Source organism: Melanerpes formicivorus, unplaced genomic scaffold, assembly GCF_026170545.1.
Source record: "Melanerpes formicivorus ecotype bairdi unplaced genomic scaffold, bMelFor1.0.p_v2 SCAF_41, whole genome shotgun sequence".
NCBI lineage: Eukaryota > Metazoa > Chordata > Aves > Piciformes > Picidae > Melanerpes > Melanerpes formicivorus.
This window is the reverse complement of record NW_027142393.1, coordinates 2,430,882-2,502,748: the sequence shown is the minus strand read 5'-3', so window position 1 is coordinate 2,502,748 and position 71,867 is coordinate 2,430,882. Positions and strand designations below refer to the sequence as shown.

The 71,867-nt window shown below is 43.7% G+C and overlaps 3 long non-coding RNA genes across 3 annotated transcripts; all 3 read left to right on the top strand.

The window, feature by feature from the left end:
* Window positions 1-23,909: 23,909 nt before the first annotated feature.
* Window positions 23,910-31,469, top strand: LOC137451299 (uncharacterized). The gene is made up of 3 exons (XR_010989766.1): window positions 23,910-23,998; window positions 25,961-26,297; window positions 31,171-31,469. It is a non-coding gene; the product is annotated as an uncharacterized lncRNA (long non-coding RNA).
* Window positions 31,470-31,661: 192 nt separating this feature from the next.
* On the top strand, window positions 31,662-44,736 carry LOC137451300 (uncharacterized). The gene is made up of 3 exons (XR_010989767.1): window positions 31,662-32,004; window positions 40,762-40,903; window positions 44,689-44,736. It is a non-coding gene; the product is annotated as an uncharacterized lncRNA (long non-coding RNA).
* Window positions 44,737-44,929: 193 nt separating this feature from the next.
* On the top strand, window positions 44,930-63,521 carry LOC137451298 (uncharacterized). Its single transcript, XR_010989765.1, has 3 exons — window positions 44,930-45,142; window positions 59,967-60,086; window positions 62,785-63,521. It is a non-coding gene; the product is annotated as an uncharacterized lncRNA (long non-coding RNA).
* Window positions 63,522-71,867: the final 8,346 nt, after the last annotated feature.

Genomic DNA, 71,867 nt, shown 5'->3' with positions numbered 1-71,867 from the left:
GGCAAGGGGCAGCAGGTACAAACTGGAACACAGGATGTTATGTCTGAACATGAGGAAAAACTTGTGGACCATGATCATAGCACTCCTTCTCCAGAGGGACTCAAAACCTGCCCAGACATTGTGCAACCTGCTCTGGATGACCCTGCTTTAGCAGGGGAGTTGGACTAGATGATCTCCAAAGGTCCTTTCCAACCTGTCACCATGCTGGGATTTCCCATCCACGGCACAGTCAAGTGAGGAGAAAAGTAATTGATTTGGATAGGAGGCAGAAGAAGACATGAAATACAAGCACATCTTTCATAGAATTTGTAAGCAATAAAAAGTATTTTAATAACATCTGGTGCAGGGGCGTGCTGGAGCTTAATTAATTAATCCTTGCAGAAGGACTTGGAAATTCAGGGATCAAAGGTGTTGCAGAAGTGCAAAATGCCATTATGATACCTATAAACGTGTGCTTGTTAACTTAAATGCTGTTTATTTATTGCTGCTATATACTTGCATAGCAGTATATATCAACTATATTACAAACATTTTAAAAGTACACTTTTTCATCACATAAAACTGTCCCTGTCCCAGTCCCCCTGTGCACCCAGCTGGGTTTAACTGAGGGGATGCTGGTAATGAATCCCAGAAACATCAAATGTGACTCTGGGATAACACCTCTGGGTTTCTGGCTGGTGAAGGGCGTGGGGAAACCTGGTGTGGGAGTTTTTAGGGTGTCAGGGAGTGACAGGACAAGGGGGAATGAAAAAAATAATGGAACTGGGTAGATTCAGATTGGATGTTAGGAAAAAGCTCTTCACAATGAGGGTGGCAAGACACTGGCACAGGTTGCCCAGGGAGGTGGTGGAAGCCTCACCCCTGGATGTTTATAATGACAGGCTGGATGTGGCTGTGAGCAACCTGATGTAATGTGAGGTGTCTGTGCCGTGGCAGGGGGGGTTGGAACTGGATGATCCTCGAGGTCCCTTCCAACTCTAACAATTTAATTGTATGATTTTGTAGTTTCTGTGCTGTTTTCCACCTTGTCACATTTCCACGGATGCTGCTACACCAGCAGCAGAGATTATGCACGGCAGCCCACAGCCATGGCCGAAGCCTGAAAAATCAACTTCAGGATTCCTCTCAGCTTGGTAGGTGGCTGCACTTTTGTTTCCTCTCTCTTCCTTTCTGCCTTCCACAGTTAAAAAAAAAAGAAAAAAGAAAAAAAGAGAGGGAAAAGAAAGAAAACATCAAGTTTGAAGCCTATTCTATGCTTATTTTTGACTAGGTTCATTGAATTGAGGTCTCCTGTGTGCCTGGAGGTTTATTTTTGTGTTTGCTTGTTTGTTCCTTGCTTTGTAGCCATTTATAAATAACAGAAATGGCAAGCAGGGCTCTGTTCCCACTAATTCAAAATTTAGCATCTGAGGTTGTTTACAAATCAGAGGAGCAAAACAGATGCATCTTCAGCAGCCACTTAGAATATGCAGGGTCTGGGTTTTTTTTATTCCTTTTCATTTTTTTCCCCTCTCTTTTCTTGGAGTAGAAAGTAAAATAATTCTTTCCTTAAGATGCATTTCAGGTTTTGTTAAACGTTTGACTTCACAGCTTCCCATAGTTGTGTGGAGTCTTCTGACTTACACCAGGGAACACACAGACCAAAAAAAACAATAATGAGAAGTAGTTTAGAAGTGCACTTTCTGTGATTCATAGCAGCATTGTTTAGGCTAAGTTTGTGAGTTCTGTGCCGATGACAATAGCATCTCTGTAGGTCTTCTGAAATATGGATGAAATATGAGTTTTCTTTCAAGGTACAAAATGTCATTAAGGGCTCAGGTGGTTAAAATCAACATGAAAAATACATGCTGCATTTTCCCTCCTTAAATGCAATAATGTAATCAGATTTCAAGTCATCTTACCTACCTCACTTACAGCTTTATGGAGATTAATTAGTTTTTAGCCCCCAGTCACATGATCTTTCCTGACTGCCATTTAGCTACATTTGCTATCTGACTTGAACCTGTAAGCTGTCTCCAGCCCCAGAGGACAGATTAAATTTTAGTATTGGTTGCCTTCTTCCTTTGATTTAAAGGTAGATAGCTATAGCCATAGTTCAATTATTCTTTGTTGTTAATTAGCCAGGCGTTGTCATCATTTCTTTGGAACAGGCACGTGGCTGGGGGAGGAGAAGGAAAAAAATGGTTCAAAAGTAGGAGACAACTTCTGTCGTGTGGCTGAGCTAAAAAAAAGAGAGGTTGGTCTTTTTCTTTCTTTTTATTTTTTTTTTTTTCCTGGTCAGGTAGGGAGCCATAAAACTGCTTTTAATTCACATTTATATCACTGCTTGCTGGCTGCTTTGTGTGTGCCTGGCTTTTATGCACTGCTAATCGATAAGGTTACCTTCTCACTTCAGTGAAAGAAGCCGATCAGAAAGGAAGACAGGAAATACTTTGGCTGCTCTTCCCCGAGCAGGAGAGCTGTGAGTTTGGCTGTGCTGGTGACTTGCCTTTTGTTTTCTGAATTTTCTCTTTAAATTAACTTGAACACTTACCCTATAAAGTGATTTTTACGTACCGGGAATGCTTTATTCCTTGTTGAGAATGATTTCCAAGGCCGTTTAATATCTGAATAAATTCCCTTCCCCTCTCCTAAAGTGCGTTAGATACAATGAATGTACAGTGGATAAAACAGTGTGTAGACCAAATCCTGCCCTTAATTCTGGGTATCCTGTTTACTTCAGGGAAATCCTCCTTTCCCAAGCAAGAAGAGTATGTTTTGGCCCATACTGTGAAAAGACAAGAAACAGATAAGCTCCAGGGGAAAAAACAGAGGGATTTTGTTTTTTGCTGTTTGTGATTAAAAACAAAGAAGTAAATAATAAAGGGATTTGACTAGCATTGTTGCTTGGGATGGTGTTTAAGTGGGCTCCTCAGCAGCACGTAACAAAAGATCAAAGGAATCCCTGCTGCACAGAAGTAAACTAGTTCTCGGAGTTAAACCATGAGCTGCGTGGCTTTTCCTTAGGTGAGAGCTGGGAGTGAATTAAGATAATGAAAGTATTATCTGTTATGTGTTTGAGAAAGTCTTGGAGCCAAAAGCACTGAAGCCTTTCTCAGGACACCACATGTGGCTGCCTATTTGCCATTTCTTTCCCAATTTTTCCTGTGATTTTGCCGTGCAGCTCACGTTCACCTTGGTTAAACAGGACCCTGCTCAGCCATACTCGGCAGAAGCGCGGCGTCTCCTGGCTCTGGCCACAAAGGCTCCACAGGATTTTCACTGCTCAGGTGTTGCAAAGCCTAATCCTTATTCAGGAACCAAAACGATCCACTTTCCTTGCCTGCGGTGCTTGGATCCCTGCCTTTGGCAGTAGCCCCAGACTCCTGCAGAAGATGAAGACATCCCTCCATGCCTATAGATGGAAAGGCGCCAACATGGATGCCATCAGAAGGACGCAGCTGAGCATATGCTGAGAAAATTGTGGCATCCATACTGTACATGGGGAAGGGCTGACTGAACACACCAGTTTGTTGAAGCTTATGGCCCTGAAAAGGAAACATAGGTTTCCTGTAAATGTCATTCAGGGATATGCTAACTGTTATTTCCTGGCGCTGGATCATGATGCTTTCAACACATTCTGTTCATCTACCTCTGCTGCCTGCCTGCCTGGCTGTGCACAGCGATAGCTCTCCTGTCTTCTCACCTTTCCCTCCTCCCTGCGCGAGGCTAAGGTAAGAGAGACTCAGGCAAAGTGGAAAAAAAGGGGCTTGGGGATGGAGCACCAAAGGAAAAGGAAAAAAGAATTTTAAAAGCAGTGGTTTGGTGTTCCATGCCTTCCCATTGCAGGACAAGTGTGTAACTGGTGTGTTTGGGCTCCATTACTTTGACTCCATTATGAGTGAACTGGTCCCCTGGTGCCTTTCTGCCATGGCATTTCATTTGTACAGATTGCTTTCAGCCTTAGTGCCTACACTATGGCTGCTCTGCTGTAGAGCCTTAAAAGGTTTCCCTAAGTACCATCTGCAATATCAGTTGCCTCTTTGGCCATCTGCATTCCTCATCTCCTTCCCTCCCTCCATCATTCAGGTGTTGTGTTTTGTAGTGGAAGTGTCGGCAAGTGGGGAGGTAGATTGGGAAGAATTAGAACCAGGCTGCACTGTGGTATCTCTGCAGGAGTGACGGTAGTCCAGTATCGTGCTGTCCGTCTTCACCTGCTACCTGGGCCTCACCACACCAGCCCTCCAGTGCAAAGCAATCAAAGGAAAAAAGGTAAATGTTTAAAAATGCATCAATGTAGGCTGCTGAGGGCATTATTCCAAGCCAGGAGCATAGACCCTGAGCTTTTGTTCTGGTGATAAAGGGGATATGTTATCTCTATTCCAGCTCTGAGCTGTATAATGCGCCAATGAAAAGCAAGTTTCCCTGCCTAGTGAATGAGGATCATTGTTTTGGGGATAATGAGGCTCCACTCCCTTTTGGCTCTCTCTGAAAGACCCCAGCACTGGCGAAGAAACGGTGCCGCGGGTCCGCCAAGTGTCTGCTGAATGCAGCGGTGACAGGCGTGATTTTCACAGTGATCATTAAATGGCATGGGAGTAGTTTTGTGCTCCATGTTCTACTGTATCAACCCACCCTACACAAGTAACTGGCTCCAGGTCTGCAACCTCCTACCATCCACCCTTTGCCATAATGCTATTGTGTTGGGTTGATTCGATTTTGGTTTGGTTTCCCACCCCCCCCCCCCACCCCCCCCCCTTTCCCTGCACAAGTCAAGGAAAGAAAGAGAATCAAAATGGTTTATTCTACATACAAATCCAAACAGAGCCAAGAAAAAAAATAAGAGAAGTAGATTACAGCTGGGTACCAGTATGGCAATTTATGTTGTACAATTGGGACAAGTAAAGCTTTTATGAACACGATAAAGAAGTTATGGTGGCCCAAGACTAAGTGGGTGCTCAAATCACATCAGGGCAGTCTGGAAAACTCTAGTCAAAGCTCCTGTTGAAATCTGGTGAAGCTGTAGTGTCTTTGAAAACTTGGCCTCTCTTTTTATCTACCTATGTATAGATCTGAGTACTTTTATTTAGGGCTATCTGTGTTTGAGAAGCTCAGTCCTAATTGTTGACATGACACATGCAACCAGTAAAGGCTCTTTTATCATTACTTTCAAGAAGTATGTTCATGGGGGAAAAAAAATAATTAATAAATTCATTGGTTTTATGAGAGAGAACCTCCCAGATTTGAAGCTGAAAGCATGACCTGAAAGGCTGCAGCAAGCCCCCTGTGGTGCCAGGCAGGGCTGTGTGGAGCAAAGTGAATAGCTCATTTCAGATGGTGGTTCTTTATTAGAATAAAACCTTAATTAGAATAAACCAAACCAGGTTGGAAGAGACCTTCAAGATCATCGTGTCCAACCCATCAATCAATCCAACCCACCCAAACAGCTAACCCATGGCACCAAGCACCCCATCAAGTCTCCTTCTGAACACCTTCAATGACGGCAACTCCACCACCTCCCCGGGCAGCCCATTCCATAGCGCAATCACTCTTTCTGTAAGAGTTCTCTAGACCATCCGAACTGAGACAATATTGGAAAGACATGAAAAAGATGCAGTCAGAGGAAAAAATAAGATTAGTAATTTTGCTTGTTGTGGGAAGCAAAAGCCCAGGAAATACCTGGAGTTTGCTAGGGTCTGGTGGCCTGTGTACATTACTGGAAGCCATGCCCAGATGTGCATGACCTGCAGGGACAAAGCCACACCATGTGTGTTCCCTGGCTTTGCTGGAGTGTGTCCAAGGGGCAGTGAAGCTGATGAAGTGTCTAGAGCCCAAGTCTTATGAAGAGCAGCTGAGGGAACTGGGGCTGTTCAGCTTGGAGAGAAAGAGGCTCAGAGTAGACCTTCTCATTCTCTGCAACTTCCTGAAAGGAGGTTGGAGTGAGATGGTGGCTTGACCTCTTCTCTCAGATGGCAAGAGATAGGACAGGGGGAAATGACCTCAAACTGTGGCATGGAAGGTTTAGGTTGGATAACAGGAAAAATTTCTCCTTCAAGATGTTTGCCAAGACCTGAAACAGACTGCCCAGGGCAGTAGTGGAGTCCAGCTTCCTGGAGGGGTTTAAAAGTTGTGTAGATGTGTTACTGAGGGACATGATTTAGTAGTGACCTGACAGTGCTGGGTTAATGTTTGGACTTGATATTAAAAGGTCTCTTCCAACCAAAACAAATCTTTGATTCTATGGTGCTATAATCCAAAGTGGAGTTTGGAGTGACCAGTTTTGGATTCCCTTAGCCATCCTTCTATGTTAGATGCTCAGTACTTTTTGCAAACCGAGCCCTTTTGAAGTATCCTCTTTCCCCCATTGTCAGGAATTCAAACAAATAGCTACAAATAGGTGAAAAAAAAAAGCCCTCAAAGAAAACAAGATTGAAACCAACTGGAACTACTTTACAACAGGCTCTGAGTGTGACCAGCTTTCCTTGGAGTGGAAACATCTCCGAGGCAAATGGGAACGCTTAATGCAAAGAGGCAAAAGTGTAAAGATGCCACTTACAGCCATTTTTAGATACAGAAACAAAAAGGAAAAGGAAGGGGAATTTTCCCTGCTAGGAATGAGTGTTCACATAGGGATGCATTGTTTGATACCTGTTATTTACTAAGTCAGTAGAACTAAAGACCTTAGGTACTACTGGACCCAGTTCACGAATATTTACTGCACCAAATCCAGTCTATAATATAGTGTCAGCTTTGTACCAAAGCAGGAGACAGTAGTATTTATGATTATTAGTACAATATTGAATCATCCTGAACCAATTACTGGTCCAATTACTGTGTCATTATTATCTTGTGAATAGGGCTTGATTTGTCTGTGATAAATATGATGCAATTAAACTACCTTTTTACATAATAAAACACTGCAGGTGTTTATTCTTAAGGGTTTACGGATACCAACAACCAATAGATTTAATTAAAAAAGAAAAATCCTCGAAATAAATGTGAATTTCATTAAATTCTTCTAGCCCTGGTGAATATTTTAAGACTATCTGCAGAAAGATGCTCCCCCTGTAATCTGTCTTGAAATCTATGCTAAGTGCACAAAAAAGAACCCCAAACAAAGCAATGACTTCAGCTATTTAATCTTTCAATAATTAATAACTTTTCTTTAAAGAGTGTGTAATTGGTCTGTAATAGTGTAAGTTATGAACCAAAACATAAAGGAAAGAAAGTTCTGTGGGTCAAATTGCTGATACCACTGTGGTGGTGTGAAGGATACATTTATGCTGCATTAATGTGGAATAGAATGGAGTGGAGTGGAGTGGAATGGAATGGAATGGAATGGAATGGAATGGAATGGAATGGAATGGAATGGAATGGAATGGAATTAATCAGGTTGGAAGAGACCTTCGAGATCATCAAGCTTGGTGCCATGGTTTAGTTGTTTAGATGGGTTGGATTGGTTGATGGGTTGGACACAATGATCTTGAAGGTCTCTTCCAACCTGATTTATTCTATTTATTCTATGTAGTCTAAGTCCAACCTATCACCCAACACCATCTAATCAACTAAACCATGGCACCAAGTGCCTCATCCAGTCTCTGTTTAAACACCTCCATCAATGGTGACTCCACCACCTCCCTGGGCAGCACATTCCAATGGCCAATCTCTCTTTCTGGGAAGAATTTCTTCCTAACATCCAGCCTAAACCTCCCCTGGTGCAGCCTGAGACTGTGTTCTCTTGTTCTGGCACAGGTTGCCTGGGAGAAGAGACCAACCCCCAGCTGGCTACAACTTCCATTCAGCTAGTTGTAGAGAGCAATAAGGTCTCCCCTGAGCCTCCTCTTCTCCAGGCTAAGCAACCCCAGCTCCCTCAGCCTCTCCTCACAGGGCTGAGCTCCAAACCCCTCCACAGCTTTGTTGCCCTTCTCGGGACGCCTTCCAGCACCTCAACATCTTTCCTGAACTGGGGAGCCCAGAAATGGACACAGGACTCAAGGTGTGGCCTAACCAGTGCTGAGCACAGGGCATCCTGCTCCTGCTGGCCACACTGTTTGTGATACAGGACAAGATGCCATTGGCCTTCTTGGCCACCTGGGCACACTGTTGGCTCATGTTCAGCTTCTGTCAACCAGTACCCTCAGGTCCCTTTCTGCCTATCTGCTTTCCAGCCACTCTGACCCCAGCCTGTAGCACTGCATGGGTTTGTTGTGGCCAATGTGTAGAACCCAGCACTTAGATGTGTTAAATGCTATTAAACTCAAATTTTCTGCTCAATAATTTTAAACTTAATCTTACCATTTTTTATTTTTTTTTTTAAGCACTGCAGCCATAAACATAATATTGACTGAACTCCAGCTTGGTACTGGCAATAGAGACAGAACTACCTTGTGCTGGCTTGAGATGATAAAAAGAAAAGATCATTAGTGTGAAACACTACCTGGGATTATTTTGTCTCTCAATACTGTGGATGAATAGCTACAGCTTTAGCTATAAAGTAGCCTGAGTCAATAGAGCACAAATGTGTATGAAACCCATTGCTGGGCTCTTTTATGAAAGGCAAATTTCCTTCCTCAGCTTTACTCTTGGACTGTCCTGGTCTATTCTCCCAGGCAACCTGTGACAGAACAAGAGGACACAGACTCAAGCTGCACCAGGGGAGGTTTAGACTGGATATTAGGAAGAAGTTCTTCCCAGAAAGAGAGATTGGCCATTGGAGTGTGCTGCCCAAGGAGGTGGTGGAGTCACCATCCCTGGTAGTGTTTAAACAGAGCCTGGATGAGGCCCTTGGTGCCATGGTTTAGTTGATTAGATGGTGTTGGGTGATAGGTTGGACTTGATGATCTCAAAGATCTTTTCCAACCTGGTTAATTCTGTATTCTGTATTCTGTTGTGCAGGGTTCACAGAAGGAGTGATGCCAGGATGACCTTTCCCCCACGCTGTATACAGTGCTTGCTCTATGATGTTGGGTGTATGTTGCATATAGAATTATATAATGAGGGTTTGTGTTGGAAGGGATCTTCGACGGTCATTTAGTCCAACCCTCCTGCAGTCAGCAGGAACATCTTGCACTAGAGCAAATTGCTAAGAGCCCCATCCAACCTTACCTGGAAAGTTTCTAGGGATGGGTCCTCTGCCACCTCTCTGGGCAATTTGGGTCAGTGTTTCACAGAATGATAGAATTGTTAGAGTTGGAAGAGACCTCAAGGATCATCCAGTTCCAGCCCCAGTGCCATGGGCAGGGACACCTCACATTACAGCAGGTTGCTCAGAGCCACATTCAGCCTGGCCTTCAAAACCTCCAGGGATGAGGCTTCTACCACCTCCCTGGGCAACCTGTGCCAGTCTCTCACCACCCTTGTGGGGAAGAATTTCTTCCTGACATCCAATCTGAGTCCATTCATTTCTATGTTTTTTCCACTCCCCCTAGTCCTAGCATTACCTGACACCATAAAAAGTCCCTCCCCATGCCTCCACGCTCCTTCCCATCCATCTTCCCTACAGCACTGGGAGGGGGGATGCTGAATGATAAAATAAAGCTCTTATAAAAGGGTTGTTAAGCAAGATGTAAGGGCAAGCTTTTAGTTGCAAGGCTGGAAACAAAAGGTTACAAGCAAAACAAATATAAACACAATCCCAGCCTAAGCTTAAACAACTGGATTCCTTCTCAGTTGCTTAGCCTGGTTTCTCAGATCCTGAAGACATGCTGCAGCTGTTCAGATTTGAAGCATCCTAACTTCTTCCTTAAATCCTGATCCTACAATCAGGCACAAGACCTGGCAGCTTGGCTTCTCCCCTCCTCCTCTTTCTCTTTCCATAACTCCTGGAGCACATTCACACTCTTCTGAGTGTGAACCTATTTTTTTGTGCAATGACCCCACTGTAGACACAGCACATAGGCAGTGCCTTTTTTCTCGCCCCCTCCCCTCTTCTATTTGATCTGCTTTCTTGCTTTTCCCCACTGCCAGAGAAGTCCTGAGTGCTCCCATCTCAGCTCTGAGATCCTCATAAAGGTGTTGGGAGATGTTGATGCCTTCAGTCCCACTTTTGTTCTTCCTTCTCATCTCGAAGGTTGGCCAGTGACCATCCTCACTCATCCATGTATGGAATAACATCTACAGCATCACTCTTGCTCTGTAGGACCCACCCAGACATGTTAGCATCATGCATGAAGCTCTACACCGCCATCCCCTTTATGGATTTTGGCACCAAGACCAGGAGAAGGGCTGAAGATCAATGCCATTTTTGACTTGTTTGCAAACCAAAATCAAGACTGATTAGGCCAGGAACTTCTGATGATAGGAGCGATTAAAGAGCCAAGGCCAGCTTTGTGCCTGGAGTATATGGAGGATGCTGCACTCTCTTTGATGGTGGTGCTCTGATTTATATTAGTCATGGCCCTACACTGAAGCATGGATCAATAAACACTGAAACAGAAACACATTGAGAAGGAGAGTTAAATTGTGATGGGTAAAAAAGATAAATAAACTCCTCACAAAATGACAACCTAATGGCAGCATCCTGGGTAGCTAATTCTGATCAGGATTTCAAAGCAGCCAAACACATTCTGGTTTCTCTACAAGTCTATGCCTTCAGGGGCAGGGATCTATATCAGCACCACTTTCTGCGAGCTTCATCCCTGAGATGGGTTGTGTCTGCCATACAGCATGGGGTAGCAACCCAGGTCTCAAAGAAAGAAAGTATTAATGGATGGATGATTGACCACCTTGCAAGAATTTACTAGGAACCTGATACTTTTAGCATTAGTCACAGACAGCTCCTTGGTGCTGTAATGTAAGGAAGCATCATCAGTGCTATAAAAACAAGTGATGGTGCAAATTACACTTCTCTTTTGCTGAATGGTGCTAAATAGCAGGGAGATCCTTTATTTATTTATTTATTAACAGATTTTTCAACAATTGTAGCTGTGCCTTTGCAGGGATCAGCTGACAGTTTGAAACACGTGCCATCCGTATTTTGTTCCCCCTGTAATTTTAAATGGAAGTGAGAAGCCAAATTTCACAGTGGTGGGATTAAGAGGGGAGACTGGTGGCTCTTTAATTTAGAGAAGAGGAGGCTGAGTGGTGGTACTTTGAGACTGCAACAAGGAAAGCATTTTCTTTTCCCTGGGAGCTGTCACAAGAAGAAAATAAATTTAATCTCAAAATGATATCATGATAGAGGGGAAGAAAAACAAAATGGAAAAGGATGGTGTGCCATCTCTTGGAGATGATACTGTCTGGCCTCCTTTTCAGCACTGGTTAGGCCATACCTTGAGTCCTGTGTCCACTTCTGGGCCCCCCAGTTGGATTCCAGTTGGGATAATGTCCCAGCTGGACATTGTCTCATGTGGGGGAAGTTTGTGGCCTGGTTTTGGCATTGGCAGAGCTAAACAGAAGAGCAGCAAGGCTGGTGAGAGGTCTGGAGAACAGCCCTATGAGGAGAGGCTGAGGGAGCTGGGGTTGCTTAGCCTGGAGAAGAGGAGGGTCAGGGGAGACTTTATTGCTCTCTACAACTACCTGAATGGAGGTTGGTCTCCATTCGGGTTTGATCTCTTCTCCCAGGCAACCAGCACCAGAACAAAAGAACACAGTCTCAGGCTGTGCCAGGGGAGGTTTAGGCTGGATGTTAGCAAGAAATTCTTCCCAGGAAGATTGGCCATTGGAATGTGCTGCCCAGGGAGGTGGTGGAGTCATCATCACAGGAAGTGTTTGATAAGAGCCTGGATAGGGCACTTGGTGCCATGGTGTAGTTGATTAGGTGGTGTTGGGTAATAGGTTGGACTTGGTGATCTCAAATGTCTTTTCTAATCTGCTTAGTTCTTGTCTATTTTATTCTCCTTGGGGTCATCTGTGCTGGTGCAGGTGATGGAAACTCACAGAAGGGTTTATAGTGTTTATAAAGATGTTAAGGGTGAGTCCCAAGAGGATGGAGCTGAGCTCTGCTGGGTGGTGCCCAATGACAGGCCATGGGGCAAGGGGTAGAGGTTGAGACATAGGAAGTTACACAGAAATAGGAGGAAAATTGTTTTCCCTGTGAGGGTGACAGAGCACTGGATCAGGCTGCCCAGGGAGGTTGTGGAGTCTTCCTCTCTGGAGGTATTCAAAACTCCCCTGGATGTGTTCCTGTGTAATCTGGTGTAGGTGATCCTGCTCTAGCAGGGGGGGGTGGACTGGGTGAGCTTTCAAGGTCCCTTCCAGCTCCTGAAATTCTGTGATTCTGTGAAAAAAAAAAATCTCATTTTGTGTTTTCTTGTCGACTGCTAAGGAAGGGAAGCTCATTTCTTGCAGCATAAAGGGATATTAATGAATGCAAAGAGCATTTTTTTTTCCATATTGCAGAGCAAAATCTACTGTTCCAAGCAGAGATATTTCATATAAATTAAGAGTTTGTTTAAAAAAAAAATCGAAAGTGGGAACTCAATTCCAGAGGAGGCTTAATTTAAACTAAGTGTTAAAATAAAAGCAATAACGCCAAGAATAAATTAATGAACCACAATTAACTATATTTACAATAAGTGGTTTGGTTGGGAACACCTATTCCCTGCCCTGATAAAATAAAACCTGCATTCTGCAAAAGCAGAAATAAGTTAAATGAAGATGCTTTTAACAAGGTTATTACTTAAGCAGTGACAGGTTTACAGATTTTAGCACCATTGGGTTTTCACAGGAGCTACAGCAAGTGCTAAAATAACACACACCTTCAGGTTCATTAAATTCACCACTGTGATGAAATAACTGATATTTTTTTCCATATTACTATAGTGCCTCAAAGAACTGCCTATAAATAAGAGGCACTAATAACAACTGTTTGCAGTGCTGAAACAATAAAATAATTCTTCCAGGCTTATATGCAAAGGAAGAAATAAGCATAAGGCAAACTGTTAGCATACTTTCATCTGCTGGCTTTTATTCCGCTGGTGCCATGCCTTCAGCCATTTACTTATCATAGAAATGCCCTATAAAATGTTTTATCGTTCACTCTGGCAGGAAGTTAGTTGTTTAAAGGCTACAAGAAGAGCAGACTCCCCAGCCCCAAATACTTATGTTCTAATCCGGGGTTTATTGAAGCGTTTCTGAAGACAAAGCTTATGCAAAGAGCTGATTTTGGAAAAAGGAGCATTTCAGATGATAGCAAAGCCCACACTATGCTCTGTTTTGGAAAGAAGCAGGGCTGAAAAATAGCAGATTTCTAATAAATCAATAGAGTGTGGCCTTTGGAGACCTGGGAGACATATGGACAGTAACAGAGTATCCCAGGTTGTTTGGTGAACGATTCCATCTGGATGAGGGCTCGGTGTTATTCTCATCCTCCTTCTCCCCTAAAACACCTTCAGCCTTACCCACAGCCCCTGTCTCAAATGTCAGACCACCTGGGATCCACAGCTGTTGGGCTGAAAGTGGAGCTGCTGGGGCAGCCCCACGCCGCAAGCCACCAGCAGCCACAGCCCCACTGCTGCAGGGGGGAAAGCCAGGATGGGTTTAGGCTGCAGAGCTGGCACTGGGTGTGGCACTGAGCACTTCATTCTATTTTATCTATATAGACAGATTTTTTATTTGCTTTTAAACTATTTGTATGCATATGTGTCTGTATGTGAACACCCATACGTGTGGCAATATATACAATCATGGAATCTTTAGAATCTTAGAGTCATAGGCCCTTAGAATCATACAATGATTTGTGCTCTTAGGGACTTTTAGAGGTTGTGCAGACCAACCCCCCTCCAGTCAGCAGGGACATCTGCAACTAAAGCAGGTTGCTCAGAACCCCATCCAATTTGACCTGTTGTGGTTCCAAAGGTGAGGCATCTGCTATCTCTCAGGACAATCTGGACTGGTCTTTCACCACCCCCAGTATAAAAAAAATTCTTCCTTATATTTAATCTAAATCTCTTTTAGTTTAAAACTACCACTCCTTGCTCTATTACAACAGATTAAACAAAAAAAAGTCTACATCTTTCTTAGAGTCCCCTTTAAGCACTGAAAGGATGCAATCAGGTGTCCCTGAGGCCTTCTCTTCAGACTTTACAGCTCTAGCTCTCTCAGCCTTTCTTCACAGCAGATGTGTTCCAGCCCCCTGATCATTTGTGTCCTCTTGACTCTCTCCAGCAGGTCCATGACTTTCTTGTGCTGAGGACTCCAGAACTGGACCCAACTCTGCAGGTGAGGTCACATGAGAATGGAGCAGTGTGACATACCTAAAGAGCTGGAGTAACAGTTTCCAGTACCTGGTTTTGGTCTCCCCTCCCTGATGCAGAGGTAAAGCAGGGGACACTCCATTGTACTCAGTGAGTGCAAATCTCATGTAAGTGGCCATAGTTAAACCTGGGATGTTACAGGCTTGCTTAAATTTTGCAGCGCTATGTGGCTCCTCTGGATGATTTTGAATTTTGTTCTCTGGTAGAAGTAGATTCTATTTCAGCAGTATGTGCTCCACCAAAGGGTGTCCACACTGATTGAGAGGTTTCCTTTCCAGGGCTATATGTGAGGGGTAGGTCAGAGTAATTGTGCTACAAGGAGTGAAACTGTCACAGATTTTCACAGAATTATAGAATCACAGAATCAGTGAGGTTGGAGAAGACCTCTAAGACCATCGAGTCCAGCCCTCAACTCACCATGCCACTATACCATGTCCCAAGTGTAATGTCTACAAGTATTTTTAACACCTTGAGTCACAGTAACTCCTCTACCTCCCTGAGCAGCCTGTTCCAATACCTGATCTATCCCCCTGTAAACCTGATGTGTTGTGTGTGGAGGCTGGGAACACAGGACAGGGTGTCTGATGGGGATTTTGGAGGATGAGTCCCATCCATCTTTGTTTCCCAGTGTTCTAATGGTGTATGCAAAGGAGGTATATCAAGCCTCTCTCAGCTGTTACCTGAGCTCCCTACACACTCAGCACCTAAACCAAGGAGACACACTCTCATGTAAGTTGAGTTTGAGGATTTTCTAACAGTGGCTCCACCCTTTCTTGCCTGTCAAAACTGGTTGTGTTTGAAGTGTCTGCTATCATCAAGAAAACCCCAACACAGCTATAAGGTACTGGTTTTGCTCACACCATAGGGAGGAGTGTGGAGACCACCATGCTCCAGAGGGCCCTCTGAGAAAGGGAACTGCTGGATGCACGTCTCAGTTAAGTGGGACACGAACAGTGCATTGGACCTGGTCAAAAACCTTTTAATTTCTCTGTGTTTCATAATGCCCTACTAACATCTCTGTGAGAAGAGCAATGTGACCATTTTATTGGTGAATAAATGGAGTTGCAGGGATATTAAGTGACTTTTTTTTGTCCTTAGGCACAAAATAGCTGCAAATGGCCCTTAAATGAAAAGAGTGTTTTCATAAGGAGTTCTTTATCTCAGGACTTCCTTTGCCACCTTGAATTTACACAGCCCACACTTACCAATCTTTTGAGGAAAGTGGTGGAGTTATTCATTTCTTTAGGGTGTTTTTTTGTTTGTTTTGTTTTTTGAAACTGTAGGAAACTTGGGGAGTGAGTTGGGTTTGAGTGCTTGCTGGTTGTTAATAATTCAAGCTTCATGTGAAAAGAAAATTGATCAGAAGCATCCTGGAGAGACCAATCCATGCTGCCTCTGTGATCAGCTGAGGCACAAACTGCACACAAGGCATGAACTGAAAGATATTGCTGAGCAGAAGTGCACAGAGCCATCACAAGCCAAGCAGTGTGACTGGAGAGGGATGTCAAAGGGAAAAGCAGCACGATGTCCTTTGAAGCCCAGTCATGGAGACAAGGATGTGGGAAAAGATCCTGCAGCAAAAAGTGGTCAAAAGTTCTTAGGAGGAGGAGGAGAGCAGCTCCGTTTCCTGAAGGCAGCACTCCAGATCAAACAATTCTTTGTGGAAATGTTCAAGAAAAAAACCAAACCCCAAACCTCATCCTGGGATGAGGATGAGCTCCAGCACCTGGGGCTGGATGGGAGGTCAAAGGAGAAGCACTGGGGGATGTCTGTAGATGCTGAGGATGAAGCTGTGCCGGTGCTGATGGATGGACCTTTTCTGTCAAATGTAAGAGTTTATATTTTCTGCTTAAAAAAAAAACCAAACAAACCAAAACAAACAAAGAGTTCAGAAAATATTCCCAAAAGGAATTTGGGAAGAGTTTGCTGGGCACTAATTTAATCCTGGATCCATTGATTCATCCTTTGTGTCTATAATGTTCTTCCTTTTAAACTAACTTCTGCTACGTTAAAAATCACACAGATCTGACCCAGAAAGACAAGAAACTCACAGTCTCTAAGGAAATGTGCTGAAGGGAGGTTCTTGGAGCCTATGTTGACATTTCTCTGGAGCCTAATTTGAAGGTTCTCTGGAGCCTAAGCCTTCATTCAACATTCCACAGCCTCCTGTCCACGTGCCCTCCACAGAAGGACCCCAGGAGAAGGATGAAAGGCGAAGGACTGGTGTGAAAGGTGGTGAGCAGAGGTCACTGCAGGCACCTGTGATTTCTGGAAGAGATTCTGTTTCAAGGCATGTGCTCAGTTTGGATAGGTAAGCCATCATGTACTGCTTGTTGGGGTTTTGTTGTTGCTGTTGTTCTGCATATTTTAATTGCTACATGTGAATGAGCAGATAAATTACTGCTAGATGTACTTCTTATCTGTCTGAGTGTGAGCTGTACAGATATAGGCATGTTAATATTTATGTGTAGTTATTAGGCTTGATATCCTACTTGTTAAGGTAATTGTCTTGTCTAAATTCTGTTGTATTTGGTTCAGGACAGATTTATTAACTGTTCCTATTACCCTGGAACCTATTATGCTGGGAACCTAATTCCTTGAGGTATATCCAGAATAAATCCCTTATTTTCCCAAGTTCTTTCACCATTCTTGCTTGGAAATAACGAGAGATGTTTACACTTAAAGAAAAGCATCTGACACTGAAAAGTACACTGAATTGTTCTGGTATAGTGAGACAAAATAACTGAATTAGTATCTTGGCACAAGAACTGATGATGACAATATTCCATGAACACTGCTATTACCAGCTTTAGTATATACACACACATATGTATATATCTATCCATAAAGTATATGCATTTTATAGGTATATATGCTTCCAGCATGTCAGTGTGTCTGAAGGAGGATCTTTCTAACAGCAGTGTCAAACTGCACTTTGCTCTTCTCCACAGCCAGGTAGAATGGGAGGAAAGGACGGCACTACAGATGCTCTGGCTGACAATCTATCTATCATAGAATGGTATCACTAAGATTGGAAAGAATTTCAAGGTCATCAAATCCAATGAATAGAACAGAATAGAATTTAGCCACTGCTGCTAAGTCCACCACTCAGGTTTGTCCCGAAGTACCACACCTACACATATTGGGGGACTCCACCACTTCCCTGGGCAGCCTGTTCCAGGGCTTAACCACTCTTTCAGTGGATAAACTTTTCCTAATGTTCAGCCTAAACTTCCCCTGGTGCAACTAGATGTCATATGATAGCATTATGTTGCTTATTACTTGAGAGAAGAGACCAACCCCCACCTGGCTCCAGCTTCTTTTAGAGGTTTGTAGAGTGATGATCTGTGTGGTCCCTTCCAACCCTGAATGAAACTATGAAACTATGAAACTATGAAAGTTCTCCCCTCAGCCTCCCTTTCTCCAGGCTAAAAAACCCCAGTTCCCTCAGCTGCTCCTCACAAGACTGGTGGTAGAATGTAAATAAATTACCATTGGATGCAAAAGAAAAATAGTGTGTTCATAAACCCTTCCCACTCTGCAGTGCAAGACCTCACAGCGTAACAAGAATAAAGGAGAAGAGATGGCAGAGCTACTCCAGCCCCTGCAGCTATGTATCTGTGTCTGAATACTATTTCTTACTAACCACAGGACCAGCATCCTGCCAGATGCCTCTGGAGATGCTTATCTCTACAACTCCCTGAAGGGAGGTTGTAGCCAGGTGGGGATTGGTCTCTTCTCCCAGGCAACCAGTACCAGAACAAGAGGATGCAGTCTCAAGCTGCATGTGGGGAAGTTTAGGCTAGAGGTGAGGAGAAAGTTCTTCACAGAGAGAGTTGTTAGCCATTGGGATGTGCTGCCCAGGGAGGTGGTGGAGTCACCATCCCTGGAGGTGTTCAAGAGGGGATTGGACTTGGCACTTGGAGCCATGGTTTAGTTAGTCATGAGGTGTTGGGTCATGGGTTGGACTTGATGATCTCTGAGGTCCTTTCCAACCTTATTGATTCTATGATGATCCTATTGGTCTGATAACTAACATAAAGTTAGTTGTATAAACTATAAGTAACTGTATAGAGTTAGTTGTGTAAACTAACTTTCTCTTCTTTTGGGCTTCTTCATTCTGGCAGCTGCTTGCTTTTGCTTGGCTGTTGCTGACCTTGGCTGCATTCTTGTTGTGGCTAAGTACTAACATGTTACTCTCTGCTTTTCTCTTCTTTCTTTTTCCCTTGTCCCAGAGAGGGAGAGGGGGAAGCTGTTGGCAATCCCCTGGTTTTGTCCAGGAAGGTTCTTGTGTTGTCTATAAATGATAAATATATCTAATATTGGATATTTTGTACATATCCATTGCATTTCATATTTCTAGTTTTTAATGTCCTTGTAATTAGAGCCTCATTTGCTTTCCAAATGAGCTGGTCTGGCAGTTTTATTTTGGGGGTAATTCAAAGTCACCACACCCTGGAACCGAATTCTCTGGAAAAACTCATTTATAATTAAGACATTAGTCTCAACCTGTAACAGTGGTCCAAAAAACTTCACTGCTTTGGTCCAGAACACTTTGCATGAAACCAGATGGTTGTTTACATCCTACAAGCGCCATAGGCTAACCACACAAAGCTGGTTTGCTCTTAGCCCACCTGTGTGAAGCACTGAAGCATGTCGCTGCGTCCCGTGCATATCTGCTTGTCCCTAAGATGTCACAAGGAGACCTAATTGTGGTCTTCCAGTATCTTAAGGGGGCTACAAGAAAGCTGGGAATGGAGTTTTTAGGGTGTCAGGGAGTGATAGGACTAGGGGGAGTGGAACAAACCTAGAAATGGGTAGAACCAGATTGGATGTCAGGAAGAAGTTCTTCCCCATGCGTGTGGGCACTGGCACAGGTTGCCCAGGGAGGTGGTAGAAGCCTCATCCCTGGAGGTTTTTAAGGCCAGGCTGGATGTGGCTGTGAGCAACCTGATGTAGTGTGAGGTGTCCCTGCCCATGGCAAGGGGTTTGGAACTGGCTGATCCTTGAGGTCCCTTCCAACCCTAACAATTCTACGATTCAGTGTCAGAGCATGAGCAGCAAACGCAGCCTGGGTGCAAGTGACTTGTCAGAGCAACGAGCTGCCACCATGGTTTGTTGGTCCTTGCCTGGTCTGTTCAGATGTTGGATGAGCTGCCAAGTTTTAAGCTGTTTTAAATGATTGGCCACTTTGCTGCTGAAAACTGAGGGTGGAGGGGGACATGTCTGCTTTGGCCAACCAGCAGTCAGTGCTTGAAGACTATAACCACCAAAGCACTTTTTGGCCACTGCTGCTTCATTTTCTGCAAATTCCAAAGTTGTGGGGTTTTTTTTTTAATAATTTCCTTTTTCCTTGTAGGTTCAGTGCTTCCTGGAGCTTTTACAGAGTATCTTGTCCTCCTGAAGATTTAGCAAAGGCTACTGCTCTTCTTTATGCTTGCATGAAGCCCTTATGAAAGGCAGGAGACCAAGCAGAAGAATGAAGCATTATAATTTATTGCTCCTTTGTAGCATCAGGGTGCTGGGGCTTCTGGACATCTGTGCATCATTGAATCCTGGAATCACATACATGGATCTTCTCCATTTCCAGGTTTGAACTGTTTCTGTGGAGTTTTATCCAATCTCCTTACACCCAAAGTTCAAATGTCATAGAATGCAATGGGTTAGAAAGGACCTCTAAAGGTCATCTAGTCCAACCCCTCTTCAGTAATCAGGGACATCTTTAACTAGATCAGCTTGCACAGAGCCCCATCAAGTCTGACCTTGAATGTCTCCTTCAGGAAAGGAATCTCAGCCCCTGGTTGAGGGGCTGGCAATCTCTGCGATGGTTTTGCACAAGCTGTCAAGGAAAGGGATAAAGTTCCACAGACAAGGCTTTGTGGGATGAGGATCTGAGTAGGAGGAACCATACTTTCCCTTGCATTGTGCTGCCTCACAGTTCAGCTGGGAGCTTTTGCACATCTCAGGAGCTGCTTCAAGCCTGTGCAGTTCTCAAAGTGAAGAAAAAGGAACTGAAGAAGCAAAAATAAATATTAAAGCACGTAAGAATTAAATATCACCTATTCAAATAGCAATTATGCTGTTGAAAACAAGATCACCACACCTGTACAAGAAAAGACAAGCAAGCCCAAAACATCTGTTTGGATCCACCTGCCAAGCACCTGTTTCGCTGTTTCAATGCCATTTGATTGCTGGAGATGTAGAGGCTCTTGTGAGGTAATGAGTGATTTTACATTATGCATGATTGAAAACAGGTGTTCTAATGCTGTACAATTCTATGCATGAATAATTCAGTTTGTTTAGAGCAAGATCTTTAAAAGAAGTATGGTCTTTCCCTCCCCCTCTTCCCCCCCCCTCCCCCCTCCCCCCCTTTTTTTTTATATATATATCAATATGAAGGTTATTCTCTGTGATGTATGATGGTTGGTCTTTTCAGCAGGCTCACTGATGACCATTTTTGTATAATTTTATGGGTAGGAAATAACACTGTGAAAGGTAAAAGAAAAAAAAATAATAATTATACCTAAAGCACATAAGCAATGAAATTGAAAGGTTTCTTTAGCAAGGAAGGGCGGGGGGGGGGGGGGAAGGGGGGAAAACCTGTCACTGTTTTAAGGGAGAAAGCCAGATGACTTTTGGCAAAGCCTGCTTCTCAATGCTAACAAAACAACCCAAGAGCTTAATTATATAGAGGGGTGAATGTGCCTCAGGGATAAGTAAGAGCTAGTCCATCTCTTGGTCCGAATTCCAGCTGAGTCTGAATATGTTTCAGAATTTGGCTTGGGTTTTTTTTCCGCTCTCTTTTTCTTCCTGATTATGAAAAGGTTTCTTGCACAGTTGTGTGCTTTGTGCTGGTGGAAGATGCTGCAGACTCTGCTCTTTATCTGCAGACTTGCTTTGGGAGCAGCAAAATAAATCAGCCCATGCTCCTCGCCACAAACTCGCTTGTTACTTGGGATCACCTCCCAAAGATGAGGAAGATGTGATAGTCTGAACTGAGAGATGTAGCTGAGCTCATAGCATCCCCTCTGCTTCTTCCCAAGGTAAGCAAGGCAGCTGGCATGGCCTCAAGGAAAGCTTCAGCTACCAGAGCTTTGAATCAGGGTGAGAAGAACTAAGCAGATGAAGGTACACCTACCACAGCTTATGTCTACTCTCTCTTTGCTTCCCCAGCTAGGACTATCCTCTAGTTTAGCAGCATGGTTTGTAGTCAGTGTCAGTTGTGGGCCAAGCTTTTATTACGGGAGTCTTCTTCTGGAAGCAGTGCTGAGCTCTCTCATGCACTTCCCAGGGAAGGTCTGGTCTGTCACATTGCCCAGCTTCCCAGCTTCTGTTCCAGCCACTCCAGCAGCTTCAGGGGTCCACAGCTCATTTGATGCCTGCCTTGAACCAAAATTCTCAGCACAGTGTTAGAGGGTATTTCATACATGGTGGCCCAGATCCTGCACCTCGCTGGACAAGCAAGGTTCAAAACCAGGTAAAGATGATGAAAAATCTGTCAGGATGTTGTGGTGGACAATGTGGAAACTTGAAGAGAGTGGAGAAAAGTGAGAGTGAATAGAAGCTTCCAGGTTATCCACATGGTCATGTCATGTCCACATTGTTGTTAATGAGACAATGAAGTGGGAAAGAGTGAAAGAGAAGAAAGAGAAGAAATTGCCTGATTTGAAAGGAGGAATATTAAAGTGTTCTGCAGTGCCCTGTGCTAAGTAAAAAGTGTACCATGGTGCTAAAGCTGCTGGTAAATAATCTGGCCAGGTTTGGATCTGGTGTCTGTAGGGGCTGTTGGAATAAACTTCAACACATTGTGTGTGGCCAAGAAACAGAAGGAAGAAAATGAAAGAAGCCAAGTGTGACCCAGGACCTCACTGGGTAAATAGGGGTAGCTCAAAGTCCATGGTCTAAGCTGCTCAGGAGATATCAGGTCAGGGTTCTTGAAGGGCTTAAAAACAATGAGTCTGTGACCAAACCTGGTTAAGAATGCAGACATTTAAGGGTTTAAGTATGGACTAGATCTGTACTCTTTCAGTATTTTATATACAGTGTGTTATAGGAGACTGTAAATTAGAGTTTATAGTATCCTATCCATGCAGCTACTGACAAAGTATCTAAGGTAATCTGACCTGCTTCACAGACCATGGGAAAAATCCTCCTGTAAAGTGAAAAAGATGAATTGCAGCATTTTACAGAGAGGTAGGAGGATCTCTCTCTCAGCTTAGATCTTGGGTTAATTCCCATGAGAGGTGAAAAAAAATGTTTCACCACTCTTTACTCAAATAAAGTTGAGGAGGTCTAATAGGTGCAGGTCAAGGGATAAACTCTTCTCCCTTTAATAAATCGGAGTCAATGCCCATGCCATGAGCAGCATGGGGAGTAATAAAAGTGCAGGAAAAAGGGAAGAGATCTCTGAGCGGAGACAAATAGGAAGAATGAAATATTGTAAAGTGTCTAAGTGTAGGGGTAAGGTATTTTGGTTGATTTTGTTTGTTTCTTTTCCTGAGACAAGCAGGAAGAGAAATAAATCCTGGTGCTTTGAGTCTCTGCATAAGCAAAGCATTTTCTTTTCCCTGGGACTTGTCATAAGAAGAAAAGAATTTTAATCTCAAAATTATATCATGCTAGATGGGAAGTGAAAAATGGAAAAGGGTGGAGTGGCATCTCTTGGAGATGTTACTCTCTGGCCTCCTGGGGGTCATCTGTCCTGGTGTAGGTGATGGAAATTCACAGAAGGGTTTATAATGTTTGTAAATATGTGCTGGGTGAGTCCCAAGAGGCTGGAGCCAGGCTCTGCTGGGTGGTGCTCAATGACAACACAAGGGGCAATGGGTGGAAGTTGAGGCATAGGAAGTTCCATGTAAATATGAGGAATTTTTATTTCCCTGTGAGGGTGACAGAGCCCTGGAACAGGCTGCCCGGGGAGGTTGTGGAGTCTTTCTCTGTGGAGATATTCAAAACTCACCTGGATGTGTTCCTGTGTGATCTGGTGTAGTGATCCTGCTCTGGCAGGGGGTTTGGACTTGATGATCTTTTGAGGTCCTTTCCACCCCCTGACATTCTGTGATTCTGTGATTGCACCAAGCACCTGGGAGAAAGGCTTCACTTTTCTGCTCCTTCCTGTCTCCTCCCCGCTAATGTTGAGGATTATCTTCTGGTTTCTGCTTTAAGTCCAGCACATTACTCTCCTAGAGACATACCCTCTTGCCTCTGGAGAGACAAGCTGTCAGCAGCTCCTCCACCACTTTTCTAAGCAATTCCCCCAGTTTTCTAGATACCTAGATGACACATTTGTTCTTGCAGTTGAATCTTACAAGAGCAAAGTGTGCACCTTAGACATATTATCTTGGGTATTGATCTGTGGGCCAGATCAGTAACTTGCAGACAGGAAAAAAGGGGTTTGATTTTCTACCTTCATTTCTTTGGGTCACACCTTTACTGCAGGATGTCAGAAGAAAATAACTTTCCAGAAGAACAGCCCAAAGGAAATGTTGAGAGTTTCTCATTTGCAAGCATACCTGGGTGATTTCAGGGCTTTTAGGAGTTTTCCAGAGGAGGATCCAGAAAGCTTTCTGATATCTATGCTGAGTATGAAACTATTCTGTTTCTGAACCCTCTGAGGGACTTTAAGTTCCATAAAGTGAAAGCATGTATTTACTTGCTGTCTTTTACTAGGTAAAGTTGTCTTTACCCTCCCATATATTTGTCTCTGGTTTTCTTTCAGGAGTTAACCAGGACTGGATGAACTCACAGGAAATTTTCCAGTTACTGGGAGATGTAATTCCTTGATGAGATAAAGCAGAGGGGACACAAGAAGGCACTTTCTCTAGGTACCAGAAATTCCCTAAACCAGTAGTGCACTCCTTCTTATTCATAGTTATAATCATGTTGAAACTGTCAAGTGTTGTTTCCACCTCTTTAATGTTCTCTAGCAAAATCCTTCACTTCTTTGTATGCAGAGGCTGCTGTGGCCTGGATCTCATCTTGTCTTCTAGTAACATCTTCCAGATTTGTTTTAAACTGATTAGACACTGCTGAAGAATCAGCTTCTCTCCCCTGGACAGTACAAAGCCAAGTGTTGACAGAGCTGGCTCTTGGCCATCAGCTACGTGATGACGCAGCATCGCATCTTTTGACAGCCCAAATTTCATTTGGGGCTCTCTGAAACCTTCACACACCCCCCCCAGTGAATTACAATAAAATAAATCACAGGGTGACAGGAGGCTGCAATTAAAAAAGAAGTGTCAGCTTGACCAGAGAGTTGCTTTAATTAAAGGACTTGCTCTATACACTGGAGCAAAGGATATGCAAGTTATTTCTGCCCTTCTAATGTAGCTGCATTTTCCCTCTGAATTTTGATTTTGAAAACCAGAAAATTATCTGGTTTATTGGGCTACTGAGAGAAATTATGGGGAATGAGCTGAATGAATTTAAAATTCTCTCAGTAGGAATAGGGAAGTAGGGAAATACTTGCCCTTGCATAACTAAACAGCTTCCAGTGCAGTTTAGACACAGGGACAATAGTTCCTGGCACCCATCTGAACACTGGGGTGCATTTAAGTCATGAGGATTCCATGTATTGCAACCACCTAGACTCCTTCTTGGATGGACATCATCCTCTCTTTAGCCATGAGGAAGAAATACACAAGGTCACAGTACCAAAAACTATGTCTGAGGTTCATTTGTCCCTGAAGATTAATAAAGCTCATCAAGGAATACATCGAAATGAAGCAAAGTTAGTTCTAGTATTTGACTCTTTCCCATCACAGTGTCCTCAGAGATGTGCTGTGGTTTGACACATAATTAATATGTTTATTTGTCTTAGCTTGGCTTTATTTATTCTTTTCTTTCCCTTTTTCTTTTCCAATGACCATCACCATATTAGCCAAACATAAACATTTCATCCTGCTTCATCCTGTTTCGTAAAGGGCCTATGGTCCCTCTTATTGCAACACTCTGACTTTCCCAGCTCCCACCACTGACACCAAAAAGTTTCTCACCACTTCTGCTTGAAGCTGTTCTGTGTTTACAAACTTGTGGAAAATGTGCCTCTTTTGCCTCGTTTGAGTGTCATGGGAACATAAACTGAGGTCTGATCCGGTAGCAGCGCTCAGAGCAGCCTGGGGCTTCTCGGGGGTCCCATAATCCACCCACGAGGTTGCTGCAGTGTGTGGCGTAAAGTTACACTCTCTTTGCCAGCATCCAGGATCCCAAACTTGTGGACAATTAGGTTGGCTGGAGCATTAAAAGCTGACAAGTTTTCAGACAAACATAACTAATGATTTTTTTTGCTATTTATTCATGTTAAAACATTAAAATGTCCTCATTACTCCAAATGACATCACCTTCAACTGGTGGGATGCTCAAGGAATATTTGTCAGAATTATTGGCTTGTAGCTCACGGTTTTTGCAACTCACTTTTTGGAGGCCTGGCTGGTCAGGTAATTTCCACAGTATTGTTTTTGGCTCCTTAGCTAGATCCTATCCAAATTTACAAAGTGCTTCTACAGAGATAATGGAGCACATTCCAGCATCCTGTGAAATGTCAGCTATAGATCCAGTGCTAGATGTCTAGTGATAACGTGAGCAGAGCTGCCAGATGCTGTAATTTCTTGCTTGGGAGTATCAAACACCCTGAAGGAATTAATTCTGCCATAAGAGGGAAAGAAAAAGAAAGGGGGGGGGGGGGGGGGGGGGAAGAAGGGAAACAGAGAGAAGGTGTCCAAGCACTGCAGTTTGCTACTTCTGACCCTGATGCTTACAATGTGTCTTTTATCTCTATTTCCTTACAGGAAAAGTGGATGCAGCACTATCAACTTACACCACAGAATCATAGACTCAACCTGGTTGGAAAAGACCCCAGAGATCATCAAGTCCAACCTATTACCTAATACCTAACACCTCCTGACAGCTAAACCATGGCTTCAAGTGCCACATCCAAACCTTTTTTGAACACCTCCAGGGACAGCGATTCCACCACCTCCCTGGGCAGCACATTCCAATGGTCAGTTACTCTTTCTGGGAAGAACTTTCTCCTCACCTCCAGCCTAAACTTCCCCTGGTGCAGCTTGAGACTGTGTCTTCTTGTTCTGGTGCTGCTTGCCTGGGAGAACAACCAAAAGAAGAAAGGTAAGTTAGTTGATGTCAGTGAGCAACTTTGTAGAGTACTGAGTTAAATTTTCTTTGAAGGAATAACATAAATTCAGTACAAAAAAACAGAAAAAGGAATACAGATGTAACTCATTTGAGTCCAATCAGCGGAGAAAAGCATGATGATAGGGGGAAAAAGGAAAAAGATTTAAAAGAAACATAAATTGAAAATGGTGAATAATACTTTTGTAAAAGGGACATACTGGAATAAGTAGGTCTCAGAGGTATTTGATTTGTAATATATAATCTTCTCCTTTGAGGATATTTGTGAAAGCTGTTCCTGATGGTTCAGAGGTTTCTCTGCTTTTTTTTTCCCCTTTTTTCCTTTCCCTTCCTCCCTTCCTCCCTTCCTCCCTTCCTCCCTCCTTCCCTCCCTCCCTTCCTCCCTTCCTCCCTTCCTCCCTTCCTCCCATCTCCTTTTCCCTTTCCCTCCTTTCCCTTTCCCTCCTTTCCCTTTCCCTCCTTTCCCTTTCCCTCCTTTCCCTTTTCCTCCTTTCCCTTTCCCTCCTTTCCCTTTCCCTCCTTACCAAGGGGCATAGCTGTCTGCATGAGTTTCTGTGAGGTATGCACAGGGAAGACATTCTCAAACTGGCCAAGGACACAGCATTGACAAGGAGCTCCTGACAAACACCTGAGTGGATTCACTTAAACTTCAATTATTAGATGACATCCACAGATTGTGAGAAAACATTCTTTGAGGGAAATGAGCTGCTTCTGGACAGAATTATGTCCAGAAAGTTTGCTGTCCCTACCCTGTCGCTGAAATGCCCGGTGCAGATGAGTTTAAGGGTGGAGGTAGGAATGATGTATTTGTGTTTTCTCAAGAAGGAAGCCAGGAGAGGACTCAAGCCCTTGCTGCACAGAGAATTACCTCTCTGGTAAACAGGGTGTCTGAGAAGGTTGGCTGGATGTTTGGGCCCTGCATCCCAGAGAAATCCAAAGAATTTGAGTCATCCCTCATCTCTTCACTTAAAAATAGCTCAGTTTATAGGCATTTGGAAAACATATTCTTTTTGAACACAGTCTTCCCCTTGCAAAGGGGGCAAAGTTTATAATGTTGGGTGGAAACCATGTGAAAGTGAGCTGCTTCTTCGGGGCTTCGGTTTGAATTTTTATTGTTTTGGATTGGTTCAGATTCAAAAGTCAGAGCGAAACTCGGGGGATGTGAACCCGCTTGAATCAAACCCAAGGAAGCAATGTGCCAGATCTCCCTTGAACCAAAAACCACTGGGTTCTCACAGTTCTCATCCAAACAGAAATGCACAAATATAAATCAAAATACTGAACCAAATAGCCTCTTCCTTCTTTCTTTCTTTTTTTTTTCTTTTTTTTTTTTTGAATCCTTGTAGCTTTCATGGAAAGGATGCAGAATATTAAAAAGATGTGCTCAGTTTTGCAGCAGCAACTACCAAAATATCCTGTGATCATTTGATAGCTGGCAGTTAATATCCTGATCTATTCTCTTTAGTCAGGAATCCAATCCTTTCCAACTAACACTTGACGTTGGCATGCACAGCACAACCCCTTAACGTCTTCCTCGGACGTGCAGTTTCCCCGGGAAGACTCTCTGCACAATTCACAGCCCTTTACATCCTTGCTGGAAGAGCCAAGGAAGGAGATGGGGTTGCAATTACATGAAAACTGCAAGCAGTGAGATGAGCACAAAGACAGGATGCTGAGCCAGTATATGACAAGCTGGAGTACAGAGAAAATATTTAATGAGTTGTTTGGTTTGGTTTGGGTTTTGTCCCCCACCTCCCCCCCGTGTTTTACCTTAGAATCATAGAATGATCTGGGTTGGAAAGGATCTCCAAAGGTCATCTAGCCAAACCTCCTCTGCAGTCAGCAGGGACATCCTCAACTAGATCAGGCTGCCCAGAACCCTGTCAAGCCCCACTTTGAATATCTCCACTGAGGGGGCCCCAGTTACCTCCCTGAGCAACCTGTGCCAGTATTCCACAACCCTCATAGTAAAGAGCCTGCTTCTAACATCCAATCTAAATCTGCTTTGTTTTTTCAGTTTGAAGCCATTGCCCCTTGTCCTATCACTGCAGGTCATTGTAAACAGTCTCTTGTTTGAGAATATGCCTTGCTGGACCATGTCCAGAGAAGGGCCACAGATCAGAGGGCTGGAGCACCTCTCCTATGAGGACAGACTGAGAGAATTGGGGCTGTTCAGTCTGGAGAAGAGAAGGCTCCAAGGAGACCTAATTGTGTCCTTCCAGTATCTGAAGGGGGCTACAAGAAATCTGGGGAGGGACTTTTTTTTTGGTATCAGGTAATGATAGAACTAGGGAGAATGGAACCAAATTAGAAACGGGTAGATTCAGATTGGATGTTAGGAAGAAGTTCTTCCCCATGAGAGTTGTGAGACACTGGCACAGGTTGCCCAAGGAGGTAGAGGAAGCCTCATCCCTGGAAATTTTTAAGGCCAGGCTGGATGTAGCTGTGAGCAACCTGCTCCAGCGTGAGGTGTCCCTGCCCATGGCAGGGGGGTTGGAAGTGGATGATCCTTGAGGTTCCTTCCAAGCCTGACAATTCTGTGATTCCATGGCTCAGAAACGAGAGGAGGGAAAAAACCAAAACAACCAATTACCCAACCCAACAATGTTTTGCGGTGCCATCACTCATTGTGTACCAAAAGGTTTCTATAGCCACTGAAGAAGACCCAAAACCAAAAAGTGCTAGTCATGGAAGAACAGCAAAGGTTTGCTTTGTAACTATGACACACTTGTTTACCATAACATGTGTGCTTTTAATCAGTGCCAGGTCGCTGAGGCTACCTCTGTTCTACACGATCTTTCAATACTGCAGGTGTTAAAAGCAACAAGGTAATGTTTAAAAAAGAAAGTTAGATCAGATGGTTAAAATCCAGGCAGACTGAAGGCAACCTGTTTATGACCTTTCTATGCTGAAAGCGAAAACTGTCCCTTTTTTTTTTGTTCATGTGTGCCTGTAGGTTTGGTGTTTTGATTTTTTTTTTTCCCCCCACAAGATTAATTACCATCACTTTGGGAGTAGTGAGCTGGACATTATTATATGATGTCAATTAATGATTAAAGGAAAAAAAAGAAAGAAAGGAAAGAAGGTGGTTTGCAAATGTAGCACCACAGTCCCTGGTGCATTACATCACTCCTGAAAGATCTTAACACGTGATAAGCAAAGAACATTTTAACCTAAAAGTCTGAGTGTTACAACCTCCTCTTTTTTTTTTGTTGTTGTTGTAACACCCTATGCACAACCTTTTGGCCTTGAAGTCACTTGCAATAAAATTAAGGAGTTGAAAAGAAAAGGGAAAATAACCTCTGAGAATGAAAATCCACCCTCCTGTTCAGCTGCCTGCCTGTTGGTGCCACAAAATGACTCACTCTATACGTTGGAAAACTTGGTGTGGATCGTAGTCAGTAAGGTCCAGCATGAAAAAAAGAAAACCCAAACCACAACAAAATCTCCTCCTTGGAGTTGTAAGGTTGCTGGGATTCAGGTGTTATAAACTGCATAATGACAGTGCCTTTCCTATGCTGAGCAGAGTTACTACAGCGCTGTTCCCAAGCTCTGCTTTCCCAGATGGGGTGACAACGATCGTTTCTGTGTCTTATTGAATTCCCTTTCATATTTAGAAGAGGCTTTACCTACTTATGTCATGGATATTTTCTTTTACTTTCATATTTTACCTCTTTTTAGGGTGTTTTTTTTCAGCAAGTTCGATCTCTCTCTCTCAATAACACACACGACCTGATCCATTTTCCTAGGAGCTCTCCCCCACTTTTTGGTATCAAAAGGCTGCAGAGGTTCCTTTGTAAAGGAAGGGAATGCATTTAAAATACCTTTGTAATAATAAATACCACATGAACATATGTATCAAGATAGGGATTTCAATTTTTGATGACACTTGCTTCTCAAGAACAGACATTCTGGAAGGGAAAAAAAACCCTTGCCAGCCCCCCAAAATTGATTGACATTTGTTTACTTAACTCTCTCTTCTTGAAAGTCTGCACACCTATTTCAACCTTGAACAGTTTCCAACTGTGGTATACTGGAACATTTTTTCATTTATTAAGTTCAGTGTTGCCAACCCAAACAAAGAGTAATCAGTGATGATCCAAGCAGACCAAGCTGTCTAGCACCATACAATGTATCTGCATGCTAATTTTCAAATTCCCTCACATTTCCAGGGAACTAATGGGATCATTTTCATTCTGTTACAGCAACTCAACAGTTACTGAATCACCATCTGTGTTTTCGTTAACCTGAATCAGATATGAATTCTGTTATTGCAAGGTAGAGCAGCTTGTTTAATGATTCTTAATCTTTTCTTTAATTAAATCATGCAGCCAACCTGAAAAATCTATCTTAATGCAAATTAGGAGCTTTTTTGGCATTCGCTTACAGTAATGCACTAATAAGGTTAATTTATGAAGGTTCTCTTCCAGTCTGTACAGATGATATTTGTTCACTGCATATTTTTAGCATATTGTCCCTTTTTTTTTGTAATATTTAACCAAGAAAAAAAAAAAATCCCAACCAAAAAGAAAATGAAATTTAAAAGATAAATAAATGGTTATTTTCGCTCACACAAAAGGAGGAGGCTGCAATCAGCTTATTGTTTATTAGAAAGTTAGAGCACAGAAAATGAAAATCAGCCTTTCCCCTCCTGCGAGTATCAAGCGATGAGGATGCAAAGGCACAATTCGAGGGGCTATTGAATTAAAGGACCTCAGATGAGCACTCTCCTGCCGGTGGTTGCCGGGAGAAAATCCGACCTCTGCTCAGATAATCATCTCGAAGATATCGGGAGGGGAGATAGTTTCTCTGAACCCTTTTATTTGTATAGTTATTTATTTCCTCCTAGGTGTGAATGAAGAGTTTGAAGAGTAAATAATTCTGGTGAAAAGAAGCCTGAATGCATTTCTCAGTTGCACAATCCCTTCAGCTCCGGGCTCTGATGATCTCAGTCAAGAAAATCTCTGTCTTTGTGAGCATTCCTCCCAACTACAAAATGAGTTGAAATCTGTTCAAGTTGCTGAGTAAAGAGTAAACTTTTTCTTTTTTTTTCCTTTTTTTTTTTTTTTTTTTTAGGTTATTTTTCAACACCCACAAGTAAATGGGGATGGAGACTGTGAATTTCAACACACGGTCTCTGCTATTTAATTAAAATCACAGAGGCTGGCTGGAAAGGTTTCAGCACAGTGATTTTATTTTTTTTTTGGAGTTTATTTTGCTTTTAGCATTGGGAGGCTACAGATTCCTGAAATCAGGAGTTCTTTTCATAGAAATTCCCCTCTTCAGAATGGTTTTCCCTCCAATTCTAGGAAAAGGCTTCTTGCCTTAGCTAGAAAATGGGGAAAAAAAACGATCACTCCTCTTTTGCAAGAGGGCTGCCCAACCGCAGCGGCAGCGAGGGCAAGCTCGCGGCAAGCAGGAGACCCAGCTCAGCCCTACCCTGCCTTGCCCTACCTCTTTCTTTTCCCTTTCTCTCTTTCCAATTGGACCCATTCCACGGCTGACTCTATTTGCACAGCCCAAGACTGAAGCTTTTTGCCTAGGGACGAGGGAGTTTACCAGAGCTGTGAATTTCTGTGTTTAATTTAAGCAAATAGCAGGAGAGAACGGCTTTGGGATGGATGATCAGGAGGAACCTTCCTTCGAGTTCCCTGTAGCTGAGGACTGGAAACAACATCTCATGGTATTCATGCAATGATTCCTGGCTGTGGGTATTCTGGAGGGGCTGTTTTTCTCTGGCTTTAAGAATTTTATTTTGCCCACTCTCACTTGGTTTTTTTGCCTTCATGGAAATGGGAATGTGAGAGTTTTTCATCTTACTTTTCCCTCCTTCAGTTTGGAAAAGTCTTTTCCAGCCATTGGTAGTCTTTCCTGTGTAATATTAGCACAGCATGGATGAGAAGTAATTGTTTTCCTTCCCATTTAATTGTACCTATGTGTTCTTAAGTACATTACAAGCTTCGCTTCATGCTTCATGGGCTTTTAAAATATGCAGATAAATAAGTATCAGCATAAAATTATGGCTTGGCACAATATCTTCTCTAAAAGCTCCTTAAATTAAAAGATAAAAAGAACCCAAACCAAACAAGAAACCAACTCAAACCTCACACAAACCCAGAAAAATATTGCAAATATCAAATTTTGGACTTTTTTTTTTTTTCCTGGGAGGGAAAAAAGAAAGGCAAACAGATGTAGTTAGATTATTTTTCCTCCACCCTTAACAATAATTAAAACCCCCTGACACACTCCTCGGTTCTTTTTAGCAGTGAGACAAAATGAAGGTTTGGCAATTTCATCCTAAAAAGCAATACTGGCACGATCCCCAGTAAGTTCTTCTTGTCAGATGTCTCTTCATTTTCCTTATTTTCCCTTTATTTTATGGAAGGGTGACCAATCTCAAGGGCACAGAGCAGCACTTGATAGTGTCAGTGTTTTCCTTACATCACAGTACAGCATTTCCTCAGGTACTAGAACCATAGAACCACAGAAGTATTGTGATTGGAAGTGTCCTTTGAGATCAAGTCCAACCACTCATGCAGAACTCTCAATGCCACTAATACAGCAGCACTGTGTTCAAGCAGCAGAGTTATCAAACTACCTCCTAAGGAGGATGCTCTGCAAGGAACATCAAGAATCAGAAACTGAGTTCTGAGTCATGAAGAGCTTTACTGCAAGGCCATCATAGAATCAACCAGGATTGAAAAGACCTCAGAGACCATCAAGTCCAACCTATTACCTAATACCTAACATCTCATGACAACTAAACCAGGGCTCCAGGTGCCACAGGTTGGATGTTAGGAAGAAGTTCTATACAGAGTGAGTGATTGCCCATTGGAGTGGGCTGCCTGGGGAGGTGGTGGAGTCACCATCATTGGAGGTGTTCAGGAGGAGACTTGATGGGGTGCTTGGTGCCATGGGTTAGTTGTTTAGGTGGGTTGGATTGGTTGATGGGTTGGACGTGATGATCTTAAAGGTCTTTTCCAACCTTTTCTATTCTATACTACTCTGCTCTTCTCTGCTCTACTCTACTCTATCCAACTATCCAAGCCTTTTTTGAACACCTCTGGGGATGGTGACTCCACCACCTCCCTGGGCAGCACATTCCATTGGCCAATTACTCTTTCTGGGAAGAACTTTCTCCTCACCTCCAGCCTAAACTTCCCCTGGCACAGCTTGAGACTGTGTCCTCTTGTTCTGGTGCTGGTTGCCTGGGAGAAGAGACCAACCCCCACCTGGCTACAACCTCCCTTCAGGTAGTTGTAGAGAGCAAGAAGGTCTCCCCTGAGCCTCCTCTTCTCCAGGCTAAACACCCCCAGCTCCCTCAGCCTCTCTTCACAGGGCTGTGATCCAGACCTCTCCCCAGCCTTGTTGCCCTCCTCTGGACACGTTCAAGTGTCTCAAAGTCCTTCTTAAATTGAAGAGCCCAGAACTGAACACAGTACTCAAGGTGTGATACTCATGAGAAAAGTAGGGATGAAGACTGTGCTATCCAGTGGAGAACTGTCTACCACAGAGGAGGAAAGGGAAAGACCATGATCACATTTGACACTAAAGATCTTGCTTAGTGAATTACCACCTCACTTAGCAGAGAAATTAAGGCAGGGAGGGCATACTCATGATGACAAACTTTACCCAGCAGCAAGCTTTGCTTTTATTCCCAAGGCTGAAGACAATTTAGCCCTGACAAATCCAATCAGCAGTATGCAGGCATAACCTCTGGAGATAAACTCCAATTTTTAGGATACACAGGGCAAAAGATGAGCTGCAGTAGGTCACTGTTAAAATATCTGTAACATAGCTTGGCCAGGGCTGAAATGGCACAGTTGGCCTGAAGTCACATCGAGGTCTCCTGGTTTGTGTGTGTTTCCCCAATGGCTTTGTGCAGTAAAGTGTTGAGCTCTCCTGAGCATTTTATATATTTAAGGCAGTAACTTTAAAATAAAGAATTGCAACCTTAGAGCAAAGTTGCCATTTTGAGAATTTTAAACTATTATTGACTCCTGTCAGATTGGTTTCTAGACTTATTGACTCAAGAAGTAAGTATAGACTGAGAGAAAGCGAGGTCAAGTCAATATTTATCTTGCAGATCAATACATTTTGATACTAACCAAAAAAAAATTAAGCTCAATAAATGCATGTATTATATGCAGCAAGGTTAGGAGAGATCCATTCAGAAAAGCTGTCAATTTGAAATTTCCCTATGGAAGCCAACCTTTTGGATTCAATATCCATTGGGAAGTGTGTCCCTTTAAGGATGCTGAAGTGACAGTGATCACAGTCACCCATCACCCATCAGGCTTTTCCTGCCACAGCTCAGAAGCAGGAAAAGGCAAAAAGGGAAGAAAAATTCAAGTGAGGTGTAGGTGGTCATGGGAGCTTGGTTATGGTGTTAGGAGGAGACAGGTCAGTTATGGTATGGGAGCAAATATGTTGTGTGATATGTGTAATGTGATCCATGTAATGGGACTTTGGAATGCAAATATGAAGAAAGGATGGAAAGATTTGGAGGTGGACCTGGGTGAAGATGTGCCACCAGCCTCCGAAAAGAGGACTTGAGTTTTTAAGCTGCAGCAGGTGGGATGCAGTGGTAGTGCACCTTGTGCTTTGGTTCTCAGATGCCACAGCAGGTTGTTGATGATGCAGCATGCAGCATCAGCATTCCTGTAGCTGGGGAATCATAGAATCACAGAATGTTAGGGTTGGAGGAGACCTCAGGGGTCATCCAGTTCCAAATCCCCTGCCATGGGCAGGGACAACTCACACTAGATCAGGTCGCTCAGAGCCACATCCAGCCTTGCCTTAAACAACTCCAGGGATAAGGCTTCCATCACCACCCTGGGCAACCTGTTCCAGTGTCTCACCACCATCATGGGGAAGAACTTCTTCCTAACATCCCATCTGAGTCTACCCATTTCTATTTTTGCTCCATTCTCCCTAGTCCTATCATTACTGTTTGTAATTTCCATGTGCTGTATGCTGCTTGTTCGGGTGGATGTCTGTCCCATCAATTATATCAAACAAATGGCACCTTTTGTTCTTTCATTTTCCCCTTTTATCTTTTTTCCATTCTCTTCCTTTTCTTATTTCATTCTTTTTTACTTTCCTTTTTTCTTTTATTTTCTTTTTTTTTCTTTATTTGTAATTTTGCTTTTCTTAATTACTTCATTATTTCTCTTATTTTTTTCTTCACTTTCTTCTCCTTTTATCTTGATTTTTATTGTACTTTTTTCCATTCTTTCTATTTTTTGTCCTTTTTTCCTTGCTTTTCTTTTCCTCTTCCTTCCTTTTCTCTTTTTATTCTTTTCTTCTTCTTTTGTTGTTTCTTTTCCTATCCTTTGTCATTATCATTTCCTTCTTTCCCTTTCTAGTCTCTCCTCTCCCTCTCCCTCTCCCTCTCCCTCTCCCTCTCCCTCTCCCTCTCCCTCTCCCTCTCCCTCTCCCTCTCCCTCTCCCTCTCCCTCTCCCTCTCCCTCTCCCTCTCCCTCTCCCTCTCCCTCTCCCTCTCCCTCTCCCTCTCCCTCTCCCTCTCCCTCTCCCTCTCCCTCTCCCTCTCCCTCTCCCTCTCCCTCTCCTCTTTCTGTATTTCTTTTAATTCTTATTATTTTACTTGTGTTTTTTTTTTTTCTTTTATCCTTCTGCCATCTCCTTTTTATTTCCCCCTCTTTTTCTCCCTTCTTTTATGTGTTTTCCCCTTCAGCTTCTGAGCATGCCACTAGATGCATTTGCACCCCAGATAACAGCAGTGACCTTACATTTACATAGCACCTCTCACCCCAAAGGATCTCCCAACGCTTTGCAAATTTAGCACGAGCTGCTCTCCAAGCTCAGAAGTTGCTTCACCTACGGCTGGAGCCCAGCCAGCTCCTGCTAAGAGGAGCGCAGCACCTGATTAACAGCACTCAGAACACTACCCAACCACTCAGGGCAGGGAGTGAAGAATACCTCCTCCAAATGAAACTCCAGGAAGAATTTAGGGAGCCTGAATGTAATTATCCAACCTGGAATGCAGCCAGAGCTCTGCAGGTATGGTGGATACTTGCCCTCAAAAAGCTTGGGAGCATAGAATTGGGAGGAAAGGAGATAAAAATGATTGACTGTTTCTTGCCTTGTCAGAAAATGCTCTTCTTGTGGCTCATCTGGGAAAAAGCATAGGTACACTAGTACCAATAAAACCTATGTGGCTATGCAAAAACCTTCTTTACAGATGATTTCTAAGTGAATGGAGATGATGAAATGATAGACTAATTGGTAAAATATGGTTTCATTTGAAATAGAGTGGAGAAACTCAGTGAATTTAGTGCTGCAGACGCAGAAAAAGTGTATTTCTCATCCAGCATAAAAAGGTGCCATTTGTTTGATATCACTTGGATGAATTATTAATTTTATCACAGCTAAGATGACAGCTAATATTAGAACATTGAATTATTAATTTTCAAATGTGGCAATAAAAAACAAAAAAAAAGAAGGGGGGGAGGAAGAACAAACACAAATTGAGTCACATTTTAGGTGTGAGTTGACTTGCTTACATAATCTGTTTGGGAAATCAAAGCAGTGGAGACGGAGATTTAAATCTTGCCAAGGAGCTGCTTTTGCCTTCAAGCCTCAGGTATGATTATTTAGCCTTACTTTAGGAACAGCATTCCCTGACTACTCTATCAAATTGCTGTCATTATTGGCTATTTGGGGTCGGAGTGGCTGGAGAGCTCCCAAACAGAGAGGGACCTGGGTGTGCTGATCGACAGCCACCTGAACATGAGCCAACAGTGTGCCCAGGTGGCCAATGCCATCCTGGCCTGCATTAGGAATAGTGTGGCCAGCAGGAGCAGGGAGGTCATAGTGCCCCTGTACTCTGCTCTGGTTAGGCCGCACCTTGAGTACTGTGTCCAGTTCTGGGCTCCTCAGTTTAAGAAGGACATCGAAACACTTGAGCGTGTCCAGAGAAGGGCAACAAGGCTGAGGAGAGGCCTTGAACACAAGCCCTATGAGGAGAGGCTGAGGGAGCTGGGATTGTTTAGCCTGGAGAAGAGGAGGCTCAGGGGTGACCTCATTGCCCTCTACAACTACCTGAAGGGTGGTTGTAGCCAGGAAGGGGTTGGCCTCTTCTCCCAGGCAACCAGCACCAGAACAAGAGGACACAGTCTCAAGCTGCACCAGGGGAGGTTCAGACTCGAGGTGAGGAGGAAGTTCTTCACCGAGCGAGTCATTCAGCATTGGAATGGGTTGCCCAGGGAGGTGGTTGAGTCATCGACCCTGGAGGCGTTCAAGGGGAGATTGGACGTGGCACTTGGTGCCATGGTCTAGTCATGGGGTCTGTGTTGATAGGTTGGACTCGATGATCCTCGAGGTCCTTTCCAACCTAAGTGATACTGTGATACTGTGATATCACAGAACTCCTGTGTCTGTCAGCCAAAACAGGGTCTCTATGTAATTTTCTTGGCTGTGGATAGTGGGTTTTTTTCAGGGTTATACAGGCCAAGGAAACATTGAATCATCGAATCATCAAATGGTTTAGGTTGGAAGGGATCATTAGAGGTCATCTAGTCCAACCCCCCTGCAGTGAGCAGGGACATCTTCAACTAGAACAGGATGCTCAGAGCCCCATCCAACTTGAATAATACAGAAGCATGTGAGATCTGAGGGAAACAGTCATCTTTTTTTTTTTCCCTTTGGTATGAGCAGGTTGAAAAATACAAGTTGTGTGTAGGAAATCCTATTTGGTTTAGTCTTCTGCTCTACTTTTCCTGCCTTTCTTTTTTTAAAACTATTTTTTAATTTTCCCACTGCTTGGCACGTGGCACAGAGTAAATAAGCACTTCAGGACCTGGTTCCTTAAAACTCTTTCTGTGTAGTTTCAGCCTTAAGAGCCAGCACAGGACTTCTCTGGCTGCTCTATTGCCCTACAGGCTAATACTGATTTTCCCGTCTAATGTCTCCTTTGCAAATATTCCTCCTTCCCAACTCTCCAGATGAAGATGGGAGCTTTGAAGACTTTAGGAAGGAGTTTGACTTGCTGGAGCGTGTCCAGAGAAGGGCAAGAAAGTTGGTGAGGGGTTTGGAACACAGCCCTGTGAGGAGAGACTGAAGGAGCTGGGGTTGCTTAGCCTGGAGAAGAGGAGACTCAGGGGTGACCTTATTGCTCTCTACAACTACCTGAAGGGGGGTTGTAGACAGGCAGAGGTTGGTCTCTTCTCCCAGGCACCCAGTACCAGAACAAGAGGACACAGTCTCAGGCTGTGCCAGGGGAGGTTTAGGCTGGAGGTTAGGAGGAAGTTTTACACAGAGAGAGTGATTGCCCATTGGAATGTGCTGCCCAAGGAGGTGGCGGAGTCACCATCATTGGAGGTCTTTAGGAGGAGACTTGACAGGGTGCTTGGTTGCATGGTTTAGTTGATTAGGTGGTGTTGGATGATAGGTTGGACACAATGATCTTGAAGGTCTCTTCCAACCTGGTCTGGTCTGGTCTGGTCTGGTCTATTCTATTCTATTCTATTCTATTCTATTCTATTCTATTCTATTCTATTCTATTCTATTCTATTCTATTCTATTCTATTCTATTCTATTCTATTCTATTCTATTCTATTCTTATTCCATGGCAAAAGAGGCAACACAACATTTCCAAATGTCCTATTTGTTTTTGTTTCTGGGAAGCAAAACTTCCCCTGAATGTGAACAACGGTCTGAAAATGAGCATGACGTGCAGAGGGCAGGGATGCTCCCCAGTATAGGTGGGTTTTTGAGGGCAATATTCCAAAGCAAAAGAAGAGAAACAGCTGTCTGTCTCCAAGCCTTATTGGGAATTAATCCAGCTCAAAGCTGGATTAACTTCTATTAAAAAAAAAGGCCACAAACTTGTCTTCCACTGCCACATATGGCGATTACTGAGGCTACAAATATTAGGCAGGGCTAGCTGGTTGGGCACTAGAGAGAGACTCATTTAAATCACTTATTTTTATCCTGCTGACAAAATGGGGTGGGGGAGAAAAAGCATCTGTCACCCATCTGAGCCTGGAGAGAGACTGTTACACTGAGGAGTGCAGAGGGTAGAAGAATGTGGCTCGTGAGTTTTGTCGTTGTGCTGAGCTGCTGCTGAAGTGCAGGGAGTAAAGAGGAGTAGATCGGTGCTTGGGACATAGGAGTCCAGGAGGGGTCTGCTAGAGACCCCATGGTGATCAGAGGCACAGCTGGTTGCCCAGAAAAGGAATAAAAGATGAGCTGAGATGGCTGCACACTGGAGGAAACTTACTTGTCCTCTGATCTCTCTGCTGATGTTGGTTTGATTGTCACTGGGCTTGAAATTAAGCAGCTGATTAAATGGGAGACAAGGATTCACTGGTAGAATACAGGGAGCCTTTAAAATACAGCTTTCATGGAAGGGTTAGAATGCATGAAAACCAATTCACTCACATCAAGTGAATCTGTTTTGTGCTTGGATGAATGTTGACTTACCATGAGTTCATATGAGATGAGTCCATTGTAAATACAGAATAAAGAATTAAGCAGGTTGGAAAAGAGCTTTGAGATCATTGAGTCCAACCTGTCACCCAACACCATTTAATCAACTAAACCATGGCATCAAGTGCCTCATCCAGACTCTTCTTAAAGACCCCCAGTGATGGTGACTCCACCACCTCCCTGGGCAGCACATTCCAATGGCAAATCATTCTTTCTGGTAAGAACTTCTTCCTAACATCCAGCCTAAACCTCCCCTGGCACAGCTTGAGACTTTGTCCTCTTGTTCTGGTGCTGGGTGCCTGGGAGAAGAGACCAACCCCCACCTGGCCACAACCTTCCTTCAGGTAGTTGTAGAGAGTAAGAAGGTCTCCCCTGAACCTCCTCTTCTCCTGGCTAAGCAACCCCAGCTCCCTCAGCCTGTCCTCAGTGGGCTGTGCTCTAAACCCCTCCCCAGCTTTGTTGCCCTCCTCTGGACACCTTCCAGCATCTCAACATCTTTCCTAAACTGAGGGGCCCAGAACTGGACACAGAACTCAAGGTGTGGCTTAACCAGTGCTGAGTACAGAGGCAGAATGACCTGCCTGCTCCTGCTGGCCACACTATTCCTGATGCAGGCCAGGATGCCATTGGCCTTCTTGGTCACCTGGGCACACTGCTGGCTCATGTTCAGCCTACTGTCAACCAGTTCCCCCAGTATTCAGATGTTTGGAGGTAAGGTTATTACAGGTGCAGGTGAAATGTGAGTTACAGACAGAATCTGCTGCAGATCCCAAAATCCCAGCATGATGGATTTTTTGTTTGAAGGGATCTCTGGAGATCATTAACTCTCCCTTGCTAAAGCGGGGTCACCCAAGAACAGGTTGCCCAGAACTGTATCTGGGGTGGGGAGTGGCAGCTCTCAAAAGGAGGAGCCTCAACACCCTCTCTGCTCAGCTTGGACCAATGCTCTGTCACCCTCACAGGAAAGTTTTTTTTCCCTCATGTTTAGATGTGTGACTACTCGTGGAAGAATCCAAACCATTGGCTGGAGCTTTTGCTGTAAATGCAGACTTGGAACAAGAGGAGAAAGAAGTTCTTCCCAAGTAACAGGGAGCATTCTCCACTGCCTCTCCTGCAAGGAGGTAGTACAGGTGCATTATCTTTTAGAGATTCACTTTTCCATGTAATTCTGCTTCATTCTGTTAATTGTGGAAGGAAAAAAGCAAACCTACATTTGCTTTTCTGGGTTGAAATATTATCTTTTTTGTCCTTTTTTTGTGGTGGTTGTTGTGTTTGTTTGGGGTTTTTTGGTTGGTTGGTTGGTTTTGGGGTTATTTTTACATTTCAGTGGGGCTTTTGGTGGAAAAGGCTCTGCTGTGGGAAGAGAATTAAAGCATAGCTGTGTTTCATTCATTTCAAGTTTAAGAAGGGTTTAGGAAGGTTTAAGAAACCATTTTTATTAATTTATATTTTTCTCTCCATGCCAAATCAGTAGAGTCTGTAATAAGTAAAGAAAGCCAAAACAGAGCTGGTCACATCAGACTGAGTTTCAAGATCTGCCTACTTGCGCTCAGCCAAAACCACAGGCAGCTCATCTCTGGGTTTGTACTCTCTGGTGGGCATCCCATTAACTAAACCACCAATATCTGTCATAAAAATACATCTGTTTCCTAAACGGACCCCCAAATCTTTTTTTTTGAGGGTCCTGCTCTCCCTGACCTACCCTCATAGGAAGAAGCAGAAAGAGTTACAGGATAACCCCCTCACTTGCCACCCTTTAAAGGTGATTCTTAGTATGCTGGCTTGAATTTCTCTGGTTTCACACATTGCTGGTTATGTTGCCTATTAGAAAGGATTCACTAAGACACACTTTTTCCCAGTGGTATTTTATTTTGACACATCTCAAATGAAAATACAGCTCATTATTTTATACAGAATTCAAATATGTTGTCACCTGGTTCTCATGCATTAAAATACACTTAGTTTATTTATTTATTTCCTGTAGGTAGCTGGGGAAGGGGGGGGTGGGAAAGCAGCAGAATGAGGCTGTAAGAAGCCTACCCAGTAATTTATTTATGTGTTTTAGGTCATCCAAAAGAAAAAAAAAGTGGGGGCAGATGTCAGGCTGTGTCTTCTGTTCAGATATCTTTGTGTTCTGAATGCAAGTGCTCTCTTGTCTGGTCCTGTTGAATTCTTTCTCTCCATGCTTTGGCTCTCAAGAGGCATATTTAAATTGTCATAAATGTAGTAAGAATTTACAGGGAGAAACTCTCAGAGACTTAGTTTATTTGATTTTTCTTTTCTTTTTTTTTTGTCTAAAAAGAGATGATTTATCATACCCTGTAAAATATCATGTGTCAACCCTCTAGGGACAGGGTAGCCTTTTCAAATCAGTCATCAGCTGGAACCTTGTAGAGGATGCAAATTAGGAGCTTGGCTAAAGGCAAACTATTTTAGAGACTGTTTCTGGTGAAGTTTCTGTAGGCACAACAGCAATTAATGTGGGAGCAGCTGAGGAAACTGGTGGTGAACATTTTCAACTGGTTCACTTTATGCAATATATGTACACACAAACCAGGAAATTCTGGCCCAGGTGGATGTACCAATCTGCTGAGATCACCTGGTCCAGAAGGTGTTTTGAATGATGGAAACCACAAGAGATCAATACCTCTCAAAACATCTCTGTCATACTGAAAAGAGTTTTTACAAGGGAATATGTTTGTGAAGTTTTCCACATGTGAGAAAGGAGTCCCTCTAAGCTTTTGGTTAACCAGAACCAACATTGGAGAGGTGGTCTCTGATCCCCACAGCTCAATTTCAGCCTTGAAACAGGCTGCAGAGGCTGGATTTGAAGTTGGAATTTTGTTTCATTTGCAGTGGAACGGAAGAGCTGGCAAGCTTAGACACTACCAGTGCTTTGTGGAAGCCAACATGTGAATTTGTTCTACAAATGTGCCAGGGACACACTGATCCAACAGTTAGATCCCTTCCAGAAGACACTGAGTTAGGTCTCAGAGCTCACTTTCAATTCTTTCTTATTACTACCCATTAAAAGAAAAAAAACCTTCATAAAACAAACCAGGTAACTAATTACAGCACTGAGTGATATCCTAAGAACTTTTCCTATCTTCCAATGTATAAAATAATAAATAAATAAGGTAAATTATGCCAATCCTTCAAACAAAGAAGGCCACAGCTGTGACTGCTCATGTTGGCCACAACTCCATGCAGCACTACAGGCTGGGGACAGAGTGGTTGGAGAGCAGCCAGGTGCAAAGGGACCTGGGGGTGCTGCTTGACAGTAGGGGTTGTTTAGCCTGGAGAGGAGGAGGCTCAGGGGAGACCTTATTGCTGTCTACGGCTACCTGAAGGGAGGTTGTAGCTAGGTGGGGGTCAGGCTCTTCCCCCAGGGAACCAGCACCAGAACTAGAGGACAGAGTCTCAAGCTGTGCCAGGGGAGGCTGAGGCTGGATGTTAGGAAGAAATTCTTCCCAGCAAGAGAGATTGGCCAGTGGAATGTGCTGCCCAGGGAGGTGGTGCAGTCCCCATCACATGGGAACAGAGAGGTGAGGTAGAAGAATAAAAATATGTAAGGAGCTGCTGTCTTCTGAGTCATTCACATCAGCCTTGTAGTAATTGTCCTGCAGTGCCATTGATTTGCTGTCTTCTGAGGAACCAAGTGAAAAGTATCCTTTAAACACAAAGGTAAAACATTTGTCCTCATTCCAGTATCCTAAGGGGAGCTACAAGAAAGCTGGTGAGGGATGTTTTATTGTGTCAGGGAGTGATAGGAGTGGGGGGAAGGGAGCAAAACTAGAAATGGGTAGATTGAGATTGGATGTTAGGAAGAAGTTCTTCCCCATGAGGGTGGTGAGACACTGGAACAGGTTGCCAGGGGGCTGGTGGAAGCCTCATCCCTGGAGGTTTTGAAGGCCAGGCTGGATGTGGCTGAGAGCAACCTAATGTAGTGTGAGGTGTCCCTGCCCATGGCAGGGGGTTTGGAAGTGGATGATCCTTGAGGTCACGTCTAACTCTGACAATTCTATGACTCTGTGATTCCTTTTCCTGGTCACTCTTTTTCTAGACTCCTACTTTTTTATTTCCCCTTCTTTCTCTATGATCCACAATGCAATTCAAATAGTTATATTTTTCTTACTGCTGGTTGTTGTCCTGCACAGTTAGATTTTCCTATCAACTCTTACAATCATACTTGCTTTGCTTTCAATCTCTATTGCCTTATGCCATGGCAAGTCCAGCTTGCACCTGATACAGCCAGTCTGTGAGGTCCTAGCTGCTGGAGAAAGGCTCTGAGTTTACTGGCTTGTAGTGCCTGGGTGTTTTGCAGCTAATTTATGTATTTTATGTATTCTTCTAGTTCCTGGTTACTTGTGATGTTTTGCATTGCCCCCCGCCCCCAAATCAGAAAGCTACGTTTTCATGAATCACCTATAGTTTTTGTGCCACCGTAAGGGCAAAGTTCTTTCCTCTTAAGAGAGCTTTGGCCTTTTAGTTTCACTGTATAGACAAATCCATGACAAATCCAATATAGTGAGGCATTATCTTATATGTATGGTGTGGGTGAATAAGCAACATCTCTCACTGTAAATCGATCATTGGGGGGTTACCTTTGTAAAAGAGATCAAAGGGGTTTTGGGCTGCTGAAGACATCAGGACACAGCAGGTCAATGAGGGCTGATGCCATCAGAGCATCTACTACATCACTAATCTAAACTTCCACTTACCTTAGGCCATTGCAACATTGATACATCCTCTTGGAGGGCCTCTTGAGGTCTTCTTGGCCACCCCTTCGTAAGTTTTGGTTCCGTGTTTGCAGGATGGGATATTGGTCTTCTGCAGAAATTGTTGGGCAAAGAGCTGGGTTCTGGTGAGTGTCAGCTGAGTGCAATTTCTCTTCTTTTTTCTCTGTTGCCTTCAGGCAATGGCCGGGAAATGGCCAGCTGCTGGGAGCTGTAGGAGGTCAGGGAACAAGGTAACTATCTCCTAACCATCTCTTTAAAGGCCTGTCTTTAAGGAGAGCGAAAGTGGCAGAGTGTATGTACAAATTATCCTCTCCACATAATATTGTGCTCTCTCTCTCTTTCATTAAATTTTCTCTTTTTATTTTTCCTTTTTCTTTTTTTCCCCTCTCTTTTTATTTTTTTTTTCCCCCTTTCCTTTCTCTTGCAGTTGCAAATGTTTTGAGAATTCATCATCTTCCCAGGTTGATGGCAAGAGCCTCGTGACCCAGCTGTGAGTCACGATTCCCAGCTGGGTGTCTCTGAAGAGAGGCAAGAAGCTCTTATGTGTCCCTGATCTCCAACCAGGACGGGCCAGGAACATCTGTCTGCTCCTTCCCTTTCTTCAGACGGTCCTGAGGAGGCGGGAGGCAGGCAAGTAGGAATATGAAAGGCAAAGGATCAACTGGCCAGGTTTTATTAGCCAACTTAAATAATTCTTCTTGGCCATGGAAACAGACTTCCCATCCAAAATTGCTCCTTGATTTTTTTTTCTTCTTTCCTTTATTTTTTTTCCCCTCTCTTTCCCCAAACAGGAACAGTTTATTTATCACTCTTATCACTCTCTACAACTACCTGAAGGGAGGTTGTAGACAGGCTGATGATGGTCTCTTCTCCCAGGCACCCAGTACCAGAACAAGAGGACACAGTCTCAAGCTGCGCCAGGGGAGGTTCAGGTTGGATGTTAGGAAGAAGTTCTATACAGAAAGAGTGATTGCGCTATGGAACGGGTTGCCCGGGGAGGTGGTGGAGTCGCCGTCATTGAAGGTGTTCAGAAGGAGACTTGACGGGGTGCTTGGTGCCATGGGTTAGCTGTTTGGGTGGGTTGGATTGGTTGATGGGTTGGACACGATGATCTCGAAGGTCTCTTCCAACCTGGTTTGGTTTATTCTAATAAAGGTTTATTCTAATTTCTACTTTTGGGCAGGTTTCTTGGCCAATTGCCAGCTCTCCCCATTGCCTCTTCCATGCCTCTTCCAGGTGGCCCCCAACTGACCTTACAAAGAGCCTCAGGGACCCAACTTTACTGAATAGCAAAATCAAAACCTATGCAAATCGAGCAGGGATTATTACATATGTAATCATGGAAACATTTTTCCTGCACTGTTGCCTGTGCCCAGCTTCCTGCCCTACTGCTCTGAGTGCCTCAGTGCTGTCTATAGCTGTTGAGCTGAAGCACCCCAGGATGACTCTGAAGCAGGAAGAGAGTTCAAGCTGCAGCGTGGCTTTTCCAGGCACTTTCTTTCTCATCCTCCACAAGATAGTTGATATTCCTCCGGATTTCACTGCTATTATTTGGGTGTCTCTGCTTCAGAGCAAAGGGTAAATGAATGCCTCTTTCAGCCTCTCCAGTCCACTCTAGTTCTATTTTAGCTTGAGAAGCTCGTGCTGCTCCCACACATAGATGGGAGCAATTTGTGCCAGGAACTCAAACTTCCTGCAAAGTTAGGCACATCAAGCTGAAAAAGAAGTAAAGGGTAAAGCTGCACCATGCAGTGCAAGGATCCAGGTTCTGCAGCCAGGTCTAGGTGATGAAAAATATAGAATCATACAGTCATAGAATGAGTTATGGGAGGGACCCCTATATATCATCCAGTCCAAGCCCTGTGCAGTCAGTGTGGACATCCCCAACTAGATCAAGTTGTTCGGAGGCCCCCATCAAGCCTGATCTTGAATCTCTCCATGGATGGGGCATCCACCACCTCCCTGGGCAATCTCTTCCAGTGTTCCCCCACTCTTATATCAAGGAACTTCTTCTGAATGTCTAATCTAAATCTACCCTTCTCTAGTTTCACACCATTGCCCCTGGCCCTGTTGCTGTGTGCCTTTGGAAACAGTCCCTCCCTAGATTTCTTGTAGGCCCAGTGAAGGTACTGGAAGGCTGATACAAGGTGTTCCCAGAACCTTTTCTTCTCCAGCTTGAACAACCCCAACAGTCTCAGCCTGTCTTCACACAAGTGGTGCTTCAGCCCTCTGGTAATTTTTGTGGCTGTTTCTATTGGGTTCATGTCCTGGGCAGAGGATGAATGGGAATTGCTGTCTACAACTACCTGAAGGGAAGTTGTAGCCAGGTGGGGGTCAGTCTGTTCTCCCAGGCAACCAGCAACAGCACAAGAGAACACAGTCTCAAGTTGTGCCAGGGGAGGTTCAGGCTGGATATTAAGTTCTTCACAGAGTGATTTGCCATGGGAATGTGCTGCCCAGGGAGGTGGTGGAGTTGCTATCCCTGGAGATCTTCAAGAAAAGCCTGGATGAGGCACTTAGTGCCATGATCTAGTTGGTTGGATAGGGTTGGGTGATAGGTTGGACTGGATAATCTTGGAGGTTTCTTCCAACCTGGTTGATTCTATGATTCTATTCTATGAAAGTACAGTGAGAATCTCAGAACATTGGCTGTCAGGTAAGGTGTCACTTCAGCTGATCTTTCAGAAAATGAATCTGTGTCATAGAACCATAGAACCCTTTTAGTTAGGAGAGACTTTTTGAGATCATCAGTCCAACCATTATCCCAACACTGCCAAGGCCACCACTAAACCATGGCCCTTGGTACCAAATCTATCATAGTATCATAGTAGCATCATAGTATCAGTCAGGGTTGGAAGGGACCACAAGGATCATCTAGTTCCAACCCCCCTGCCATGGGCAGGGACACCCCACACTAGATCAGGATGCCCACAGCCTCGTCCAGCCTGGTCTTAAACACCTCCAGGGACGGGGCCTCAACCACCTCCCTGGACAACCCATTCCAGTGCTACATGGCTTTTAAACCCCTCCAGGATCAGTGACTCCACCACTGCCCTGGGCAGCCTGATCCAAGCCTTGCAAAGCTTTTGGGGGAATTTTTTCTTTGTATCCACCCTAGACCTTCCCTGGCACAAACTTGAGGCCATTTTCTCTTATTCTGTTATTTCCTCTTGTGCTGTCCAAAGGTCCATCCAGGCATGGAGGTATGTAAAGATCTTTTCATCTGTTTCAGCCATGAAGCCTATGTCTATTTTTTATTGATAAAGTCATATTAATAAGTTTGATAAATAAAATTCAGGTGGTTGTGGTTTAGAAAATGCAGCAGAGAGAAATATTTTATCTCCCTCTTCACACTTAAGTTTGATTTGATTCTGGTCTCTAGTGACCAAAATTCCTACTGGTCTATACAGATTGAACTGTGGCTCTTGACTTTTTGCTCTTAGCTTGTTTGTGTCCTCATCCCCAGTGCCAAAACAAACCCTTCCCCTCTGGGTTTTCCTGTTAGCAGTGCTGGTACAGAGGCCAAGGACGGACAACCTTTCTCTTAACCCTCAAACCCTCTGCTCTAGTAGTAGGGGTCAAGGAAAATGATTGAGAAAACTTTTGTTGTGCTTCAGTTGTTTAGTCATATGGGAAAATGGACTCAGCCACCCTAATTCTCTGTGCTAACATAGGCAGAAAGGGAAGATGGGGAGAACTTGTGCAAATTATTATTATTATTGAATACTTTTATCAACTATAGATTTCACTTCAACTAATCTTTTATAGCTGTATCAGTCAGTGATGTTTCCTGGTCTGGTGGGGTATAATCATTTTCTTTTACCATAATGCTTTGAGAAATAATTGTCTTGCCTCTCCTAGGACATGGTTATGTTCATATGGTTTATGTTCATAAATCCTCATGCACTGAGAGCAGAGTAGACTTTCTATGCCTAGCAATTTCTTATGGTTTCTAAGCTATTATCCTCAAACCCTAATTAACTGTTATTAAAAATAATGTGTCCTTTTTTAGACTATGAGATAGAGCACCAAGATAACATAGAAGGTGAAAATCCCAAATATCATAGAGTGGGATTTTGCTGGTTTAGTTTTTAGAATTGCAGAATCATGGAATTGTTAGGGTTGGAAGGGACCTCGAGGATCATCCAGTTCCAATCCCCTGCCGTGGTCAGGGACATCTCACACTACATCAGGTTGCTCAGAGCCACATCCAGCCTTGCCTTAAAAACCTCCAGGGATGAGTCTTCCACCACCTCCCTGGGCAACCTGTGCCAGTGCCTCACCACCCTCATGGGGATGAACTTCTTCTTAACATCCAATCTCAATCTATCCATTTCTAATTTTGTTCCATCCCCCCTAGTCCTATCACTCCCTGACACCCTAAAAAGTCCCTCCCCGACACCCTAAAAAGTCCCTCCCCAGTTTTCTTGTAGCTCCCTTCAGATAGTAGAAGGCCACAATGAAGTCTCCTCGGAGCCTTCTCTTCTCCAGACTGAACAGCCCAAGCTCTCTTTTTATTTTTCCCCCCCACCCTCTTTTATTAGAGAGTTCCAGCATAATCCTGCATTTTCATTCCAAGTGACAGGAATCAGTAGTATATGTTTTGCAAAGTGCCACAACAGAGTCGTTGGATTTAGTTCTTCTGATAATCAACCACCGGTCTGACGTGCCCGCACATGTCAGGAGCTGAGGAGAGCAAACATCTCCACACAACAACAACGTGGCTTCTTTTCCTCTTTCTCTCTCTTTTTTTGTTTGGTTTTTTTTTGCTGTGTGGAGAGTGAGAACCCATCCAAATCTAATGTAATCAAATATTTAAAGAGGTAATAATTAATTTTTAAAGAATTGAAGTGAACCGTAACTAGGCAGAAATGTTATTGTTTATTTTTAATGCCAGAACAGTATTTCTGATGCATTTTTAATATTTCATTAAGGCAGTAACTTCCATACTGTGGGGGGGTTTATTTTTTTGCAAGGGTTTTTTCTCTCCTTTTTGTTGTGGTTTTTGTTTTTGTTTTTGTTTCTCTTTTCCTTCCTGAAGAAAGGTGAAATATTGTAGGCAAAGTTAAAGCATGAGCTGGTGCGTTCTTTTGAGGAGCTTTTGTCATAACTAATTAAACACGGGCAGAAGGAGTTTTAAACAAGCTAAGACACAGCACCTGGTTGGGAGCAGAGCAAGTGCTGCTCTGAATGCATCCTTCTCATCAGATTTTTACTTTCTGGCCTCTCTTTCTTGAGCTATTGTACACTAGCCTCGTTGCCCTTCTCTGGACACGTTCAAGTGTCTCAATGTCCCTCTTAAACTGAGGGGCCTAGAATTGGACACAGGACTCAAGGTGGCCTAACCAGGACTCAGTGTGGCCTAACCAGTGCTGAGTACAGGGGCACAATAACTTCCCTGCTCCTGCTGGCCACACTACTCTTGGTGCGGAATAGAATAGAATAGAATAGAATAGAATAGAATAGAATAGAATAGAATAGAATAGAATAGAATAGAATAGAATAGAATAGAATAGAATAGAATAGATTGGAAGAGACCTTCAAGATCATCGTATCCAACCCATCAACCAATCCAACCCACCTAATCAACTAAACCATGGCACCAAGCACCCCATCAAGTCTCCTCCTGAACACCTCCAATGACAGTGACTCCACCACCTTCCTAGGCAGCCCATTCCAATGGGCAATAACTCTCTCTGTACAGAACTTCTTCCTAACATCCAACCTAAACCTCCCCTGGCACAGCCTGAGACTGTGTCCTCTTGTTCTGGTACTGGCTGCCTGGGATGCCATTGGTCTTCTTGGCCACCTGGCCACACTGCTGGCTCATGTTCAGCCAGCTGTCAGTCAGCACCCCCAGGTCCCAATCTTGGTGATTCTGTGATCATTCTTGGGTTTTTTAATCTGGTTTTTTTTTAGCATAGGCATTTACAAGGAAGGTTTGAAAGCTCATTGTTGCCTGTGCCTTTCAAACCCCTGAACTGCTCCAGCTTGGCCTTTTGTTTTTTTGATGAAGTGTCTCTCACATTTTGAGCCCTTTTCTACTCCAAACTGTGCAAGCCTGTTTATTGCACTCTGGCTTCAGCCCTAGTTAAAGGTGTGAACTACCAAAGTGGAAGGGGGCACATGCACATTAACACTGCTGTGGAAAACAGCGCTTGACAGAGGGGTGCATGTTAAATGGATGTTTGGAGAAAGGTGTTTGCAATAAAAAATGTCTTGAGTATGGCATCACAGGAAGACCACACACAAGCTTCCAGCTTTATTTTTGTAATATATAAAGGTCAAGCTTGTTAGAGTCCCTATGCTTTTTAATGTCATGTGCCTTTCTCTGGTACTTTCAACAGCTTTGATAGGAGCGGAGATTCATGGAACGGTTTGGGATGGAAAGGACCTTTGAAAGTCATCTGGTCCAACCTACCTGCAGTGAGTGGGAACATCTTTAACAGGAAGTATCAGGGGTCAAACACTATAATTAAGTATATATGAATGCATATAGAAGTTATGATATTTCACAGCAAAAGTTCATATTGATGTTTTATATTAATATTCAAAGCCTGCTCTGCAGCATAAGGATCTGAGAAACTGTAGTACAAATTGTCACTCATCCAATGAATTTTGGTATCTACCCTTCCTTCCTTCTGAATTCCTTCCTTCTGAATTCCTTCCTTCCTTCTTTCCTCCTGAATTCCTTTCTTCCTTCCTTCTCTTTTTTTTTCCCTGATGTGTTGCTGCAAAACACTTGGTACCTGTAGATTTTCCTTTCCCATTTCTAGACATCTTCTACCCTAGTCTAAGGAATTAGACTGGATGCAGAGCAGGAAAGGTGAGCTTTAGACAAGAAAAATATCCCCTTACTTGATACCCTTGATAGGACTAGGGGGAATGGAATGAAGCTGGAGGTGGGGAGATTCAGGCTGGAGGTGAGGAGGAAGTTCTTCCCCATGAGAGTGGTGAAGCCCTGGAATGGGTTGTCCAGGGAGGTGGTTGAGGCCCTGTCCCTGGAGGTGTTTAAGAGCAGGCTGGACAAGGCTCTGGGCAGCCTGATGTAGTGTGGGGTGTCCCTGCCCATGGCAGGGGAGTTGGAACTAGATGATCCTTGTGGTCCCTTCCAACCCTGACTGATACTATAATACTATGATACTAAGCTGGTGGAGCTCTTGCCTGGGCAGGTAACAGGGCTTTCCAGACAGAGGATTTTATTGCTTATACTTTCCCCCGAACATATTTTTGGCTCAACCATCTCTTGCCTACACAGAGAAATTTTGCACCCCCTGCTTTAGGTGAATTGTTTCTCTTTTACATGTGGTTTTCTTACTTTCTCCCCCTCCCTGTGTTCAAAATTGCAATATCCATTTGTTGCTTTGCATTTTCAAACATCTAGTCCAGAAATCCTTCCATCTGAGATTATCAAGAAAAGCCACATGAATAACCACTGCATGCAGCTTGCAACATGTAGATTCACATTTGCTTACATAAATTTGCAAATATGAAAGGATATGTGAGGAGGCTTTGCAGGCAGAGATCACACTGAAGTTGTCAGGTAATTTATATGCTGTAACTGGATTGCTCAGATTGATGGAGACCTCCTTAGAAGTGATTGGCCAGGCTGGATGTGGCTCTGAGCAACCTGCTCTAGTGTGAGGTATCCCTGCCCACGGCAGGGGGGTTGGAACTGGATGATCCTTGAGGTCCCTTCCAACCCTAACAATTCTAAGATTCTTGTGCTGTGACAGTAGTTAGCTTAGAGATTCTTAAAAAGTCCTGTCTTGATGAAAAAGAGGGAAAAAGTTCTTCCTTCAAAAATAATGTTTGACAGGGGCACTCGAAGCCACAAATCTGCACTATGAGCACTCACACTACTCTACAAACAGTTCAAAGCTCCTGTCCTCTCCCTCAGGCCCAGCTCCAAGAAACACTTACACACATGCTTAAACTTTATGCCCAAGAGTAATCCCATTGATTTAATGGCATTATTCCCATATGTGTAGTTACACACACCTAAGTGTTTGCAAGATTAGGTTCTGTTTATCTTGCAATGATTTGAAACCTGTGCAAGTTAGGTGTCATTTAATTGCCACACATTAAGCCTGAATATTTCTGCTGAAATCAGTGGGGTTGTGCCAGCTTGTTACTGGCTAGGAAAATGTCCTTTTCCCTGTGTGGTGTACACTCTGTAGATGCAACAAGTTTGTGACTGTCACAGCACAGAGATGGGAATGGAAAAGAGGAGGCTGAGGGGAAGCCTCATTGCTCTCTACAGCTACCTGAAAGGATGTTGTGGAGAGGCTGCTGCTGGCCTCTTCTCACAGGTAATTAGTGACAGAACAAGAGGGAAGGGCCTCAAGCTGTGTCTGGGTAGGTTTAGACTGGACATCAGGAAAAAGCTTTTCCCAGCAAGAGTGGTCAGGGATTGGAATGTGCTGCCCAGGGAGGTGCTTGAATCATCAAGCCTGGATGTGTTTGAAGGTGGTTTGGATGTGATGCTTGGGGATATGATTTAGTAGTGAATTTTGTAGAGCAGGGTTCTGGGTTGGACTTGGTGATCCTGAGGGTCTTCTCCAACCTGAATGCTTCTGTGATAACTATTAGTAAAAAATATCAGGAGAAAATTCTCCATGAGTAGAAATTGCTGCATTGTAAAGTGTGACTTACAACTTGGATGGCATTTAGGACATATTCAGCTATGTACAAGGTAAGATCCTCAGTAGTGTAAGAATTTGTAGCCATGTAGAAAACTCTTGTCTTTTAAATATGTAAATATGGAAATGTACACACACACAGATGTATAAGTGGAATGTATCTCCAAGCAACAAGAAAGCCCATGGCATCCTGGCCTGTATCAGGAGTGGTGTGACCAGCAGGAGCAGGGAGGTCATTCTGCCCTGTACTCAGAACTGGTTAGGCCACACCTTGAGTCCTGTGTCCAGTTCTGGGCCCCTCAGTTTAGGAAGGATGTTGAGTTGCTGGAAGGTGTCCAGAGAAGGGCAACAAAGCTGGAGAGGGGTCTGGAGCACAGCCCTATGAGGAGAGGCTGAGGGAGCTGGGGTTGCTTAGCCTGGAGAAGAGGAGGCTCAGGGGAGACCTTCTTGCTGTCTACAACTACCTGAAGGGAGGTTGTAGCCAGGTGGGAGTTGGTCTCTTCTCCCTGGCAACCTGTGACAGAACAAGAGGACACAGTCTCAAGCTGCACCAGGAAAGGTTTAGGCTGGATGTTAGGAAGAAATTCTTCCCAGAATGAGAGATTGGCCATTGAATTGTGCTGCCCAGGGAGGTGGTGGAGTCACCATCACTGGAGGGGTTTAAGAGGAGCTTGGATGAGGCACTTGGTGCCATGGTTTAGTTGATTAGATGGTGTTGGGTGATAGGTTGGACTTGATGATCTCGAAGGTGTCTTCCAACCTGGTTAATTCTAGTCTAGTCTAGTCCACAGAAAACTCTGTACAGACATGGATGCTGACATGTGTGAAACTTTGTATGCACAGGATGAGCACTACAAAAACCTCAGCTTGGATAAAAAGCAACTGAACTTGAAGTTGCCTCTGACTTGGGTATTTTGCTCTTAATCTGAAATTCTACATCCAAGATATTTTTTAAAAATTTAAGGCAAGTAACCATCTGCCATAAATGATAGAAATGAAGGATAAATAAAATAGCACTTGTAGAATTCCCATGGGAATCCCATGCCAAACATATCCAGGGCCTAGACAGCAGGAACGCTTTCAGATGTCAGGAACAAAAGCAGAGAAAGGAATTGGTTTGGCCAGCACATGGTTTGCTGTGTATCTTGTTGGCTCTTCTGAATAACAACATTATTAAGCAATTTGGGCTAAAGCATCATTATGCCCCATGAAGAATTTAAGGAAGATCTTGACTTGAGTGTGTTGCAAGAGGAGTCCTGCTGTGCCATTTGGTATGAAACTATAATCAGTCTTATGCCACTGGCACATTGAAGACCGAGTGGGATATGCTGGGCATCAATGTTCAAGGTTTTATATAAGGTAACAGCTGCTTTGGTCAGGCAGTTAATTAAATGTGTTAATTTTCCATACAACCAACAGTAGGGACAACAGATCAGAGTGGGATTTTATGACATTTCAAGGTTCTCTTATTTGATCACAACAATGGATTGCACTCACATCATCTTTCACATCCCTTCAGCTACTGACGCTGCCTTTCCCCTTTGGAAATAGCTTCAGTCTCTGGTTTTACAAATAGCACAATGGCAACACTTTGGTTCCTCTTATTTGGTGCTGCCAGTTGTCCCAACTCCAGTCTTGAAAAGCTGTTTGGGTTTATTCCCACACTGATGTTGGTTTAGTCAGAGATGGAGTCATTTATTTGCAAAGCAGAAGCATTTTTTGTTTTCTCCCTCCTAAATTGCATTCCTTATTACAAATATTTAATGAACAGATAGGTGGTGGAAATAAATGATACACTTTTTACTAGGCAACATAGTCTTAAGATGTAGAGTTCCAGGAGATGATTATTTCCTTGTTTGTGATAGTTTGATTTGTACAACATTGCAAGACACACATTCAACCTTTTCTCTACATTGCTACTTTCATAACATAATAATAACAACTCAAATCCAACAAGAGAAGATACATAGGGGCAATTCTGGAACCCTCAATAGAGGAAAGACATGGATCTAATGAAGAGGAGGGCCATGAAAATGATCAGGGGGTTGGAACATCTCTGCTATGAGGACAGGCTGAGGCAGCTGGGGGTGTTCAGCCTGGAGAAGAGAAGACTCTGGGGAGACCTAATAGCAGCCTTCCAGTACCTGAGGGGGGACTACAAGAAGGCTGAGGAGAGACTGTTTCCAAGGGCCTGCAGTGACAGGAGAAGGGACAATGGCTTCAAACTAGAGAAGGGCAGATTTAGATTAGATGTCGGGAAGAAGTTCTTCACTACGAGGATTATGGAACACTGGAACAGGTTGCTCAGGGAGGTGGCTGAGGCCCCTTCCCTGGAGATATTCAAGGTGAGGCTGAATGAGGCCCTGGGTACCCTGATCTAGTTGGGGATGTCCCTGCTGACTGCAGAGAGGTTGGACTGGAGGACCTTTGGAGGTCCCTTCTGGCCTGGACCATTCTATGATTCTAATTCAGAGAAAGGAGTAGAAGAGCACATGTAGAAGCAAGGGACTGACAAAGATGCAGGCTGAAAAATAGAAATGAACTGATCAAGTTCTCTTCTCCACCAAATGGATAATACAATGTCAAGAAATGTAAGAAGGCCAAGCTAGGCATGTAAGGACTGACCAAAAAATGAGTCACACTCCCACACATTTGGCTCAGAGTTTGAAATATGTGTATTTAGTTGACTGAGTAGCCACTAAAAGTATATATGGTCAGCTTTGTTTGGATTTGATCTGTCACATTTTTTTTGATGGGTGGCAATGATTTTATGACATATGTCACATCTTGTCACATCACTCAAAACACATTAAGTCAGGCTCTATCCCATCACTTCTGAAGACACAATAATGCTATTCAACGTGATGGGACACGACAAGATGTAACACAGCTCAACAGCTGAAAAAATCAAGGGAAACTTTGGTAGGTGTGACATGAAGCCCAGAAGTTGCATTTTAAAGAATCTTTGGGAGATTCTAGGAGCTCCAGTTTCAAACCAGGTCGGCTGACTGACTTATGTCTTCATGAAGATGGGATCTGGATTGATCGATGTAGAGAAGCACTGAATAGATGTTTCGCTCATGCTAGGAGTCTGCCATCAGCCTTGGAGTCTGCCATCAGCCTTGGTGATAAAAGTGAGCTCCTCAAGAAAAATTTGATGGAAAGATGAGTATTATGCCTGAAATGTGACAAGAGTGGAACTGTCTGTGACCTGAAAAGCTGTATGTCTGCAGGTGGTTGAGAGTATTTGAAAGCTACGAAACCTCAGGGGATGTCCTAAGCGTAACCATTACTATGAGCCAAGATTTAGCTCTTTGCCGTCTTCTAAAGCATCTAAAATAAAAATCATAACTCATAGAAGGCATCAGGTTGGAAGGGAGCCTCGAAGGTCATCTTGTCCAACCCCTTGTAGTCAGCAGGGACATTTCCCACTAGATCAGGTTGCTCAGGGCTCCATCAAGTTTGACCCAGGGATGGGGCCTCCACCACATCTCTGGGAAATCTGTTGCAGTATTTCACCACCCTCATTGTGAAGAACTTCCTCTTTATATCCAACCCAAAGCTACCCTGCTCTAGTTCAAAACCATCGCTCCTTGTTCTACCCCCACAGGCCCTTCTACACAGCTCCTCCCCAGCTTCCCTGTAGGTCCCCTTCAGATGTTGAAATGCTGCTATAATGTCTCCCTGGAGCCTTCTCTTCTTCAGGATGAACAACCCCAACCCTCTGATTCTATCTTCACAGGAGAGGTGTTAGAGCCCACTGATCATCTTTCTGGCCCTTCAACAGCAGGTTCACGTCCTGGAGCTGGGACACTCCAGACTGGCTGCAATCTTTATGAGCTCTGCTCTTGTTTCCTAATGATTATTCTCCTTTTCTGTATTTTAACTGCCAGGAATAGAGAGTTTATGTTGTATGTGTTGTCACAATGGTATTCATTTTTTATTGACTGCAATGGAGCTACATCTATTTACACACACGCACAGAGAAAGCTCTTTTGGCCACACACATGGCAGGATGTCTCCATTTAAATACAGCACCTGAGCACAAAGTGTAAACTCTCCTCATCAGCTGAAGCTTTCACTGGAAGGTGTCAAATTCCTTAACCATGAGGATGGCACTATTGATGTCTCAGAGGTACAAGGAACTTCTTTAGTCATGTACATAATGAAGTATAATCTGCTTGCTAAAGTTATCCATTTTCAGAGTTACACTTGGCTAGCCAGTGTGTCATTAATCATTAGGTTTCTCACATTATTTTGCCAGTGGAGCTTATGAACCCCATTCATCTACAAGGTCTGAATATGGCAACAGCAGCAATGGAAGCTGAAGGCCACCAATACTGAAATCCTTCCTCACCTGTCTGCTTGATATCACTGCCCTGAATTTAAATCCCTCATTTCCTAAGATAATAACTCCTGATAAGGTGCTCTGTGGGTCAGTTCTTCTGACTCTTTTTAATCCTTAAAACAGTCATTGGAAATCATACCTCAATAAATATAGTATCATAGAACTGTTAGGGTTGGAAGGATCCTCAAGGATCATCCAGTTCCAATCCTCTCCCTGCCATGGGCAGGGACACCTCACTCTGGAACAGGGTACTCCTGCCCATGACAGGGGTGTTTGAACTAGATGATATGACAGAGCTTCAGTAGGAGAAACTGTGTCAGAATACCCCATGGCACAGGTCAGGGGTGTTGGAACTAGATGATATGACACAGCTTCAGTAGGAGAAACTGTGTCAGAATACCCCGTGGCACAGGTCAGGGGGATTAAGGCTCTCCTGAGTGTGGGAAGGGGGAGAGGAGGCCCATGGACTTCAGCCACCACATTTTAGATGTCCTTGTAACTAGAGCACTTTATAACTAAGGCCATCAAGATAGCACTCCTGCATTAGCAATTCCTAATATGATGTCCTAAAGCCTAACTGTGGATCTGAGGCCAAAGGTAAAGGTCACTTTTCTGAACTTATTCACCACCTTCTTATCAGAATTCCCTATTAACAAGCTGCATTTGTAACTCACTTCTGCTATTCTCTAGGCTGCTTTTCCTTCTTAATTGTCTTGGACAACATCCTTGATGTCTGGAGTTTCCATTAGGCACTAGGGCAAATGAGAACTGAGCTGAGTAACACCCATCCCCCCTTTTTTTGCTAGCATTTTCTCATCAGAAAAACACCCTGGAGTTCTCTACCTTTCTTTTCAAAATGCTGTTAAGCAATTTGCAGACTGAATATCCTGAGATTCTTCCACCTTTCCTGCATATACCAAAGAGAGGCTTGTGTAAATTCTCACTTTATTACCACACCTGTTAGAAATCACTGCTACAACTTAGGTGTGAAAAAAATGTGCCTGTGCTCTACCTAGCAAGCAATACCTCCATAGCAGCCTGAATGTCAGTGCATCCCCGCTGCTATAAACCAGACACAACTACTTTTGGTGACATTCACTGTAACTGTACGTTGACAAGCTCCCATTTAATTTACTACATATGGCTCCACGTCTCCATAGCTACTCTCATGAATTCATTATTCATTAAATAAAAGTGATGAATTTACTCAAATATTGCAGCCACATGGCCGACACAAATGCATTCTAATATTATTAACACGTTGCCAACTTGCAACTCTTCGAAGTCTGAGTAAATGTTTTGACAAGAAGAGGCAGCAAGAACAAATAAGTAGTAGCAGCCTCGATGAAGTTCAGCCATAGTTCTAACAGCTTTAAAGTCTTAACAGTGTTTTCACTGGGGCAGTACCAGATAAATTGCTCTTATGTGTGCATACAAGAGACTAAAATTCCTTTGAAAGTTTATAATTTCTCATGGGAAAACACAACATAAAAGTTACTTTTACTCATAGAAAAACAACACCATATTTTCCTGTCAACCTTTGCTGTTGGGAATTTCAAACTTTTTTGCATTTTTTCCCTGTGATTCTTTGTCGACCCAAGGGAGAGGCGTTTACAACATAATTTGCTCTCGGCGAGTCTCTGTAAATCATTGTAATACTTTTCTATGGCTGGAGAAGGGGAGGGGAAACCCCCACCAAAAACAAAACAAAGAGCGGCACTCAAAGCTGGACAGACAAACCACTTCTCCAAGCCTTCAGGAGTGAAACAAAATCCCCTCTGTATCAGGAAGACGGCACTGACGTGAAGAGCTACACAAAAGAAATGTGTTTTACAAGAGCTTTGTTGGAATATTTGCATTTAGATGATGTAATATTTATTGGGAAAGATTTATTGCGCTGTCTTTGCTTGCACTAAAATATACAGAACATGTGGAGGTATCTTGGTGACTTCTTGGCATGAAGGGACATCTTGGAGAAGGCATCAATTATAGCCTTGCTGTTTTTCAGTCCTGTTGTTGTCAGTCTTGTAGAGGTTTAGCCACGTTGGCTCAGATTGGGTGCTTTAAGCAGAGCCTGCTATAAAAAAAAAACCTGTAGAGCCTCTCAGCCTCACTTTTTTGAGACCTCTGCTAATATCAAGGCTCATTCAGTTTTACATTAGAACTTGATGACTTGCACACTGGTTGAACCTTCACCTTTTACAACCTTAATGGGGATTTATTAGCTATTTCACAGTGTGTAAATTTGAATCTAGGTCAGATGAGGAAGAAAAATAGGGCAAATCTGGGCCTTAAGTATAACCTGCATATAATATATCAGGATGAAAAAAAAAAAAAAAGAAAGAAAGAAAGAAAAAAGGTGCAAAATTAAACAGATGATTAAAAGTGTCTAGAGCAGTGAGAGTTTGAAAAAAGAGCTTGATAAATTAGGGGTGTATGTAAGCTTGCTCATTTTTTTTTCCAGGAGTTCAAACTCAGGTGACTGGTGAAAGTCTGGTTTCCACACAAATTCAGCAGATTAAGGAGTTAAAGTCGCTTGTTAACCTGCTTCTGCTAACTGCTGGCAAGAGGAAATGTAACACAGGTGGGTTTGATATTCCTGAGATTAAAGCTTTTGTCTCCCATCAAATGGTCACCACATTAAAGCCCTTTTAATGAGGTATTGGAAGATAATGAATGGGAGCCTCTAATTCACCGCAGAAGAGACAGCCTGACCCTGCTTTCACCCCGCTGCAGCCAGGTATCTAAAGCAACATATTAGTCACACTTAGACCAGAAGAATGGTAATGAAATAGCCACTACCTGCTGCTGTCCTCATCTGCTACAAATGAATCTGCTTCAGGTGTCTGAACTTTTCTTCCCAGCTCCCTGGAAGTTTGACATCAGGTAGTCCCTGCATGATGATACCCATCCCTGAACTCTTTTGGGAAGAGTACGCAGAGGGAAAATATCTGCTCTGGGGAGGAAGGATTTTTTTTTTTTTACAGTGAGTGTGCATGGGGAATAAGTAGGTATGAATTAAAGTTATTGCTTAGTTATCATTCATCCTGATACGTAGCAATGCCCAGAAAGTCGATAGCTGGAATGAGTAAAGGTTGCAAAAGTCCTCCCGGTTCATCTTGTTTTATCCTTCCTGTTTGATGAATCCACCCTCCTGCCAAGCTAAGGTATGCTGCCTGTTTAGTTAATAGAATAAGCTCCAAATAAAAATAAAATAAAGATCCTGAAAGGTTCTCCAAACCAGATTTATTTTGGCATGCATATGCAGGAAACTATGTACTGTAGCAAGTTTTAAATACTGTATTTGGACACTAATTCTCAACTGCCGTCATCAGTTTGCTGACAGCCATCTGCTTGGACCCTGCTCCTTCCTCCCGTTCAGCACCGTTAAAGTAAAATATTGACAGAAACAACTTCTGCAGCAAAAGTGGAAAAGTTAATAACATAACTGAAGTCACACAGGATTTTTTTTTTTCTCTTTTTTTTTTTTTTTCTCTCTTCTTCTCTAATGTTCTGGAGCTCTCCTACAATTTTTTTTTGTGTGTGTTTTACTCATGCCTTAATTTAGAAGAGTCCCACCCGGCTTAAAAATAGGAGGGTGTGTAGCCAGCTATGTTTAGATGACACAGGTTACTGAGGAGAAATCTAGAGCCATAAGTGCTCACAGTTCATGTGACTTAAGACTAATGAGCACTATACATGGTCCTGGAGAAGCTGACACACTGGGAGGTGGGAGCTGGGGTTGCTCAGCCTGGAGAAGAGGAGACTCAGGGGTGACCTTATCACTCTCTACAACTACCTGAAGGGAGGTTGTAGACAGGTGGATGATGGTCTCTTCTCCCAGGCACCCAGTACCAGAACAAGAGGACACAGTCTCAGGCTGCACCAGGGGAGGTTCAGGTTGGATATTAGGAAGAAGTTCTATACAGAAAGAGTGATTGCCCATTGGAATGGGCTGCCCGGGGAGGTGGTGGAGTCGCTGTCATTGAAGGTGTTCAGGAGGAGACTTGATGGGGTGCTTGGTGCCATGGGTTAGCTGTTTGGGTGGGTTGGATTGGTTGATGGGTTGGACACGATGATCTTGAAGGTCTCTTCCAACCTGGTTTGGTTTATTCTAATAAAGGTTTATTCTAATAAAGGTGTGTTCACAGGATCACAGATCACAGGATGTCAGGGGTTGGAAGGGACCCAAAGAGATCGTGGAGTCCAACCCCCCTGCCACAGCAGGACCATACAGGTCACACAGGAACACATTCAGATGGCCTTGAAAGTCTCCAGAGAAGGAGATTCCACAGCCTCTCTGGGGAGCCTGTTCCAGTGGTCTGCGACCCTTACAACAAAGAAGTTGCCCCCTTGTGTTGAGGTGGAACCTCCTGTGCTGCAGCTGTTGTCAATCAGAGCAGGGCAAAGAAGTCATCAACAGTGAGGTTGTCCCAATGGCTGCCAAAAGATGCAATGGCACGTGCACCAAATCACAGATTTGGTTTGGTTGGGAAAGACATTTAAGATCAAGTCCAACCATTATGTAACTAACTCTACCAAGACTGTTACTAAACCACACCCCTCAGAATCACAGAATCAACCAGGTTGGAAGACACCTTCAAGAGCAAGATCATCAAGTCCAACCTCAGCACAGAGGAGACTGATATAATTCAAACTTACCTGCAGAAACCTTAGGAATGGTAGCATGGAGGGCCCATGGCCATCCTTTTTGTGATGCTCAGCACTGTCAGGGGTGCCTCACTATTTCCAGACAGACCCTGAATCTCTTTGGACTGAGATTTCCTTTTAATGTTCAGCACATGGCTTATGATGTTCCCCACCTTAATGAGTCTGAGCTGCCTCAGTTCAGTGCAGAGCAAGCTCTACCTTCAGCTTTTTTTGCATGAAATGTCATTAAAGCTTTCACACAGGTCATAGGGCAACGCACAATGGAAGCCTTCGCTGCTAATTATTTCAACAAGAAAAGTGAACGTGGGCTCGTGTACACACAGACACATCCAGATATACATTCATATAAATAATTTATTTATCATACCTATTTATAATACATGAATCTTTTCTGTTTTATGGTGATACCATCGCTGGTTGCAGATTTACATCTCTTATTAAATTCCTCACACAACAAAACACAACACTATGGAAATATATAGCCCTACGAACCGATTCAAGACTCCTAATCCAAGTGGGCTTACTGTCTGCAATATTCCTTGCTAAATTGTGCCATTACATCCCACAAATTGACTTGCAATGAAAGGTAATTTCTCTTTATTCTCCTGCAGCTTCATGGGAGAGAGGAAGAAAGACTCAAGCCCATAAAGAACAGCACAACAGTTTTCAAGCTGAACTCTCCGGCGCGCACACATCTGGCTGCCGTTTTACGGACACATGCACATCAAACCTGAAGTCATCCCTGTGAGAAGATGGGTGTGCTCACTATGTTGAAGAGATCAGCAGTAGGTTTAGTGGAGAAAGTAAAGCCTTTAGGCAGATGAAAATAAATAAATAAATAATCTGAAATGTCTATTTTCCAAGCAGAAAATTTGACTAGTGATGCAGAGAGCGCAGCAGAAGCTAAAAGCTGTTTGCGTGCGAAGACAATGTCTCATTGTCAAACACCACACTTGAAAAGAGGAGATTTACATTGTTTGGAGGAATGTTTTTAATACTTGACCTGGGTTTTTGTTGTTTGTTTTCCATAGAGCAAAACTAAATAAATCTCTTTCTGTTGCCAGAATAGAATAGAATAGAATAGAATAGAATAGAATAGAATAGAATAGAATAGAATAGAATAGAATAGGAGTTAACCAGGTTAGAAAAGCCCTTTGGGATCATCGAGTCCAACCTATCATCCAACACCATCTAATCAACTAAATCATGGCACCAAGCACCCCATCCAGTCTCTTCCTAAACACCTCCAGTGATGGTGATGCCACCACCTCCCTGGGCAGCCCATTCCAAGGGCCAATCACTCTTTCTATGAAGAACTTCTTCCTAACATCCAGCCTAAACCTCCCCGGCACAGCTTGAGACTGTGTCCTGTGTTCTGGTGCTGGTTGCCTGGGAGAAGAGACCAGCCCCCACTTCCCGCTTTACAGAATGAGAGAATCATGTCAGTTGAAAAGGACCTTTAAGATCACTGAGGCCAAGTGTTAGCCCAGCCTTGCCAACTCATCACTCAGCACCACATCTATATGGCTTTTGAAGACCTCCAGGGACAATGAGTCCACCAGTTCCCTGGGTAGCTTTTTCCAAGGCTTGACAACCTTTGGGGGGAAAAAAATGTTCCTAATGTCCAGCCTAAACTTCCACTTGCACAGCGTGGGACCATTTCCCCTTGTTCTGCTGCTTGTTACTTGGGAGAAAAGACTGACCACCGCCTGGCTCCAACCTCCTTTCAGGGAGATGTAAAGAACAATAGGGTCTCCCCTCAAGCTTCTCTTCTCCAGACTAAACACTCCTCATTCCCTCAATTGCTTTTCACAAGATTTGTGCTCTACGTCCTCTACCAGCTTTTTTTGCTCCTCTTTGGACATGTTCCAGCACCTCAATGAACATCTTGGAGTGAGGGGACCCAAAACTGAGCCCAGTACCAGAGCTGTAACCTCACCAGTGTTGCATACAGGGGGACAATCACTACTCTACTCCTGCAGGCCACAATAATTCTGATCTAAGACAGGATGCTGTTGGACACCTGAGAACACGGTGATTCATCTTCAACCAGCTTCAAACAGCAACTCCCAGGTCCTTTTCTGGCTCTTCCTCAGTTCTACCTTCCCCATTTTCACTGCTTCCTTCCTCACTTTGAGTTAATCTACCCAAACCTTGTTTAATGCCCTCTAAGCAGTAAGCAACTCTTCCACTCTTCAAAGACCCTGCGACTCTGATTGCCCTCACATCTGAGGTGCTCAGCACAAAAGGCAGTGGTTTTCTTCCATGAGTAGTTCATAGGCTGAAAGGTAAGAGTTCACTAAGAGAATACAAGTGATTAAAAGAGAAGCTTGCTCTTGCTGTATGTGTGGTGAGGATGGCTTACCAGCCTTATGGGTCTACCTTGCAGGTGCTCTTTCATGGTCTGTAGCTGGAGGTGCTGAGGTATTCAGGCAGAAACCACATAAAGATGTGATTGATAGGCAGGAGGAGGCACTCCTGTTCATTTTCTTGTGTGGGATCCTCTGAAGGTACAGCCAGTAGGATCTCCTACACAGGTCTATGTGTTTCCAGAAGGGCCTTTAGAAGATTCTAGGTATTTTTCAAAAGCAAAAGCATCAGGAAACCCAAAGCATGGGAAAATACTCAGAGAAACAAAATAAAGCATGAGAGAAAATCTATGGAAAGATGCTGTTCTTGCTCCAGCCAAGTATTTTTCCCACTCTTCATGTAGTGGGAATAAGTACAAGAGACCCAACACAGCTTGGCTGCCTCTTTCTGTAATCTTTCTTTAAGGTTTTCTCAATCAAAATCCCTGTTAAATGTTGCAGCATTTACCTGCACGTTTTAACAAAGGTAGTTTTTGCATTGTTGGGTATTAACAGAAGAAAAAAATCTGTTGAGCATCTTCTACGCAAGTCCAACTACAGCAAACTTCCCTGACTGTTATTATGGTGATGTCAGAAAGATTTGGACACTTCTCTGTTGTTAAGAACTGCTGACCAGAGGTGCAGACTGTAAATCTCCACGCACTCCCACCAGCACTGCACGCCACTGGCACGATGTCCATCAGAGCTGCTCCCGGGTGGCAAAAGCCATTCGTCAATGTCCGATTCCATCCAACACCTGCCGAGGGAGTTCTGTGCTGTAAGGCTCTAGCCACGAGGCCATCAAAAGGCTGCAAAAGAAGAGCAAAATCAGTAAAGGTCTTTTCTATATATACATCCCACTGAAAGAGTAATATCGTAAAGCAAACTGCTTCTTGGTTTAGCATCTTCAATGCCAGGATTTATGTCAGCTGAGTCTTCAAAGCTGACAGTTGACGTCACTGGAGAATCTACAAGGTTTCTCCTAGCAAAGTGTCACAAAAGAGAACAGCTATTTTCAGAATACAGAATAAAGAATCAACCAGGTTGGAAAAGACCTCAGAGATCATCAAGTCCAACCTATCTCTATCACCCAACACCAACTAATTAATTAAACCATGGCACCAAGTGTCTCATGCAGTCTCTTTTTAAACACCTCCTGTGATGGTGACTCCACCACCTCCCTGGGCAGCACATTCCAGTGGCCAATCTCTCTTTCTATGAAAAATTTCTTCCTAACATCCAGCCTAAACCTCCCCTGACACAGCTTGAGACCATGTCCTCTTGTTGCGGTGCTGGTTGCCTGGGAGAAGAGATCAACCCTCACTTGGCTACAACCTCCCTTCAGGTAGCTGCAGAGAGCAATAAGGTCTCCCCTGAGCCTCTTCTCTAGGCTAAACAACCCCAGCTGCCTCAGCAAACCAAATCCTTCTCCCTGACTGGCATATGCTATATAAATCCATCCAGCACTCCTTGGAACTGTATCTAATTGTGAGGTCACACCTTTCTTTAATGAGCTTCCTCAAAGTTTATACCAAGTTTCCGTAGCGACACAGGTAGGGTTTCATTGATCTCCAGCCAGGGCTGCCACTCTAAGAGGATTTCTGATTAATGAAAATTCTAATTATGCCCAGATAACAGGCTGAGAGGCTGAGAGGTGCTTCCATGTTACTTTAAACAAAGAGGAGTAAAGGCCTTATCTTAACTAGGCTTTGGCACCGCAATGCGAAATGGTCATGCAAAATTAATTTTTAATGTCTTCAATTTATATTACAAAATTTCTGCAAGGGTCTGATTTTTTTTTTCTTTTCTAAGGCTGGAGTGCTACTTCATTTACAATATTCCCTGAAGGTGGCTTGGGTTTTTTTTTTCTTTCTTTCTTTTTCCTTTTTTTTTTTTTTTCCCCTTTCTTTTTTTTTCCCCTTTCTTTTTTTTCCCTTTCTCTTTTTTTAAAGAGACTCTTAAACTGAAGCCATTTTAAGGGTTTTATGAGACATTATGTGAGCTTTCATATGCAAGTTAGTCGTTAAGTACCAGATATTATATTCTGTAATATGCTTAAGTGATATTAGAGGCTGTATATAGCCTGCAGTAATGGCTATTGCTGCTTTTTTAATTTATCAAGAAAATGTTGCTTAAATAAGGAGCAAATGAGTGCTTGGGTGTGGAAAATATAAAATGTAAAGGAAGTAACAATATTGTTGTGGAATGCTTTGTAATCCCAGCTTCACAGGGGAGCAAAACCAGGGTCCACTTTCGGATACTCCTATTGACATTCATGCAAGTCCCAGACCCCTGGTGCTGTGCCAGGAGAGGTTTAGGCTGGATGTGAGGAAGAAGTTCTTCATAGGAAGAGAGATTGGCCTTTGGAATGTGCTGCCCAGGGAGGTGGTGGAGTCACCATCAGTGAAGGTGTTTAGGAAGAGACTGGATGAGGCACGTAGTGCCAGGGTTTGGTTGATTAAATGCTGTTGGGTGATAGGTTGGACTTGATGATCTCTGAGGTCTTTTCCTGTCTGGTCTGGTCTGGTCTGGTCTATTCTATTCTATTCTATTCTATTCTATTCTATTCTATTCTATTCTATCTGTAAGAAGAGAGATTTCACTAAGTCTCACTAAACACTGACCATTGCTCTTCAGGACTTCATGAGAGTTAATATTATGCCCCCAGTAATGGGATTTTTTTAGATATGATTCCTGGCATTCCAATAAAAAAAACCAACACCATCTCACATTTGGACTTAAACAACAACCCCATGCAGTGCTACAGGCTGGGGTCAGAGTGGCTAGAGAGCAGCCAGGCAGAGAGGGATCTGGGGGTGCAGGTTGATGGTAGGCTTAACATGAGCCTGCAGTGTGCCCAGGCAGCCAAGAGGGCCAATGGCATCCTGGCCTGCATCAAGAACAGTGTGGCCAGCAGGAGCAGGGAGGTCATTGTGCCCCTGTACACTGCACTGGTTAGGCCACACCTCGAGTCCTGTGTCCAGTTCTGGGCCCCTCAGTTTAGGAAGGATGTTGACTTGCTGGAACGAGTCCAGAGAAGAGCAACAAAGTTGGTGAGGGGTTTGGAACACAAGCCCTATGAGGAGAGGCTGAGGGAGCTGGGGCTGCTTAGCCTGGAGAAGAGGAGACTTAGGGGTGACCTTATCACTCTCTACAACTACCTGAAGGGAGGTTGTAGACAGGCTGATGATGGTCTCTTCTCCCAGGCACCCAGTACCAGAACAAGAGGACACAGTCTCAAGCTGCGCCAGGGGAGGTTCAGGTTGGATGTTAGGAAGAAGTTCTATACAGAAAGAGTGATTGCGCTATGGAATGGGTTGCCCGGGGAGGTGGTGGAGTCGCCGTCATTGAAGGTGTTCAGAAGGAGACTTGACGGGGTGCTTGGTGCCATGGGTTAGCTGTTTGGGTGGGTTGGATTGGTTGATGGGTTGGACACGATGATCTTGAAGGTCTCTTCCAACCTGGTTTGGTTTATTCTAATTCTAAAGGTTTATTCTAATTCTAAATGAAGTCTTTGAATGTTCAGCCTGCAAAGAGAAATGTTTCTGTTAAGCTGGATTCAGTCATCAAGCTGTAAAGACTAGAGTAGAATAGACCAGGTTGGAAGAGACCTTCAAGATCATTGCGTCCAACCTATTATCCAACACCATCTAATCAACTAAACCATGCAACCAAGCACCCTGTCAAGTCTCCTCCTAAACATCTCCAATGATGATGACTCCACCACCTCCCCGGGCAGCACATTCCAATGGGCAATCACTCTCTGTGTAGAATTTCTTCCTAACCTCCAGCCTAAACCTTCTCTGGCACAGCTTGAGACTGTGTCCTCTTGTTCTGGTGCTGGTTGCCTGGCAGAAGAGACCAAAGGCTAGGATAAAAAACAACAACAATCACCACCAAACAGATACAAAAAAAGCCCCAGAACACCACCAACAAAACAGCAGCAAAAATCATCCCTCCCATGGTAAACAAACTTGATATTTTTATCTCTTCTCTAAGAGTCAAAGAAAGAAAAAATATAAAGAAAGAAAGAAAAAAAAAAAAAACAAAAAAAAAGAAACCTTTAAGCTGGCAAGCTTGTAGAAATAGAGAAGTCACTTGACTTTCCTTTCAAATGTCTCTCTTGCTCTGTGTCCTGACACATAAATTGAGTACTTGTGTAGCTGTGTTGCAGACAAGTGGGACACAGGGGTGTTTGACACTGACAGCCCTTGGCAACCGCACCTGATTTTGGCCACAGAGTCCCCCACCTGCCCTGCCCTCTATGTGAAGCCCCAGCTGATGGCAGAGCTTGGTCAGGTTGAAACATTCCTCCTCTCACCATGGACCAATCTTCTGTGCCCAGCTGCGAGCTCCCACTTTCAAGCAGAGTTATGATTGAAGAAATGTATTTCAAATGAAAAATAATCTTTTCCATTTTCTTGCCTTCTCCCAGCTGCTGATTCCCACCCTGAATCCTCTTCTGGAGCTGTGATTAATACTTTTTTTTTCTTTTTATTTTTTTAACTTTTTTTCCAAATCACATCATCCTTCTCTTTCTGTCCCTGCCTCTCCTTCTCCCCCTTCTTCCTGATCCTCCTCACAGCTGTGGATCCTCACTCCTCCTTCCAGTCACCATCACTGCCGGTCCCGCTTTACTCCCTCCCCTGGCTCACTTAAATATTTCAGAGAAAAGTAATCCAGCTTCATCCTGGCTTTATGGCACTGCCTCTCCTCTTGTCTGCACTTATCCTCACTCGCTGCCTCCGGGAGGAATGGGGCTCTTGGCGCCCTGGAATCCGCCTCTTTTTAATGAATCCGCTTGCAAACGAGCAGCAAGTTAGGCACCAAATCAGCAATATGGACCTCAGTGAGTCCTAGCAGGAATTTGAGGACCCTTCACTGAAGAGCAATTTTAGAAGGAGCACATGGGCTTCCCAAAGTGGTGCAATGAAAACCCAGGATAAACATCTCCAGGCTCCCTCTGCCTGGTCTCTGCCTGTTTGATGACCTCACTCAGAGTGCCTGAAATCTGGTCGAAGCAAAAAATCAGTGGCCCAGAGGGACCTTTCTGGCAAGGAAGAGTTGGCCTGTGAGCAGCAGGTCTGTGCTCAAGGGGAGAGGGGGTCAGGACAGGGTTAGTCACCTTCCCCTGCAGGATAAATCCTCCCTTGGCCATTTTTCTCAGCGTTTATGGCTAGTATGAGTTCTCACCATGAACCAGGAGCTTGGACCCGGCCTTACCAAGCCTACAGTAGCTGTCAGGAGAACTCTATATTTTCCAGATGACAAAATGTTCCTCCTTTCATCACAAAATTCTCATTGATGGCTCCCAAGTCTGTAGATGAGGAAAACAGAGTACTCTTCATGGACATTTTAGTAGCTTTTGGTGTCTGCAGCCCATGCACAGTGATTTCTTGTGGTTAGAGGACAAGCTGCTGCAGTGATTTATCCATCACCCCTTTGATGAGGTAGCTTCTGATGTTCTTTGGAGGGGTCCAGGAAGAGCATTCCCACCTTGACTGACTAAGCAAGTCACAGTGCTGTCTGTGTTTGACAGGGAGCTGGGGCTGAAGATGAACAGAGGAAAGTGAAAGAGGAGTAATAAATGCAATAACTTTATCAACACCTGCATCACCTCTTGTCCATGTTCTGATCTGTGCTCCCTCCCTCTGGTGACCTCCAGCATCGGTCTGCTTTGTTGCAAACTCTCATCCTCAGCCACTCCTGGGCTCCGATTTCAGCAGCCAACTTTTACTCAGTGCTAAGCTTTCTCATATGGTCCAAACCATTTGCCTCTGTTCTCCAAGGATATCTTTGGAAGGCGGTGTGGAGGTTTCCTGTTGAGTGTCCATAAGGTCAAAGGGTGGTTTGGCTTTTCTAAGGTCAGCAGCTTTGCTCCTGCAATTCAGCTCTTGAACTGACTTTATCCTTGATGGGCAACAGAGCATCTGCGTCTCTTTTCCCTCCCACTCTCTTTGTGCACACAAAGCCTCAGTGTATGAACGAACTATTTTCACATCCTTCACCTGATTAGCCCACATGCACGTGCCCTTGAGCCTATTTTGTACCTACTACCTGTGTGTGCACACATCCCTCCGTGCTCACACGCTCTTCACACCTGCCAAAGTACCTTCCCCTGATCACACACAACAAACAGATGTTTATATATAGAACTCATATTACAAATTTAAATTGATACAGGAACATACATCTGAATAAATCACAGCTAAGCTGCAGCTTAAAATAAACATTTGGGAGGGGGGAGAGCAAATAAACTTCTTTTTTTTTTTCTTTCCCTGTCTTTTTTCCTTTTTGGCAGAATGTTTATTTATTTAACAACAGCCATGCAGTTGCTTACACTTTCTACAAATGTTTTATCTCTTCTTCCTCCGCACCTGTCCCTGAGTGAATAGAGCCACATCTGTCTCATCTTGGCATAACAAGTACACATCTACATCTGTGAAAGATGATTCCATTTTTGAAGGAAACACTGTCTACTTTTTACACTCCTGCAGTCTGCTAGAAATTATTGCACAATGGATTTTGTGTCTTGCAGGAAGGCTGCTAAATAGTGAATAGCCAGTTTGGAAATGACACAACAAAAGTAGTGCCCTACTTTAACTAACAGATAGCTAGGGAGAGATAAAAAAAAATATGTATTTATTCTAAACTTTGCTTCTAAGGCAGATGCACTGATTAATGTCACCTTCAACTTACTCTTTCTAGCACACTGGGCTCCCACTTAAACTTAAAAAGCTCAGGAAATGGGAACTGTAGAGTCCAGGGGCAGTAATAGGCTTGAGATGCTTTCACCCTTCAGCTGACGGGTCAAATTGTAGATGGAGTTGGTAGAGACTGAAAAAAATAGCTGATGGTTGTTTAGAGGCATATATGAAATAAAACAGTCATCACAGAATCATTTTGGTTGGAAACAACCTTTGAGATCATCAAGTCCAACCATTATCAAACTGTACCAAGGCTGGTGCTAAACCATGTCCCTCAGCACATCTCTGCCTCTGTTAAACCATTCAATCACCTTTATTAGAATAAACCTTTATTAGAATAAACCAAATCAGGTTGGAAGAGACCTTCAGGATCATCGTGTCCAACCCATCAACCAATCCAACCCACCCAAACAGCTAACCCATGGCACCAAGCACCCCAGCAAGTCTCCTTCTGAACACCTTAAATGACGGCGACTCCACCACCTCCCCGGGCAACCCATTCCAATGGACAATCACTCTTTCTGTATAGAACTTCTTCCTAACATCCAACCTGAACCTCCCCTTGTGCAGCCTGAGACTGTGTCCTCTTGTTCTGGTACTGGATCATCAAGTCCAACCATTATCAAACTGTACCAAGGC